At 40.2% G+C, this 69,138-nt stretch overlaps 5 protein-coding genes across 5 annotated transcripts in view; 3 read left to right on the forward strand and 2 right to left on the reverse strand.

Annotated features, from left to right (window-relative positions):
- LOC137268658 (protein mono-ADP-ribosyltransferase PARP12-like) overlaps positions 1 to 1,944 on the reverse strand; it is a 10,603-nt gene extending 8,659 nt beyond the window's left edge. Inside the window, exons 1-2 of the mRNA XM_067803233.1 lie at positions 1,805 to 1,944; positions 1 to 495 (exon numbers count right to left, since the gene is read on the reverse strand). The exon at positions 1 to 495 is cut by the window's left edge and continues 601 nt beyond it. Of these exons, the coding sequence (XP_067659334.1) occupies positions 1 to 460 (460 nt within the window). The 5' untranslated portion in view covers positions 461 to 495; positions 1,805 to 1,944. The remainder of the gene's footprint in view (positions 496 to 1,804) is intronic.
- A 7,895-nt stretch (positions 1,945 to 9,839) lies between these two features.
- On the reverse strand, positions 9,840 to 21,561 carry LOC137267748 (protein mono-ADP-ribosyltransferase PARP12-like). The gene is made up of 7 exons (XM_067802197.1): positions 21,388 to 21,561; positions 16,293 to 18,045; positions 15,780 to 15,972; positions 14,395 to 14,603; positions 12,842 to 12,944; positions 10,932 to 11,053; positions 9,840 to 10,352 (listed from the first exon to the last, which is right to left on the reverse strand). Exons 2-7 carry the CDS (start codon positions 17,477 to 17,479, stop codon positions 9,941 to 9,943), a joined length of 2,226 nt encoding a protein of 741 aa, XP_067658298.1. The 5' UTR covers positions 17,480 to 18,045; positions 21,388 to 21,561; the 3' UTR covers positions 9,840 to 9,940.
- Positions 21,562 to 25,766: 4,205 nt separating this feature from the next.
- Positions 25,767 to 40,226, forward strand: LOC137267980 (enolase-phosphatase E1-like). The gene is made up of 10 exons (XM_067802441.1): positions 25,767 to 25,862; positions 26,462 to 26,518; positions 27,440 to 27,583; positions 28,140 to 28,238; positions 28,955 to 29,071; positions 31,461 to 31,577; positions 36,125 to 36,274; positions 37,065 to 37,853; positions 38,719 to 38,756; positions 40,166 to 40,226. Exons 1-9 carry the CDS (start codon positions 25,787 to 25,789, stop codon positions 38,721 to 38,723), a joined length of 1,554 nt encoding a protein of 517 aa, XP_067658542.1. The 5' UTR covers positions 25,767 to 25,786; the 3' UTR covers positions 38,724 to 38,756; positions 40,166 to 40,226.
- A 7,362-nt stretch (positions 40,227 to 47,588) lies between these two features.
- LOC137268444 (uncharacterized) lies at positions 47,589 to 55,112 on the forward strand. The gene is made up of 3 exons (XM_067803011.1): positions 47,589 to 47,893; positions 52,182 to 52,554; positions 53,596 to 55,112. Exons 1-3 carry the CDS (start codon positions 47,735 to 47,737, stop codon positions 54,039 to 54,041), a joined length of 978 nt encoding a protein of 325 aa, XP_067659112.1. The 5' UTR covers positions 47,589 to 47,734; the 3' UTR covers positions 54,042 to 55,112.
- Positions 55,113 to 57,207: 2,095 nt separating this feature from the next.
- Positions 57,208 to 60,669, forward strand: LOC137268065 (sigma non-opioid intracellular receptor 1-like). The gene is made up of 4 exons (XM_067802566.1): positions 57,208 to 57,368; positions 58,696 to 58,896; positions 59,604 to 59,696; positions 60,360 to 60,669. Exons 1-4 carry the CDS (start codon positions 57,233 to 57,235, stop codon positions 60,602 to 60,604), a joined length of 675 nt encoding a protein of 224 aa, XP_067658667.1. The 5' UTR covers positions 57,208 to 57,232; the 3' UTR covers positions 60,605 to 60,669.
- The last annotated feature ends 8,469 nt before the right edge of the window (positions 60,670 to 69,138 follow it).

Genomic DNA, 69,138 nt, shown 5'->3' on the forward strand with positions numbered 1-69,138 from the left:
AAATGCGTGGTGTAGTTTGATAAGTTCGGTTCCGAATACACCTGAAGATATTTCGTACATCCTCGACAGGAAGTTGATCCATCCAAAACTGACTAAGCACCTTTCGGTTGTGAGGAGTATCCAAACTATGACCATACTCACACACCTTTCTTCTACAGGAATTAGAGAGCAAAAAATATTTGCAAATATGAAGATATCCACATGTAGACTTTGAGCATTGCGTCTTTACAGGACATAATTCAACTTTAACTTCAATTCGTACATACGGTATTTCGTGAGATCCCTCTGATATTGAAAAGGTACTTTGTAAATTTTGAAGTCGTTGCCTGAGATCAGATGTGTTTAATTGTCCCAGTGTCCCACGGGTCAGGAGCTCAGAACGCACAGTACTGAGAGCACTTTCACAGTTTGTTTTTTTCGATATTAGTTCAAGAAGAGTTATCGCCAATTTGTCATTCATAATTTTTTCTTATAAATGAAAACCTTGCTTAATATCTGAAAAGAAATTAATATCATGTTATAAAACATTTATTTGTAAAATGGGTGTACTTATAAATACATTTTTGGGTGTTCATGTCTGGATCAATTTTTCACATGATGTGACTCCAATGCATTGTTCATAATCAATTTCGTTTTAACAGCGGAAACCCAGTTAGTGAATATAACACTACTAAAGATAATGTGAGAAGTTTCTGGGGGGTTGGTTTGGGGTTTTTTTTATTTTATGGTTATTTGGGTGTTTTGTTGGTTAGTTTTTGTGTTTTGTTCGTTTGTTTTTTGTTTGTTTGTTTTCGTTCTTGGGGTTTTCTTTTGTGGGATAACAATGCAGAAAAATCTATTGATTATCTTGATTTTCTTGGCACATATAATTTGTACAAATCCATGAATACTCATATTTTTCGCATCATGCTGTCACAGCAAGAATCACCATGAAAAGGTTATCCTACGAATACTTTTCAACAATATTCATGACTATGATACATATGAATGAAAATGTCTGTATACGAAAACAAACACAAATACACTGCTCAATACAGTGAATTTGACACATTTTGTTACCAACCTGAATATATAAAAATACACAGTGTGATCACTATGCGTGGGTGGCGGAGTGAGTGGGTGGGTAGGTGAGTTAGTGAGTGAGTTTTGGGTGAGTGTTTCGGTGGGTGGATGGGTGGGTGGTTGAATGAGTGAGTGAGTGAGTGTTTTAGTTTATAAGGATGTGACGACCCCTCTGCGATACTGACAATATACATGTAGCTTCTTAGCATTAAGCATAAAATTTGATCTAAATACTGAAGATAATAAAACAACGAGGACAGTTTTAAGAAGGAAATTAAGTAAGTATATATATCTTGTCTGCTGCCAAAAACTGGGGAGAACATGGTGGAACATGTGCAAAAACAAAAAAGGGCAAAACGAGAAATCTGGAAGTAATGCAACCTGATAAATATGACAAATACATGTCTGACTTCTTGTCTGAGGAGGAAGGTTCGTTCCAATTTGAGGAATCGAACCCGCGTCGATTTTCGCAGCAGTTGGTTTTCCCCTCACTCAGATTTATTACATAAGTCACGCTGCCATTTTGTCGATAACAAATCATTCACAAATTAAAATTAACAAATAAAGTCTCACCAAAAAGAAATATGGCTGTCGGATTTCAGGTGTCTCGCTCGCGGGTTTTCAGCATAAACAGGAAATCAAGATGGCGACTTCAGTGAATACAACGGAGAGGTGACATTATATGAATATATCCTTGCAAGGTACATGGATTGAGATTTAGCACAAAGTAAACTAAACTCACCTGTTATTTGTCACGGGTAATAAGCAGAGCTAACTATAAAATTAAACCTCTGAAATGAAAATAACATTTCGACTTCTGCCAACATTAACGCTTAATGCCATCTGTAGACCCGTCAGGATATCAAATTCAGGTACAAGTGTAACGAAAGCTAGGGCGTGGTGACCTAGTTATTCGGGAGCATTCACTGCACAGGGGTTGTCTAAAGCTGATTTGAGAACATTCACAATTAAACTAGCATTTCATAGAAGTAAACATTTCCTTTAAATTGAAAATAAGCCCCAGTGAGAAGGGAGATTCAAAACCTATGGTAATCTAGACTTGTCTCATTTAGGCAGAAGGGAAATAATTCCCCTCGGAGACTATTTGGCCTGTGACATGGAAGCTAAGCAGAATATATATAGCCGATGACTGCAAGTTTTATTACACAACAATCAGGAGCTGTAACTTCTTCTCAGCATGAGAAAAAAGTATAGCACCAGTGCCATTTTTTCTTTGATGCAGAACTACTGTAATCCTATAGCGCACCCTTGGTGTGGTAGATGCAGTGTCTGTCTGGAGAAGGGAAGGTCAACATGTCAATTCTCGGCCCCGTCAAGCCAAAGGAAAAGCTTGATGTCTCCCGGACAGACATTCGTGTCCTCTCTCCTGATACACCATTATGACCCCTCTCTCTGTCACGCTTACACTACAATACCGAATATGTAAAGAAGCTGAAAGAAACCCTTTGTCAAAGCATGTCACATGACTCTTCACGCTTCATAAATATCCTCTGCAACATACCTATCTCTACTGGGCCACAAAGAGTCGACGATAGACTTATGTAATTAATACCACAAACCCGTTTAACGTGGCTGTGTTCCCTTTCGACTTTCATCATGTTTTGTGTCATTTAGGTACAAACTGTACAAATTGGGAATGAGATAATATTTACCTCTAATGCAACACATTTAGAACTGTACACAATACCTGTCTCCTATCGTGTTGTGTAGATGCCCTCTCGTTGACTCAATGTTCAAATAGGAGTGGACTGTCTTGTGCCACTTAGGATCAGATTCAGTTTAGTCGTACGGAATCCGTGAGAATAACTGTGTAACTCACTCACTCACTCACACCCTCACCTATTACCTCAGACACTCACTGACCACCCCACCTACCTAGACACTAACCCATCCACTCACTCACTCACTCACTCACTCACTCGGCCTCAGTATCTCCCCTCTTACCAAATTCCTATCGTTTAGGTGTACTAAACCAGCCAGGATCGAATGTCTCCAGGAACACAAATTGGTCTCTTCTCTTTTGCTCCATATCAAATAGTATCCAGGGTCCCATATTACATAAAAAGCCGCAAAATTTACAAAGAAAACGAAGCGAAAAACTGTTAATAACCTTTATTCGGTATTTATCAGAGTATAGTCGGTAACACGTTTCCTTTTCAAATCATCCGGCTAGGCAATTTCAGATATTGAGAAAACTTTTAACTCGTTGCATACTGAAGATTATTCAAAACAAATATGAAAATATATCTAAATCAAAAGACTCAAGGATGATCGGACTAATTTTCCTGTTATCAATCTGTCAATGACCATTAAGGCCCACGTTAATCGGTTACAACAGATTAACAATTAGCAGTGTATGAAATAAGGCCCGTCCAACCGTCCGAGACAGGCAAGCTTTCTGACCGACGGCCTAAATTTACAGCTAATGACCCCGATGGTCTGGTACAAATTTTAGACGTTCCATATATGAGAGTAAATATCTTTGTGTTTGGCCTGGTTAAATCCTTTTTAGCCTGGTAACATTTTGTTCCTTGCTTATTTCATACACTGCAGTTAGCAATATCAAACAATCGAGTGGTCCCACAGTACTTTTGAGCAGTCTATTTCGACTGTAGGTACGACCACAGCAATGACGATGTAAAGAGAAGCTACCAAGCGATACGGGATTGGAGAATATACAATGATGTCGTGTCGAGCGTAACGTAAAGGACAGAGTTCATTCTACATGGTGGAAATCAGGGTGTACTTTACAACCAAATGCACAACAGTTTAATATAACGCCAGGTTAGGATTTCTCCGAAGTAGACTATGTTTAAGGAGGGCCATCCTCATGGGGAAAGTTGTATGCACACACACCTGCAAAGTGTGTCTCATATGAAGGCAGGGGGATACATTGTGCATGTACTCCTGTGTCTTATATGGAGTGAGAGGGGCACGTATAATGCATATACACCCGCAAGGTGTGTGTAATATAGGGGGATGGAGATAAGTATAATACATATACACCCGCAAGGTGTGTCTCATATTGAGGAATGGAGGTACGTATAATACATATACACCTGCAAGGTGTGTCTCATATTGAGGGATGGAGATATCTATAATACATATACACCCCAAGGTGTGTCTCATATTGAGGGATGGAGATATGTTTAATACATATACACCCGCAAGGTGTGTCTCATATTGAGACATTTCGACCTCTGCCAACACTAACGCTTAATGCCATCTGTAGACCCGTCAGGATATCAAATTCAGGTACAAGTGTAACGAAAGCTAGGGCGTGGTGACCTAGTTATTCGGGAGCATTCACTGCACAGGGGTTATCTAAAGCTGATTTGAGAACATTCACAATTAAACTAGCATTTCATTGAAGTAAACATTTCCTTTAAATTGAAAATGAGCCCCAGTGAGAAGGGAGATTCAAAACCTATGGAAATCTAGACTTGTCTCATTTAGGCAGAAGGGAAATTATCCCCCTCGGAGACTATTTGGCCTGTGACATGGATGCTAAGCAGAATATATATAGCCGATGACTGCAAGTTTTATTACACAACAATCAGGAGCTGTAACTTCTTCTCAGCATGAAGAACAAAAGTGGTCTCTTCTCTTTTGCTCCATATCAAATAGTATCCAGGGTCCCATATTACAGAAAAAGCCGCAAAATTTTACAAAGAAAACGAAACGAAAAGCTGTTAATAACCTTTATTCCGTATTTATCAGACTATAGTCGGTAACACGTTTCCTTTTCAAATCATCCGGCTCGGCAATTTCAGATATTGAGAAAACTTTTAACTCGTTGCATACTAAAGATTATTCAAAACAAATATGAAAATATATCTAAATCAAAAGACTCAAGGATGATCGGACTAATTTTCCTGTTATCAATCTGTCAATGACCATTAAGGTCCACGTTAATCGGTTACAACAGATTAACAATTAGCAGTGTATGAAATAAGGCCCGTCCAACCGTCCGAGACGGGCAAGCTTTCTGACCGACGGCCTAAATTTACAGCTAATGAGCCCGATGGTCTGGTACAAATTTTAGATTCATATATCAGAGTAAATATCTTTGTGTTTGGCCTGGTTAAATCCTTTTTAGACTGGTAACATTTTGTTCCTTGCTGATTTCATACACTGCAGTTAGCAATATCAAACAATCGAGTGGTCCCACAGTATTTTTGAGCAGTCTATTTCGACTGTAGGTACGACCACAGCAATGACGATGTAAAGAGAAGCTAAAAAGCGATACGGGATCGGAGAATATACAATGATGTCGTGTCAAGCGTAACTTAAAGGACAGAGTTCATTCTACATGGTGGAAATCAGGGTGTACTTTACAACCAAATGCAAAACAGTTTAACATAACGCCAGGTTAGGATTTCTCCGGAGTAGACTATGTTTATATACTCCTGTGTCTTATATTGAGTGAGAGGGGCACGTATAATGCATATACACCCGCAAGGTGTTTCTCATATTGAGGGATGGAGACACATATAATACATATACACCTGCAAGGTGTGTCTCATATTGAGGGATGGAGATATACACCTGCTAGGTGTGTTTCATATTGAGGGATAATACATTACATATAATACATATACACCTGCAAGGTGTGTGTAATATTGGGGGATGGAGATAAGTATAATACATATACACCTGCAAGGTGTGTCTCATATTGAGGGATGGAGATATACACCTGCTAGGTGTGTTTCATATTGAGGGATAATACATTACATATAATACATATACACCTGCAAGGTGTGTGTAATATTGGGGGATGGAGATAAGTATAATACATATACACCTGCAAGGTGTGTCTCATATTGAGGGATGGAGATATACACCTGTTAGGTGTGTTTCATATTGAGGGATAATACATTACATATAATACATATACACCTGCAAGGTGTGTGTAATATTGGGGGATGGAGATAAGTATAATACATATACACCCGCAAAGTGTGTCTCATATTGAGGGATGGAGATATGTATAATACATATACACCTGCAAGGTGTGTCTCATGTTGAGGGATGGAGATACGTATAATACATATACACCTACTAGGTGTGTCTCATATTAAGGGATGGAGACACATATAATACATAATACACCAGCAAGGTGTGTCTCATATGAAGGGAGAGGGATATACTACGCATATACTCATGTGTCTTATATGGAGGGAGAGAGACACGTACAATGCATATACACCTGAATTCAGGCAAGTAGGAATTATGCATATACAACTGCAAGCTGTGTCTCATATTGAGGGATTGAGATATGTATAATACATATACACCCGCAAGGTGTGTCTCATATTGAGGGATGGAGACATGCATAATACATATACACCCATAAGGTGTGTCTCATATTAAGGGATCGAGATACGTATAAAACATATACACCCGGAAGGTGTGTCTCATATTGAGGGATGGAGATAGCTATAATACATATACACCCGCAAGGTGTGTCTCATATTGAGGGATGGAGATACGTACACTACATATACACCCCAAAGTGTGTCTCATATTGAGGGATGGAGATATGTATAATACATATACACTCGCAAGGTGTGTCTCATATTGAGGGATGGAGATACGTATAATACATAATACACCAGCAAGGTGTGTCTCATATGAAGGCAGAGGGATATGTTATGCATATAGTCCTGTGTCTTATATGGAGGGAGAGAGACACGTACAATGCATATACACCTGAATTCAGACAAATAGGAATTATGCATATTCACCCTCAAGGTGTGTCTCATATGAAGGGAAACAGATGCAGTTTTATGCATATATACCTGCAAGGTGTATTTCATGTGAAGGGAGGGGGATACAAATATAAGCATTTTCACCTGTTCACCTGCACGGTGTGTCTCATGTCAAGGCAGAGTTATACGAATAAGTTATATACACCTGCCAAGGGTGTCTCATATAAAGGGGGAGGGATACAACTTTATGCAGATACACCTGCAAGGTGTGTCTCATATGAAGGGAGACAGATGCAGTTTTATGCATCTGCAAGATGTATTTCCTGTGAAGGGAGGCGGAAACAAATATATTTAGCATTTTCACCTGCAAGGTGTGTCTCATATAAAGGCAGACGGATACGAATAATGCATATACACCTGCCAGGGGTGTCTCATATAAAGGCAGAGGGATACGATTTTATGCATATACACCTGCAAGGTGTGTCTGCTATGAAGGGAGAGGGATGCATGTTGTACCTATACACCTGCAAGGTGTGTTTCATATTAAGACAGAGAAATACGTATTATGCAGATACACCTACAAAATGTGTTTCATGTGAGGGGAGACGGATAAACATATAAGCATTTTCACCTGCAAGGTGGGACTCATATGCAAAGAGAGGGATACGTACTGTGGAAATACACCGATGTGTCCGATGTGAAGGTAGCAGGATACGCATACACACCTGCAAGGTGCGTCTCATATGATGTGAACAGGACACGTATTATGCATATATACTTGAGAAGTTTGTCTCACGTTGTTGCTGCGAACACGCATTTTCAGTAAAGTAGAGATTCTTGTTTTTTTGGCGGGTTGAGTCCTACCCAGACCTCGAAACCATACTCGAGGTGAGACATCTAGTCCCCAGCACACAACGTGAGTGATCTAACGCACTCACGGCTTCCACGAAATGACAACTGGCAGTCTAGATGACGTACTTTGATATGCACCTGGAAGGTATCTGTAATTTGTAGGGGATGGCATAAAAATCCTGCTAAATTCAACTGCATGGTGTGTCTAATATGCATGAGTATGAGAACGAAAACTTGAATTTATAAAGTGTACCAAACAGAACATACACTCTCCAAAAAAAGAAACGCGTTATTTTCTGCTATACTCTGCTAGTATATTCTGCTAACTTTAAAGTGAGATAAAACATGTAATTTTCGATCAGTTGCAGCCAAAGTTTCGGAATATGAAAGATTGCATGTCTTTTTAATATGTATATCTTATAAAATTCCGATGCCATTTGAGTTTTTCTTCAATTGCTATTGTGGTACATGCGTTTTTATTTTGGGAGAGTATATAAGAAAAACAGGAAGTGTCAGTTACCACATTGAACAGATACGGAAGAATATTTACGTATGAACACATACATATCGGAAAGTAGTCAAGTATAGAACTACACATAAGAAGGAAAGCAAGAGACTAACTAGAACGCCTTACACATGCGTATACATTTAAATACAGATTAGACACTGAGTATAAATAAGTCTGCGTAGGTAAATACATACATCTGTAGCGAGAAAAGCACAAGAAAGAGTATGGGATAAAATGTAATTTTCAGTAAGCACAGGCACGATTTGTCTTCCATAAAAGATATGCGATAAGTATTCGGCATTATAAACCTGCAAAGTGTGTCTCACGTGCAAATTATGGGGTAGGAATTCTAAGCTACAGCAAGGAGTAACTCATATATAAGGGCTTGTGCAATTATTTCGCAGCAGACACATGGTGCGTCTCGTTTGCAAAGAGTGCCAAGGACTTACAAACATGACGACCACGCACTCAGATGGGTAAATAAGGGCTTGGGTAAATATTTTGCATTCTACACTTGCAAAGTGTGTTTCTTATACAAGCTTTTGGGTAAGTATTTTTCCATATACACTTCAAAGTGTGTCTCATACAAGATTTGGGGTGAGGATTTTGCCTTATACACTTGCAAAGTGTGTCTCCTATATATGCGTTTGGGTAAGTATTTTGCCTTATACACTTGCAAGATATGTCTCGAAAGCAAATTATCGCATTTGCAAAGTACGGAGCAGATATTCTCCATCATACACTTGCAAAGTACATCTCATGTCTAAGGCCTTGGTGAGTATTCCACATTATATACTTACAAGGCACATCTCAAGTGTAAGGGTTTGGCAAGAACTGTACAGTGTATACTAGCAACGTATGCATCATGTACAAGGCCTCGGTAAGTATTCTCCACCATTAACCTGCTGTTGTGCTCCAATACAAGGACTTACGTATTCTACAGTTGACATCCGCAATCCTGTCTTACGTGTAGGTTATGGGACACGCATTTGCTTTAATGAGGGGTGCACAATACAAGAAGTAAGAAAGTATATACATGCATGCATATGTCGGAACACAAAAACATATAGAATCTAGGTAAGTGTAAGAAACCAACCACAAAATTGCATATACAAAAGAGGTTATAACATGACATATGTAAAGATATATAAAAAATATACACGTTTTTCGCGTGCCCCTGTGCGTAGAGCTCAGGTCACAATCGGGTGAAATTAAGCAACGATGGGCGCGCACAGTGCTCGGAATAGTGATCGGCAGCTTAACTCCTGAGAGTTTCTAGGACTTCAGTCCTGCCCCATAACAAAGCACATGACGCATGTCGTCTCACTTTGTGAGTTTGTTCAAAATTGCCTCTGTTCACCCAGCAGAAAATGGGTACCCGGTGGAATAAGTCATGTGACTATAACGTTCTAGCGCCTAACAGGCAGCTTGTGTTATCAGGGGTAGTAACATGCCTGCTTTGACTGTTAGCGCTTTGGGGATTCACCTCGTGAGTCGAGTTTGGCGCACAATAAATGCACATATTATTATTAATACTCTTAAAATAAGTACAAGAGAATATCAAACTAAGTACAAGAGAATATAAAAATGAATACAATAGAATGAGTTTAGTTTAAAGCTGTTTTCAGCAATATTCCAGCAATATTCCAGCGAACGCTTTAACCATTAGGCTAACCCACCGCCAATAGTACAATAGAGTATATATAGATAAGTACAAAAGAATATAAATATAGACATAGGAAGTGAGTAAGTTCGGGGTGAGGAACACCAGAAATGGCCTTCACAATCAGTTATATGTGATTATATACTGTGGGTAGACCTGGTCTAATGTGAAGATGACGAATATTTTGGGATCATTCACATCATCAACGCAGGAGTCGAACAGCTCATGGGGATTATCAGCGCTCTTGGGAGGCGGTCGCCGGAAATTTCGGTCCCCCTTTGTAAACTCACCCACGAGTACTCTGGCCACGAACATTCTCTTCACCCCAGCAGATGGCTCCGCATAGCAGTCGGAATACCGTGCCTCCTTTGCGAAGTAGCTGCCTGCGCCGTGTATAGCACCTACCCTGGTGGCGCTAAAACGAAAATCAAATCCTTCCTTTGATATGGCTTCTACCGTTTCCTCGGTTGTTCCATGGAACAGCTGTCGCTCTGCTGCAGGCTTTCCAGTTCGCATCTCCATCTTCTCTCTCTGCCTGTAGAGACAAATACAGTAAAGGCACATTTCGAACCCAGGTTATAACACGGCATGCCATATTTAGAGGAAAGAGTAGAGGTCAACGCCAGTGTTAGAGAATAACCCGGGTCCAGCTTCAGAACACATTCCAAAGAGTGAGTGAGTAAGTTTAGTTTTAGGCCACACACACAATACTCAAACTTTATGGTGGCGGTCTGTAAATAATGAAGTATGGACCAGGCAATCCAGTGATCAAAAGCATGAGCATCGACCCGCGCAACTGGGAGCCGATACCGTGTCAACCAAGTCAGAGAGTCTGACTACCCGATCCCGTTAGTCACCGCCTACGACAAACATGGCTCACTGAAGGCCAATATTCTAACCTCGACCTTCACGAGTCCACAAGATAGTGAAACATAACGTGTGTCCTTTAGTTACAAGAACAATTTGCCTTACTGGGACGTTAGAATAAGATTTACATATTCCTAAAGTTCCTTCGGCATTCAAAATGAAGACACCATTTGCTCGAAATGAATATTGCTAGGTGAGACCAAGACACATATAAGCCATTTTTTCTTTCGCATACAAGTAAACTTACCCGTCAAAGTCCATCCAAAGTTCTCCATTCTCTATGCGTTCCAGTGAGACTATGTTGTTGTTTGGCAATGTTTGATGGAATAGGTTCACTATCTTCTGAAACTCATCAGTATTCTTGTTGACCTGAGAAGAAAAGGGCGAGCAAGGGTGTATGTTTGCTAACATTCAACAGTACCTTGGTTCCGAGTGAGCTAAATTTTACGTCGCTTTCAGCAATATTTCTGTTACATGGCGGCGGTCTGTAATTAATCGAAAGTCCAGGCAGTCTAGTGATTAACGTCACGGACATCAATCTACGCAATTGCGATACGATGACATGTCAAGTCAGAGAGTGACCACCCAATCCCGCTTACAACAAGCATGTATTACTGAGGGTCAGTTCTAACCCGGATCTTCACAAGATGGTTACAAGTGGGTGAATGAGTTGGGTTTTACCCACGTTCAGGAGTATTTCAGCAATATCATTGTGGGGGACACCGGAACTGAGCTCCACACATTGTACTCATCCTTAAATGCGAAAACAGGCATATTGTAGAACGACTCCAAGAAACGTCTTTGAGAGCCATACAGAAGTTGAAGATGAATGGCTGAGTAAGGATAACATATGCGGACAACAACTTCTGTTAAACTCATTGCAAATAAAGAAGTTATTCATCCATGTGTCTCATCCTTGCTGATAATTAACGAACCCACATGCTAGTAGACTAGTATCAGGGTATATTTGTCAAAGGACACATTTATGTATATTTTCATTCTCTGCCCTCATTTTGCCTACATCCCATTTCGCCTACATCCCATTTCGCCTACACTCATATCGCCTACAATAAAATAAATGGTTAATTTCATCATCCCAATTATATGAATGGGCATTGTCCATCTCAGGCTATTAACTAAGTTCTAATCTGATCCAAACGGCACGGAAGCTCAAAGCTTGTGCCTGCAAATGTAACTTATCTTATGTCTTGTAAATGGTAAAATGTATCCTGTTGTTTTTCCTTTGTGTTCTAATAAGACCAAGCAGACGTGTGAATAATTACGTCGCTGAAGGACACAGTAAGAATAAGAACTGGTGCAGAGGTGTTTCAGACTGATCACGAGTCAGCAGTCTCCAGATATGTTTGTTTCCCCTGGTAGTTCTGAGAGGGGTTGCCTGTTTCATTATTCGGAAGCTTTGTGGCGTCAGGTGGCGCATTGTGGCGCCAGGTGGTGAGACGGGATTACAGGTACAATTCAGCAGTTGATTCTCATGTTCGACATGCTACAGCCGTGTCACGTATTTACTCCGACCTGGTACAGGATGTATGGGTTGAGGTGATGGAGCAGGGACCTGATGGTCAACAGATTGGTGATGTCAACGACTATATGAACAGTACATGGCGAGATGAGGACGACGATAAGGTGAGTAGGTGGGTGGTCAGGCTCGCTGACCTGGTTGACCACCGTTACTCTCTCACACACACACACACATACACACACACATACACACACACACACTTACACACACACACATACACACACACATACACACACACATACACACACACACATACACACACACACACACACACACACTGCATTCTCATTATGCTAATTGACATTCTATGAGTGAGTTGCGTTTTGCTCCGTCTATTGCAATTCAATTCTCATTATTATCAGGATGGAAATATCAATCCTGGGTTCCCAGGAACTCGGACCTCCGTCTTGAAGAAAAATGAGTGGGTGAGTTTTACGACGCTTTCACCAATTTTCCAGCAATATCATGGCGGGGACAACAAAAACGGACCTCATACAATGTATGCGTGAAGGGAATAGAACCCGGGTCTTCGGCGTGACGAACCAACGCTTTAAACATTAGGCTACCGTACTGTCCCTGTGAAGATAAATACTTATGTCAGAGACACCAGTTTTTACCATCATTCTGGCGTAATGCTTGAACAACTTCTCCGCGTTTGTTTGACCAATGCTCCAACCCTTAGGACATAACTGCTTCTTCCGACGTGGATCAAAGTTTGGCCTGAAACGAAAATAGACGTGGTGAGACACCGAGGATGTGTGGATATTTAGCCCATATTTTTCTCACGAAACAGCTCATCTACGGATCGCATGACAGTGGGGACTAAACTTTCATTCTAAACAAGTTTCTTTTCGATTGAACCACGAGCAGTGAGTTTTAACCAGGAAAGTAGTCCGTCTTAACCTAACCCCTGGTCATCACCATGGAGTAGCAAATCACGAGATTAGAAATCGATCTCACACATGTTTGATACAAGTTTTCTCACATAGGTGTATAAGAGAAAAAAGAACTCACTAACTTCAACTGAGGCTCTTACCAATTCAGTGAACAGATTTCCAATGTATCAATTTCTTTGTCCAAAATAATTAAGAGACCCACGATGTCATGGAGAGGGGCGGTGAGCTAGCTTAGTGGTTAAGTCGTTCGGTTTTCACGCCGAAAACCCGGAGTTCGAGTCCCAACATGGGTACGATGTGTAAAGCCCAAATGTGGTGCCCCCGCCGTGATACTGCTGGAATATTTCTGTAAGCGAAGTACAACCGTACTAACTTACTCGCTCTCATCTGGAGGAACCAAGCTTGTTTAGAATGTTTTATCGACTTAGGTTCGGTGGGGCTCACCTAGTGGTTAAAACGTTCGCTCAACACACCGAAGACCCGGGTTTGATTCTGTACATCGGTGCAGTGTGTGACGCCCATAGTTTCTTTTAGGATACCATTAGTCTTACGACAATCGCTTTCTGAAACGAGTTCCAGACTCACATGCTTTCTATTAGCCTGTCACCTCTTAGTCTGTAGCACTGTTTTTCAGGGTGATCTTATTTAGAATTTCTTCAAAAGTCCAAAGTAAAATAAGGTTGTATCCATCTACAGTAATCTACACCACTGTGTATTAAAGAAGTTTGTGCGCACACCGTGTGCAACGGGATGTGACAGTAGTTACGCGTATTTATATTTTTTCGGTAAACCTGACCAAGAGTTATCTCCCCTTATCACATTTAATTTTATGTTCATATAATTTGATTTTACTACATAACGAATTCATTTAACAAAAAAGTCTTGTCATTTATATAAACCTACATGCATTGATGATTTTTTTAAAATTCACGGTTTTTTTCATAATGTGTTCAATGTGTCAAATCCTACATACAGCCTTGAAAATTTATTTTTCTGCTTTATTTCACATCAGTGTTTTTTATAATAAAAGTAAACAATTTACGTATAAGAGAACTTTTACTGACGTATTGCTTTTTGACAGACGGTGCCACAGGGGGCGCAACTTCTTAAACAAATGCCCTGGTGACTTGCTATTTTATTACATAATTAGACTGGGGATTATACCAAATTTAGCAATTTCTTGACATTTTGATATTTTCTATGCAACCTCCTTCACGATATATACCGTGGATTAACTATATATTTAAATGGAAACGTATGAAACAATACTATACCTCTTCCCAAGCTCTTCTTTGGTGACGAACTGAGGCCGTCTTCTGAGGCGGCGCCCTTTAGAAGTGGATAGATTTGTCTGCATCATTTTATCAAACATCAGCGTATAGTTGAACCCAGCCATTCTGTAGTCGAGGGTTCCACGTGTGTCTTTTTGATATGCACTCTCTATACTGTCACTGTTGATTTCTGTGGTATATCCGCCTGTGCCCTTCAAAGTAATAAAAAATTCTTACATGTCGGAGCGGTGGGGTAGCCCAGTGACTAAAGCGTTCGCTCGTCGTGCCGAAGTCACGGGTTCGATTCCCTTCACGGGTACAACGTGTGAGGCTCATTTCATGTGTGCCCCGGTATGATGCTACTGAAATATTGCTAAACAACGGCGAAAAACTAAACTCAGTCACTCAGTACATGCGATATGATGGCATGTGTAAATCAAGTCATACATTAACCGACTTTTACGACAATCATCGGTTGCTGAAGGCCCTTTCTGACCCGGATCTTCCCGGGTCATTATGGGTAATCTTAATGATGGACGATCCGTCCCAGTTTAGCCGTCAGATAGTGCACAGTCGGAGGAATCGTGTGCAACAGCCAGTACCATTGCGCAGCACCCAAGGCCTGGGCACCGCACCATCATGACACACACATCTGTTTACGTGATCACCACATCAGGGTGAGTGAGTTTAGTTTTACGCCGCGTTTAGCAATATTTCAACACTATCACTGAGGGGGACACCAGATATGGACTTAACACATTGTACCCATGTGGGGAATCGAACCTGGGTCTTCGGTGTGACGAACAAACGCATTAACCACTAGGCTGCCCGCACCGCCTTACATGACTGCAACGTTTAATTGCAGACCACTATTTGTTGTTCAGAGGTCATGTGTAAGCACAGACCATCATGAAACGACTGTGCACCACACGTATCCAAGCTGGACGACATATCTTCACGATCATGGCCCATGATTGACAATCCAGTAGGATAAACCCCGTACTTTTGTCTTTGTAAGAGCAAGGGGTTCAAAATACTTTGGCCCTTTGCCTGAAATTTCCCCAGGGATCTCTGTCCTACGGAGCATGTGTCAAATGAAATGGAGCTGAGTACCTGTGTTCTAACAGCTCACAGTGGACATACCCGTTATTTTATTTGTGACATTATTGCTTGACCAGCGTCCTGACTCGTAACGTCAATGCTATGGGCATTATATCGCTTGTAGTGCCGACTTTTCATAGTCCCAATACGCATCAATGAAATTTTGTATGGACACTTTGTATTTTCAGTACTCTCATATTTTACAGTGCAGTTTCCTTTGTGTCTATATGATACTCTCGGAACCGTACACTATTAACAATTGTTTAACAAAGGATGCGTGGAGTTACCATTTTGCCATATTCCACCCAAGTTCCAGAATCGTCTTCCCAGTACCACCGCCATTGAGTTGCCCACTTAAACAATGTGGGTTGCATACTGGGAGAATTGGATGACGGAGTGGACAGTCGCCGCACAGAGATCTTAGTCTGCCTGCTCAAGCCTGTCATATCCTCAAAACTGATACGGACAAGATTTCCTTTCCTGAAAAAAAACCCTCACGAATGACCTCGGTTTGTTTGATTGTAGTTTAACGTCGCACTCCACTATATCCCAGCTATACAGTGGCGGTGATGCTGACTTGGTTGATACATGTCATCATATCCCAACTGCGTAGATCGATGCTCATGATGTTGACCACCAGATTACCTGTCCTGACTCAATTATTTCAAGGCCGCCGCCATGTAGCTCGAATATTGCTGAGTGCGGCACACTACAAACAAATCAACCAATGATGTCAGCGACAAAGCAAGAATAGAATCCAAAGCATTAATCACTCAGGTATAAAACTAGTAACATCTCACCTGAAGGCAACAGGACAGGATTCTTCTCCCGGGTCAGCGTACGTTTTCTCAAGTTCAGTGTCGGTGTCTTTATCGAAGTCTTTCCATGTCTGCTGTCCTTGTGAACCGATCTCTGCATGCTGCCACTGGTAGATCATTGGTCGATGGTGCTTTGGGCATTTGTCAAACCGTTGGCACTTTCGAAATTTATACATACAAATTTCATCAGTGTTTTTTTCAACTGTTCCTTTCTGGTCTTGTTTTGTCTGTTTTTTGGGCTTAGGTTCCTCCCTACCAAGTTGCTGTTGGTATTGAGATTCCTGATCCTGTTGGTAAGAGGGACCTGTCCGTGTTTGAGGCAAATATCGCTCTCTACCAAGTTGCTGTGGGTATTGAGATTCCTGATCCTGTTGGTAAGAGGGACCTGTCCCTGTTTGAGGCAAATATCGCTCTCTACCAAGTTGCTGTGGGTATTGAGACTCGTGAAACTGTTGGTAGGAGGGGCCTGGCTGCTGACTGGTCCATTGTCGAGGTGGTTGATGATACGGAGCTCCGAGTCCATGGTTAACAGGAAAAGGAGGTTGATAATTTTGTGGCTGCTGGTAGTATGGTGCAGCTGCTTGTGAATGAGCCTGTTGGTTCCATGACTGTTGATATGGCCCTGCTGGTGGTCGGGGAAAGGAGGCCTGTCCTATCATTGGTCCCTGGGTGTTGTAACTGTTTACATCTGAATATGAGTTTGAGTGAGGCAATGGGGGACGGACAGCGAGGTCGATCAGTGGTTGGGGTCGGTTTTGAAACTGTGAAGGCTCCTCTCTGTTGTCTCCTCTTCCTCTAAAGCCTCCCCTTCCACCCCTACCACCCCTTACACCCCTTACACCCCTTACACCCCTTACACCTCTTCCTCCTCCACCTCTCTGTTTCCCTTGTCCATTGTCTCTTTGGATTCCACTTTTGAAGTCGCCTCTGTTACTTCTACCTCCTCTCCTTACGGGTGAAGCAATGTGACTTTCTGATATGCTTCTAGAAAGCGGTAAAGGAGACAAATCAAGTTCTCGTAAATCGCTAAGAAGTTCTTTTTCAGATTGCTGGGTATCAAAGCCATATTTTTCGAGTATTTCAGTGGTACTCTTCTCTAAGACATTGTGCCCTTCACAATTTGCACCACGACTGCAAGATCCAGAAATGTAATCAGGACACAAATGCATACGGAAACACTTCGTTGATGAGGCCTTGCAGGTTTTTTTGTTGAAACTTGTGACAAAGTTCTGGCGTTGTAACTGCACACCTGTTCCAAGGACATCTAAAGATATTCCTTACGTTTTCTAGACTCAGCTTGTCCAGTCCATAAGACTGAAGAATCTGCTGGTTGTGGGGAGTATTCAGATTGTGGTCAAATATACAGCCGTTCCTTCTGCAGAAGTCAGAGATCAGAAAATGCTTGCAAATGTGTAAATCTGTACAGTTTTCACCACTGGCGCACGTCCCTCTGTTCATAGCATATTCCTTGCAGACTGCAATGCTAATTTCAATTCTAGCAGAAGTGGACAAGAGGCTCTCGCCCTCTGATGTTACCACTACACTTGGAATTCTCTCCAGCTTCATTTTTAACTGAGTAGCATCATCCAAACTTCTGCACTTCATCTTCTTCAGGGACTGAAAGAGTGTCAGCAAAGATAATCCGCATCGTCTTTGGGCAGATAAACTCTTCAACACATATATTTCCAAGTCGTCTTCAGTGTCCATCTTGAAAGAGCGTTGTTTTGTTGTTATGCTGAAAAGAATTCAGCTAATAGAAAAGCTACGCAACTATCGATGCATGTGATCCATGCTGCATAATGAACTTCTTGAGAGGCATTCAAGTAAACGCTAAATATTATGGATGACAACTTGTTTATTATATATCACAACATGTCTGGGCTATTCCTCGCCCCTTCGTCAGGCGAAATGTACCTTTCTTGTTACAATTCACTTGACGAGGGGGCAAAGACTAGCTCAGAAATGCTGTGACATGCAATAAAGAAGAAGTTGTCATCCAGGATGTTTGTCTGTTACCGCATAATGAACGTACATTTGTGAAACGCGTTGATGTCATACTTCATCATTCATTTATCTCCTCATTCAAATTCAAGGCAGCATTTAACTTGAAGGTCACATGCAAGGTAAAACGCAACCTTACAGATTGTGATACCTTTTGGTTTGCACATACCGAAACAAATCAACTTTTAAAGTTGAAAAAACTACGCTATGAAAAAAGGCCAGCGAAACCGTTCAAAAGAGTCACTAATGCAGCGCAGGTGGAAAATTGCTTGTTAATTTGTTAAATTGTTAACGCATGCGTAGTGAATAGGTTCGCGAAGCTTGAAACCGTATGCCTGCCCGGAGTATGAGGTTGTGAGCTGTAGTCTGATCCTGGTTGTGTACATAAACACGATAATAATCTACTCGTTACATAAAAACGTGTCGATTGTGATAAACAAACTCTGTCACAGAGAAAACTGTATGTGTGGTTTATTGACATCTATATGTCTGCCTGCCTGTCTGCTAATGACAATATGCAAGCACAACGTCAGTTAATGACCGTTTGCAATTTGAAATTAACACCTATCGGGCTTATAAGCCATAAGCTTAGTCTGCAATAATCGCCATAAGCTTATAAGACCAGCTGAACAAGATGACAGCAAGACGTACAGATGTGGCAACATGATGCTCTTTGACATTTATACGGTATTATATGGTATATTTTGGTTTTGGTGGTGGTTGTTGTTGTTGTTGTTGTTGTTAATCATTAATTGTCATTAAAACTACTACCATTTTGTCCACAATTCCCTTCCGCTAACGCAATTTCACCCAATCAGAGGGGTAATCTGAGACATGTCTATGTCGGGCGCTGTCGAATTGCTGTACATTTCCGGAGGTAAATTATCTTGTTAACAGGTTTGTCTAAACCTGAAATCGTGACAATTGTCGTGAAAATTGAAAGCTTTATGTTTTCACAATCTGCAGGCATTTAATCTTGGCACCCTCTTTGCGTAAATTAACAGTAATCACGTCAGTGTGATTAATAATTTAATATTGCAATATAACTGTTTTCACTTTATTTGAGGTGGAAATACTGACAAAATACACACAGAGAAAATGTACTGTACTCATAAAGATGGGGGAATTAAAATACCGCATATCCTTAAAACAATTCAGTCCCAAAATATTTCTTGGATAAAAAGAATCTTGTTAAAAGACTCAAATCTACTCAATCTTTTTTTTCATATATCTCTGTCCATTACCATTAAGTTTCTTTGAAATCGGCCCAAGCCAAGTAAGAGAATACCCAGATAACATGAATGATCCTTTTTGGAGTAATGTACTTACGGCTTGGGCAGAGTACACTGAAACCTTATTGGAACAATCACCATCTGTTGAGGAATTTCTGACATTTCCTTTGTGGTTGTAATGATTGGTAATGAAACACCTTTTCACTCAGGCTCATACAAGAAAGGAGTAAGGTCAGTCAAAGATCTACTGGATAATGATGGAAAATATTCAGATTTTAATGCATTTGTAACTAAATTTCATTGCAATGCAATTTCTTGTCTTTTCAAAGTATGATCAGTTGTGTGAAACACCAACCTAAATAGTATAATCTTGCTACCCTTAACTCAGGCCACTTATCATTAGTACTGTCTATAGCACTTTACTGCATTCATAAACCGTTGCATTCTGATAATGGTAGCAAGCTGTTCTACGTCACAGCACAGACAACACTCTCACTAGTATACAGTCGAACCCCGTTTACTCGGACGTTTTGGTTTCACTCGAAAATCGTCCGGATAGCGAGGCGTCCGGTTAACTGGATCAAACATCCAAAACGTGAAAATTGAGTGAAAGCAAAAAGTATTCACGTAACAACTTATCAATAAATCAACAGTCGGTAGTAATAACAGTGAATCATCATAACATATAAGTGTACCGATAATACATGGAAGGCGGAACGTAGGTTACCATTTGTCAAGTTGTCTCGGACGTAATCGTGTAGCGCGTGGAGCTTCAGATGGTAAGTTAGATGAAAAACAAAAATCGATGACAAAAAGTTTCTATTATGCCAATTGCATATTCTTTTGTTAATTTTAAATGCCCTAAAATCATACGATATCATGTCGAACAACCGGACGGGATCACATGACTTGATCACGTGGCAGGCTATTTTTAACTTGCATCGCGACAGACAGCAGGGGTCGATTTATAAGTTTTATATACAGTACAATTACAGTGTAGTTTCCCTTAATCCTACTTAACATGTGTTTTCGTTGCTGATGAGATGTTCTCACACGCGCCAAATCCTAATGAACAAGCCGAGTGACACGCGTCACTAGTGTTTTGGTGACTAATTAATCAATTCACATTCTTGTGATAGATTAAGAATAGATTACAGATTGTATCTATACTAACACTTAGTCACTTAAGTACATACACACACATTAATATATTTACAGTACAAACATACCAACTGAATTAAAAATTAGTCCCAGTGATTCGGGAGATTCGAGTGCAGTTTCCGAACCACGTTATTTTCACTTTTGCCTAGCTGCTGTGCTAAAGACTACATGAAACACGTCTAGATTTCCCGGGGTTATGAAGCTCCCACGTCCCTTGTTTTTCCTTTTCAGTTTAAATGGCTTTACGTGTTCCTATGAAAATTACATATATCCTGAGAACAAACGTAGGTCTACACTCTCAGCTACTTCAAGATATATTGAGAGTGCGAGACTCTCATATATTGATCAATTGATCAATTCGCCTGTCGAAGGGGTAAGGAACAGCCGTTGTGACACACAATAAACACGAACTTGTCATCCATATTATTTGTCTTTTACGTCAATACCAAGTTATAAATGCCTCTCAAGAACCTATTCTCGTATACCTGTTCAAATACATGCTGTCGCTGTTTGTTAATAGATGACTGTTGAAATGTACAACCACAAACACGTTACGACAGGCACAGACACCAGAGACCAATCGACCTGTCATTCTGTCGTCTGTAATACTGTGTCTTAACAGTGTACTGCAACACACAAACAAATAGTGCATGTGAAATAAGCCACAAACAGAATTATGTTACCTGCGTTATACTTGAAGTTACAGCTGTTGTGTGATTGCTTTCCTCCTCTGGTAGCTCGTACTCCTCATTCCTAGAACTATCACTTCTTACTTCCGGTTTTCAAGAAGACATTTTCCATGAAATGTACGCTCAGGTATAAGATCGATCGATTTGGGAATAGCGATAGAGCCGCCGCGTTACAGTCGAGTTGTTAAGTCACCCGCTCAGATTACGAAGCACTTTGTGTCGCGTTTCGGAGAAGAGAGACATTTCCCAGGAATTGCATAGGTTATGGAAGACGTGAAGTGAAAATAGCAACTGTGCAGATCAAGTTACTTCAACCACTACCCTACCCAACTGGCTCTACAATAGAATAATTAGCAACACACCACGGCAGCGGAATCTGTCAATTACGGACCTGCCTTATTTATACTCATTATTCGGGTTATGAAGCAGCCCGGATTAGCCAACCTTTGTCCGATAACACAGACACCGCCACAATGAGTTCACTGATATCGGAAGGGTTTGCACGGAAGTGGAATTTGTCGAAATTACGGACCTGACTTGAACCAACTCATTTATGCGGATTAAGAAGCAGTCCGGATTAGTTAACTTTTATCCGATACCACAAACACTGCCATAATGCGTGGCACTGACTGACATCGGAAGTGTTTGCAGAGATGAACACTTCCTTTAGAATTTGACGAAAGAACAATGAAACATCTAACCATTAGACCAATAGATCTATAACAAAAAATAACGTACCTTAGACTATGGGGACCTCTCTTTCCTTCATCATAATCCAGCATGATGTATACTGGACAAAACTAGTCAGGGATATATGTAATTTTTGAAATTCTGAATAATGATCTATTTGTTCATTGACACACTAATATAATATCAATCCTACAGATACCAATATCCCTGACTTATTTTGTCCAGTATAATCTTACTCTTAGTTACTGGAAATTGTCTCAAGTGTATCTATTAACATGGTGGAAATGCACAATATTTTATAAAGATTCTATGACAGAATATTTTATTGAAATATTGAAATGCTACTCGTTCCACATCTTCAGTCTGCCAAGGGTCACACTGATAACGAAGGTCCAAGACCAGTATCTTGTAAGTGTCAACAGATAGAGATAGGCTAATCCAATTTATCGTGTACTTCACTCGTGGTCACACTGATATCGAATGTCCAAGACCAATATCTTGTATGTGTCATCAGATGCATCATGTCTTTCGCTTGTCAACGCCGTTGTGGTCAAATACGTTATGAAAATTTTTGTGTAATTCTGACAGATAGAGTAACTTAACTTCGCAGTAGGTACGTTATCGGTACTCGAATTAGGCAATAGGATTTAGATACAACAACTTATCAGCAATATTATCAGTAAACCCGATTAGCTATGACAACTGGAAAAGGGTATAAAACAGGGACGACCACAGTCACAAATCATCCTGTGACTGTGGCGTAATAAACTCCTTGTTTATTCGCTCAGGTAAGACCCCTTACTTTCTTCTACCTTGGCAAATCGTTACCATTACTGTTCAATGTTTTCTGTAAAACATATTTGCTATCGTGACCACATGTTAAGATCCTTGGCAAGGTCGTTATGTTTATGTGGAACGTAGTCGTTAATATATTTTAGACTGTATTACTCTCTATTGTTCTGTTCAGGAGCGGCTAGGTACCCTAGTGGTTAAAGCGTTTGTTCGTCAAGCTGAAAGCCCAGGTTCGATTCCCCACGTGGGCACAATGTGTTAAGCCCATTTCTGGTGTCCTAAGCTATTGCTGAAATATTGTTAAAAGCGCTGTAAAACCCAAATCGCTCCCTGTATTGCTGTTCATGTTTTCTCTGTTTGATAATAGTGGTTTCGTGGCTGTCGTAGAGCGTGTCGTGTATTGTCTAAATTATTGTATTTTGAGTAAATACTTTCCCGTGTTGAATGATCCTGGTATAATGTATAGAGTGTGTTCGACACTGTGTATTTCATTATGTACTGCGTAATGTTGTTTTGGATATGCTAGTATTATAAGATGTATGAACGAAAATGTGTTGATGTTATGTGTTAGAAATGTATCTTGATTTATGTAGTATGTGTCGTGTACATCGACGTATGATGATTATGTACTTTGTATATCGGCCTATAATGATAATGTATTTTGACACCTGATTACCGTTTCAATATGATCCAATAATTATTTGTACCTAATCATGTAAAAATCATCCTGTGACTGTGGCGTAATAAACTCCTTGTTTATTCACTCAGGTTCTCGTGTTGTGTGTGGGTTGGTATAGTTACACCTCCTAGCTGCCAAGCGAGCTGATTCCCCAAACTCGCGAGTTAACATATCCATAGATTAAATGGAAATTCTGCAGTTAAAATACATGTATTTGTATCCGTTAGCCCCTCGACATCTGGTGCTGGTTCCTTTCAAATGAGTTGTTAATGAGAAGCGACGAAACCTGATGTTGCTAGCTGAAGACCCGGTTTCGAATCCCGAGATGGGTACAGAGTGTGAAACCCATTTCTGGCGTCCCCCGTCATGACGTTCCTAGGATATTGACAAAAGCTGAATACTATAATTCGGTATATTAACAGTTCAGCTTATATCAGTCACAATATAAATATTTTGCCAACGTGACTTGAACGCTTTACTCGCTCACTCAATATCTTCCTGTGTATATACGTCACATGCTACCGACACATTCCTTCCCATGTCAAAGCTTTTCTACTATCGTGATAACAAATATTTTGCGGTCCGTAATACATACACAGGATTTGTTTTGTTCTTTCAAAGGTCGAACTGGTGTTGCTGAAATATAATGCCTTGTTCTCTCACTTTGTGAAGCTGTAAGCTTGGCGTTAGAAGTTACAGTTGGGGGTTTCATGTAGTCGGGTCAGAATTTCTTTTCAGGATTTGGACAAGACGTTTGACACAGGCATGTGATTTATGAATCAAGTTGGAAAAAAGGAGACATTTCCATATTACTATCTGTTCATAACACACTGGAGTGGCCATACACTTGTACAAGGGTGACTTTTCCATTAGTCCAGATGTCCTTAATGCTGAGCAGTCACACACACACACACACACACACACACACACACACACACACACACACACACACACACACACACACTCACACTCACACTCACACTCACACTCACACTCACACTCACACTCACACACGCGCGCATTACAAGTGATCCTATTTTCCATGCTTGTTTATACTGTGGGTGAAATTCTATCTGAATAAACATAAAGGAACACTTGTATTTTCATTCATATTTGTATTGCATTCCTTTATTGTATTCCGTGAGTATACAAGTACTTCCATGCAGGGCGGTGGAGTACCCTAGTGGTTACAGCGTTCGTTCGTCACGCTGAAGACCTGGTTTCGATTCCCCACATAAGTACAGTGTGTGAAGCCTTTACCTACACCGCAAGACCATTCAACATTACTCCAACCTCTCCGTTACTTGAGATTATATTCATCACCACTTTCTTCTTTCGGTGATCCGTGGAGATCCGAGATAGAATTGATCTTCAGAAAAAAAATGCTTGTCGTAAGAGGCGATTATCGGGATCGGGTGGTCAAGCTCCCTGACGTGGTTGACATATGTCGTCATATCCCACTTGCGTAGATCGATGCGTATGTTGTTGATCACAGGATTGTCTGGTCCTGACTCGATTATATACAGACCGCAGCCATTTAGCTGGAATATTGCTGAGTGCGACATAAAACTGAATTTACTCACACACCCTCCTTTCGATTGCTTGCAAAACTCCATTCGTCACCAGTCGCGCAGATCAGTAACCTGCACAGACATTCCATATCTGGAAACAGTTGTGCGCGTGTGCCGTCGCGTTCTTGTTTTCATGCTACAAAAAACGCATATACGCAAAGTTTGCTTTTTCTGTCATGGCCAAATCCGGTGTCCCGTGCCAAAATATTGCTGTAATATTGCTATAAATGTGAAACCATAATCACTCACTCACTTACATCCCATGCCTAAGCTCACATAATGAATGCTGATTTCTAATCGTGCCTAAACTAATAATCCCTTGACGCATACAAATGTTTTGTTTTGGGTTTTGGGGTTTTTTTTCGTTTTGTTTTACGAAGGTCCTTCGTTTTATTCAGATATTTAATAAAGTCCTTAGAAATGGGCGTTGGAACACGTAGGCTTTCACACAACGGTTCTTTCGTGACTCATGGCCACGTTTTCTGTGCACCTTTTATATATGAGTCCGCCTTAAATAAAAACACATTCACACATCTTTATTCCTGTATGCGTGAGTCACGCACACGAAAAGGGCGATGCAGAAACAAATAGCTGAGAGAAAAGGTATATATTGACTGGGATTCTGTTGAGTGGTCATACGACACCAGTTTTATTCAGAAGAATGAAGACAGTCGTATTGTGGGTTTCCTTGCTGCTGGCGGTTGTCGTCGCCCAAGATGAGAAGCCGGGTGGCCAAGGTAAGTGAACCGACGAACCATCCAACCTTCTAAGCCGAACTGATATTTTTTAGGTATAAAATACAAGAGTGACTCAACAAAATCACGATTTTGATAATTTTAAACTCCCATCTCTGTAAAAAATATATGTAGTGTCATGGCAAAATGTGTACAATGGTTTTGACTTGCAACTCATAATTCACACAATTTTCAAAACAATCCCTAACATCAGTTGTGTACTTTCTTTAGTACATGAGTCTAGTGATGCAAAAACCGATTTCCAGTCAATATATTAAATGACCGACATTGTTGTAAAATGTAAAGAAAATATATATGTTTTGATAATCTACACTAAATTCAAGAAAAATCAAAGTATAATATTTCAATGTGCAGTATTAGACTCCGGAGTAAGTTTCATACAAAGTCGGCCTTGGCATCGCTCCAATCTCTATCTCAGCAAAGAATGGTCCATGGGGAAAATTTTTTGACGGCCTTTTTTAAGATCGCGTTAAAGCGAATCTACGGTAGAGAATAAATCCCGAGTTATTTCTCATATAGACAAAACATAGTATCTTTAATTAATGAATATGTTATCATCTATTCAATATCACCTGTTTCAGACGTGGATCTTGACACCCTCGACTTGTCAAAACGACTTTCGGATTTGGAGAAGAGCAGTAAGTTGATGATGGTCCAGTTATCATTCGTCACTAATCGCCCTTTTCCGTAACCCGCAAGACCATTTCTCATCAACCGCCCCTTTCCGTAACCCGCAAGACCATTCAACATCACTCGCCCCTTTCAGTAACCCGCAAGGCCATTTCAGCATGACTCGAACCTCTCCGTAACCTGCAACACTCAATTCGACATGACCCCTCCCACTCCGTAACCAGTAAGATCATACAACCTCTTTGAGAGGCATTTTAGAAGTTGTAAAGATGAAACACATCCACGTTCTATGGCTAGTCAACTTGCTTGATAACGGTGTTAATACCTACGCCGAAACGTCGTGCTCATTGCAATGAAGAAGTTGGCTATCCATTGTCCTTCAACATCGTACATCACTCGACTGTTTTCTTAATTTGCAAGGTTATATTCATCTCCACTCGCTCGTAACCTGCACAAAAATTCCATATCAGGAAACAGATGGGTGCTGATGGCGTGGACTACTTGCTTTGGCATTAATGAGACATTTAAAAATGCTGTTTTTGTAAAACGAATGCCATACAAAAAAATCAAACCCATTTAGATACCGAAATGTTGCGATTGTATGGTCTTCTTGGCTAAACTCAGTACTTTGTCACGAGCTTGTGGTCTTATGGCCATTTTAATATGGACTTGTGACCCTAGATGATCGGGTTAGAATTGGCCTTCTGCAGCACGTGCTTGTCGTGAGAGGCGACTAACGGGATCGGGAGGTCAGGCTTGCTGTATCCGAGCTGAGTAAATGCATGATGTCAATCACTGGGTTGTCTGATACTTGCTTGATTATTTAGACCTCCGCCACATTGCTGGAATATTGTGGAGAGCGACGTTAAACGTCAAACAAACAAACAAACAAACAAACAAACAGAAATTATTATGCTTGTTATGGTCAGACGCAAGGAACAAACGTCTCCAGGAAGGGATTCCGGAACTGAGGCACAAGTTGAATGAGACGAAGAAGTGGTTGGACAAGACGAACAAGAACATCCATAAACTCTGCGCATACACCACGTCTGTGCATCAGGAAGCGAAAAAGGGTGAGCTGATACACTTAGTCGATAAAACGGTGATATCAAGTTGGTGAGTCTGTACACTTAGTCGATAAAACTTATATATGAAGTTGGTGAGTCAGTAAAACACTGATATTAAGTTAGTGAGTCAGAACACTGGTCGATAAAACAGGGATATCAGATCGGTAAGTCAATAAAACAGGTATATTAAGTTAGTGAGTCAGAACACTGGTCGATAAATGCGGCTTAATACGTTGGTGAGTCTGTACACCTAGTCGATAAAACGGGGATATCAAGTTGGTGAGTCAATACACTTTGTCCATAAATGGTGAATATAGAAAGATGAGGCGATACACCGAGTCGGCAAAGCTTAACAAGAAGACGGAGTGTATTAAAATTCAAAGATTGAAACTAATAGTTTCAACTCAATTTTTCAACAGATTTTATTGGGCGGTGAAAATTGCGTAAATGGGTGACTCCATGTCTTCGGTGAATGGATGATGTAAAACAGATACCTTCCATCGTAGATTTGGCTCTCCACGGTCTATCTATTCATAAAATATGAGTTTATCATATTTTCCAGCTGGGCGTCACATCTCATGGGATATTAAGGCACAACTGTTTTCTCTCCGCCGGATGTCCAAGAGTCTGAAGAAACTGAAGAGGAAGCTCAAGGAAAAGGGTAAGTGTTGCTAAGTTGTAATGTCAAACTGCAATCACCCAGTGTATCGGTGTCTTGTTAATGATCGAATTTTGCTCAAACTTTGGGAGCGAGGTAGCTTAGGGACTGAACGTTCGCTCGACTCGCCGAAACCCGTGGTTCGATTCCCAACATGGTAAAATGTGTGAAATCACAATTGTGTCCACCACCGTGATGATGCTGTGATATTGCTAAAGGCGGCATAACATTAAGTTCACACACGTTTATAAAGTCATTCTAACGCTCCTCGCTACTCTGTTAACCTGAGGCAGCTAAATTTTACCGAGGGGAAAGTATAGGCCCGGTGATTGAATATTTTAGAGCTAGTATGCTGAACCAGCTCTCAGTTTGTTACAAATTGGATCCAAATAAACTGAACAGAACATTTGAACACAACAAACACTGCAGTCTCGTTCAAAACTAATACACATTCTTGAGGCCAGTGGAGCGTTTGGATAATCAGCCTAATGGCTGAAGCGTCACGTCAAAGGCCCGGGTTCGATTTTCCTCATTAACGCTAAGACCGTTTCTGGCCTCTACCATTGGGATATCCCTGGAATAGGTAATAGGTGGCGTAAACCAAACTCACTCACTCACTCACTCACTCACTCACTCACTCACTCACTCACTCACTCACTCACTCACTCACTCACTCACTCACTCACTCACTCACTCACTCACTCACTCACTCACTTCAGAGGACAAGTATTCGGAAGATCAGATCAAGGCGTACATGGCCAAACAGTGGACCAAGTTCCAAGAGGAGGCTGCAAACAACATCAATCATGGCGAGGAACCACAAGAAAAGACAACACGTAAATATATACAGAACCAATATTTCTTTTGAGTTTTCTTTCGGCGTTCTTTAGGTATTTGCGAGTATTTCATGGCGTTTTTACATTAAATCTGCAAACAATCATATACCAAATGCGTTGATCAATGTCTTGGATATTAAACATAAAATGGCCAAAGAACATAATGAATCATGCTGGAATATCAGCCTTAGAGTGACGAGAGTACGGCTAAATTACGAAAGTACTGTCTGAATACTGCCGAATTATTAAACTTGCAATGACCAAAGTAGTGCTTGATATTACACTTAAAATGAAAATACTGTTGCAATACTGCGTCCATATTAGTCTTAACATAATAAGTGTAATGCTGGAGTAATGACCAGAGTATAGTAGACTCAAAATTACCATGGTACTGCTTGAATTCTGCTAGAATATTAGACTTATAATGACAAGAGTATTCCGTCAATACTACTGGAATATTAGAGTTAAAGTGGCCAAGGTACTGCTGCACTACTGCTGGAATATTAGACCTATAATGACAAGAGTACTGCAGGAATACTATTGGAATATTGGTCTTCAAATCACCGACTCTTTCCAAAAAATATATGCATAAATACCTGGATTAATCACTTTGAAAGTATGTTTCTGGAAAGCTAAGGCCTTGTAACCTTTCTTTAATTGTATAAATTTGTCAGCGTTTTAGAATGGTGGTGTTAAATTAAAGGTGTTTAGAATTATTAGAAATATTCACCAAAAAGTCCAATCATGCATATCTCTATTTGGTGGTTACTCTAGCTTTTTCCAGTGTGTTACGGGAGTAAGACAGGGCTATCAGATGTCCCCGATACTGTTTTCTCTTTTCATCAATGATCTTGTTGAGCATGTCTTGTGAGGGTCAACCTGGGATAACTTTGGCCTTCTTAGAAATCTTAATTCTTCTGTATGCTGGCGACATTGCAGTTGTGGATAAACGTGTTGTTGGTTTGCAGAAAGGTTAAGGTTTTTATCAGAAAATTGTGATAAATGGAAATTAAGAAGAAATATAGCTAAAGTAACGTTGTGGTCTTCCGTAACGGTGGTACATAACGCTCACGTGAAAGTTTTTGGCTGAATAGCCCCCAGATGGAAGTGGCTGGTATGTTATGAATACTTGGGTGTCCAGTTCTAGTTGTCATCGCCAGGGTCCTGATTTTTAACCCAGAAAGCTTCATCCTAACAGACTTGGAAGCTATTGCAGCTGTTAATTCTGTCTCTCCATGACGTTGCCTGGCAAATAATATTCTAAATTTCTTCCTATTCTTACTAACGGCTCCGAAGTTTGGGGATTTCACACATTGTCTCATACTGAAGGAATTCTTGATATATTTTGTGAATTAATATTATCGTTAAAAGAGGTACTCCAATATTCTAAGTAGACCTAATATGATAGGTTTTACTATGTCAAAATAATCAAGTTTGGTCCAGGTTACAGTCGTATGCCGACAATGTGATTTTGAAGCACTCCTACAATCTTCAAAATCGAAAAGCTGAAATTGGCAAGTCGTTCTTTTAACGTTAAAACATTACTATTCAGGTATGGCATTAGTGAAATAGCTTTATTCATGACTCAGTTTCAGGAAAAGTCATTGATATCAATTAGCAATGCTGGAGTGCAGATTTAGAGGTCTTTGTAAAGATGGATTTCTACAGATGTCTTAATTATCAAATATTAGTTATCTAAATCTAAATCTTAGTTATTCAAATATACTCGACACAGTAACAGTTAAAATTTATTTTACTAATTTCACCCGATTTTGTTTCTTCAAACCATGTGTTTGTATCAAGGGAATTGAATCGGGCAGGAGGTGGAATATTCCTGGATCAGAAAGATTATGTCCAACACGGTATGCGAGTACCATTTTTGTGTTTAACGTGCCCATTTCATCATAACTTAAGATGTACGTCTTCCAAAGTATTACTGAGAATATCTAACTTCAGACAGAAAATTCCTCAGATGCGAGCATTATGTCTCTCGAACGGTGTATTCTTAAGAAACCTGTGTAAATTTCTTTTTTCGGGAAAAGACAAAATGTCCTTTAAAGATACCCCCCTCAGATAAACTTTTCTAAAACATTTACTTTGTTATTCTTGTATAAATACATTTATTGAAAATATGATTGTTAGCCATCATTACAAGCTGTCAACACAACAAATATCAGGACGGTAGATAGTCTGATGGATAAATAAGTACTGCTAACTTAGAATTAGATAGTACGATGGATAAACAGGTCGGTTGAAGTGTTTAAATTGTTTGGTAAGCAGGCAGACATCCCACTCACTCACCCTACACCTCACCCACTAACAATGCAATAAATCCACTAGCCCTCTCCTACCTCACTCACTCACTCACTCGCTCACTCACTCACTCCAGAGGACACGATCTCGGACGAAGAGATCGAGAAGTTCATGGCAGGACAGTGGAACAAGTTCAAAGAAGAGGTAGCGGACAACATCAAACATGGAGAGAAACCACAAGAAAAGACAACACGTAAATATATACAAAACAATTATTTGATTGTGTTTGATTTGTGTTTTGACCATTAGTTCTGCAACATAGCATGCAAATTGTAAATTCTTCCTGCTAACTACTATCAGTTATTGTCATTTGTATATTATATACCTCTGTTATGTTCTGTTACTCATTGCATGGATCATTCCCTATTTCATTAAGAGGTAACAAGCAGATAGTTTGTTCTTTTAACCTGTCTGACTATTGGGATGTCTGACAAATGGGAGGATACCAAGGCAGCCTATTATTCAGATCGTGTGATGTTAACAATTACTGTATAAACAACGCGTGACGTCATATCCCCTTCTTGTATGTAATCGAAGTCTAAATTTCACGAGCTTCAAATTTGTTTGGTGGTATTGACGACAACAGTTAGCATGTTTACTGCTGTGATGTAATACCAATTACTTGAACCTTACGCTTAACGCGTTAACTTTGTATCAAGTGCAAGGTATTTGTGGTCAATATGTAAAGTGTTTCACAGTGGGTATTATTAGACACTTGAAAACTAAATCCAACGTGTTTAACCGTTGTCAAGTGTAATTGAGTGAGTGACTTTAGCTTTACGCCGCGCTCAGCAATATTCCAGCTATATGGCGGCTGTCTGTAAATAATCGAGTCTGGACCAGACAGTCCAGTGATCAACAACATGAACATCGATCTGCGCAATTGGGAACCGATGACATGTGTCAACCAAGTCAGCGAGCTTGACCACCCGATCCCGTTAGTCACCTCTTACGACAAGCATAGTTGCCTTTTATGGCAAGCATGGGTTGCTGAAGGCCTATTCTTCTCCGGGACCTTCACGGGTCTCAAGTGTAATTAAATATTGGAGACTTAACGTTTCTTAGTGCTCTCAAATAAAATTAGGTGTTTGAATCTTATACCTTACGCATAGCAGTACTATTGGCAAGCACAAGGTATGTGAGGCCCGTATGAAACGTGTTTCACAATTGTCAAGTGTTATGAGATGCTGAAGACTGCAGAACCTCATACTTAACGTTTTACATTTTTTGTCAAGTACTAGGTATTCGAGGTCCATATGTAGGGTGTTTCACAATTGTCAAGTTTCACAATTGTCGAATGTTACTTTTTGTAGCCCATATGTAGATTGTTTCACAGCTGTCGAGTGATACTAGGTATTTGGGACCCATATGTAGATTGTTTCACAATTGTCGAGTGTTACTGGGTGTTTCTGGTTCATATGTAGATTGTTTCACAATTGTCAGATTTCACAATTGTCGAGTGTTACTGGGTATGTGGGGCCCATATGTAGATTGTTTCACAACTGTCGAATGTTACTGGGTATGTGGGACCCATATGCAGATTGTTTCACACCTGTCGAACGTTACTGGGTATTTGGGACCCACATGTAGATTGTTTCACAATTCTCCAATGTTGCTAGGTATTTGGGACCCATATGTTTCACAATTGCCAGGTTTCACAATTGTCGAGTGTTACTGGGTATGTGGGGCCCATATGTAGATTGTTTCACAACTGTCGAATGTTACTGGGTATTTGGGACCCATATGCAGATTGTTTCACAACTGTCGAACGTTACTGGGTATTTGGGACCCACATGTAGATTGTTTCACAATTCTCCAGTGTTGCTAGGTATTTGGGACCCATATGTTTCACAATTGCCAGGTTTCACAATTGTCGAGTGTTACTGGGTATGTGGGGCCCATATGTAGATTGTTTCACAACTGTCGAATGTTACTGGGTATTTGGGACCTATATGTAGATTGTTTCACAATTGTCGAGTGTTACTAGGTATTTGGGATCCATATGCAGATTGTTTCACAATTGTCGAGTGTTACTGGGTATGTGGGGCCCATATGTAGATTGTTTCACAACTGTCGAATGTTACTGGGTATTTGGGACCTATATGCAGATTGTTTCACAACTGTCGAACGTTACTGGGTATTTGGGACCCACATGTAGATTGTTTCACAATTCTCCAGTGTTGCTAGGTATTTGGGACCCATATGTTTCACAATTGCCAGGTTTCACAATTGTCGAGTGTTACTGGGTATGTGGGGCCCATATGTAGATTGTTTCACAACTGTCGAATGTTACTGGGTATTTGGGACCTATATGCAGATTGTTTCACAACTGTCGAACGTTACTGGGTATTTGGGACCCACATGTAGATTGTTTCACAATTCTCCAGTGTTGCTAGGTATTTGGGACCCATATGTTTCACAATTGCCAGGTTTCACAATTGTCGAGTGTTACTGGGTATGTGGGGCCCATATGTAGATTGTTTCACAACTGTCGAATGTTACTGGGTATTTGGGACCTATATGTAGATTGTTTCACAATTGTCGAGTGTTACTAGGTATTTGGGATCCATATGTTTCACAATTGCCAGGTTTCACAATTGTTGAGTGTTACTGGATCTTTGGGGACCCATATGTAGATTATTTCACAACTGTCGAATGTTACTGGGTATTTGGGACCTATATGCAGATTGTTTCACAATTGTCGAGTGTTACTAGGTATTTGGGATCCATATGCAGATTGTTTCACAACTGTCGAACGTTACTGGGTATTTGGGACCCACATGTAGATTGTTTCACAATTCTCCAATGTTGCTAGGTATTTGGGACCCATATGTTTCACAATTGCCAGGTTTCACAATTGTCGAGTGTTACTGGGTATGTGGGGCCCATATGTAGATTGTTTCACAACTGTCGAATGTTACTGGGTATTTGGGACCTATATGCAGATTGTTTCACAATTGTCGAGTGTTACTAGGTATTTGGGATCCATATGCAGATTGTTTCACAATTGTCGAGTGTTACTGGATATGTGGGGCCCATATGTAGATTGTTTCACAACTGTCGAATGTTACTGGGTATTTGGGACCCACATGTAGATTGTTTCACAATTCTCCAGTGTTACTAGGTATTTGGGACCCATATGTTTCACAATTGCCAGGTTTCACAATTGTTGAGTGTTACTGGATATTTGGGGACCCATATGTAGATTATTTCACAACTGTCGAATGTTACTGGGTATTTGGGACCTATATGTAGATTGTTTCACAATTGTCGAGTGTTACTAGGTATTTGGGATCCATATGCAGATTGTTTCACAACTGTCGAACGTTACTGGGTATTTGGGACCCACATGTAGATTGTTTCACAATTCTCCAGTGTTGCTAGGTATTTGGGACCCATATGTTTCACAATTGCCAGGTTTCACAATTGTCGAGTGTTACTGGGTATGTGGGGCCCATATGTAGATTGTTTCACAACTGTCGAATGTTACTGGGTATTTGGGACCTATATGCAGATTGTTTCACAACTGTCGAACGTTACTGGGTATTTGGGACCCACATGTAGATTGTTTCACAATTCTCCAGTGTTGCTAGGTATTTGGGACCCATATGTTTCACAATTGCCAGGTTTCACAATTGTCGAGTGTTACTGGGTATGTGGGGCCCATATGTAGATTGTTTCACAACTGTCGAATGTTACTGGGTATTTGGGACCTATATGCAGATTGTTTCACAACTGTCGAACGTTACTGGGTATTTGGGACCCACATGTAGATTGTTTCACAATTCTCCAGTGTTGCTAGGTATTTGGGACCCATATGTTTCACAATTGCCAGGTTTCACAATTGTCGAGTGTTACTGGGTATGTGGGGCCCATATGTAGATTGTTTCACAACTGTCGAATGTTACTGGGTATTTGGGACCTATATGTAGATTGTTTCACAATTGTCGAGTGTTACTAGGTATTTGGGATCCATATGTTTCACAATTGCCAGGTTTCACAATTGTTGAGTGTTACTGGATCTTTGGGGACCCATATGTAGATTATTTCACAACTGTCGAATGTTACTGGGTATTTGGGACCTATATGCAGATTGTTTCACAATTGTCGAGTGTTACTAGGTATTTGGGATCCATATGCAGATTGTTTCACAACTGTCGAACGTTACTGGGTATTTGGGACCCACATGTAGATTGTTTCACAATTCTCCAATGTTGCTAGGTATTTGGGACCCATATGTTTCACAATTGCCAGGTTTCACAATTGTCGAGTGTTACTGGGTATGTGGGGCCCATATGTAGATTGTTTCACAACTGTCGAATGTTACTGGGTATTTGGGACCTATATGCAGATTGTTTCACAATTGTCGAGTGTTACTAGGTATTTGGGATCCATATGCAGATTGTTTCACAATTGTCGAGTGTTACTGGATATGTGGGGCCCATATGTAGATTGTTTCACAACTGTCGAATGTTACTGGGTATTTGGGACCCACATGTAGATTGTTTCACAATTCTCCAGTGTTACTAGGTATTTGGGACCCATATGTTTCACAATTGCCAGGTTTCACAATTGTTGAGTGTTACTGGATATTTGGGGACCCATATGTAGATTATTTCACAACTGTCAAGTGATACGCTCCCAAGGTGCTAACATGGTGCATGTGTGAAACCCATTTCTAGTGTTTCAGTTGCCGAGTGATTGCTGAAACCGGTCTTTTCGTTGTTTTTAATCGCTTAGAACGTCCACATGAAGCTGCAAAGGGTGGAGAGGAGACGAAGACATTCGGGAGTAGAGTCGGTAGCTGGTTTTCCTCCAAAAGGAAGGCTGCTTCAAGGTGGGTGTCGAATAAATTCGGTGCCATGAAGAATTGGTGGAAAAACAAACTACGTAAGCATAACTCACATCATAACTCACATCCTCCTCTCTCTCTCTCTCTCTCTCTCTCTCTCTCTCTCTCTCTCTCTCTCTCTCTCTCTCTCTCTCTCTCTCTCTCTCTCTCTCTCTCTCTCTCTCTCTCTCTCTCTCTCTCTCTCTCTCTCTCTCTCTCTCTCTCTCTCTCTCTCTCTCTATTTAGCGCACCCCAAAGCGTATATACTGCAAGTCAAATAACTGTGTTATTTGCGGATTTTTGTTTGTGGAGAGATCTGTGTCAGTGACCTGGATATTTTGTAAGTCCCTCCGATCCCTCAGTAGTAGCCGTTGTCTGATTGGTTAAATCTGTTTAAACATCTCGCTATTGATTGGACGGTCAAAGGTTACCTGACGCGACCTTCCTCTAGGGTTCGTTAGACTCAGTGGTGGAGTGTAACGAATAACACTGAAACTAAGTTTATTAGACTGGTGCAAACACCTAGTTGCAGGTACAGCGACGTGCAGTAAACTTAAACAAATGTACTGTGAGTATGTGTCCCAGTCCACCCAGCATTGAATGGGTACCTCGATAGGTGAGCCTGGAGGCAGCAAGAGTTCTATATTGCCCAGGGAGTTGAGACTAATAATACGACGGGCCGATATACTGACATCCAAAGATCGAGGGAAATATATGTCAGCGCCTTGAGCAAGCACTAGTTGCCTAGATACATGCGCAATATAATTACCCTTTAACATCATAACATCTCTCTCGCTCGCCCTCTCCCTCTCTCATATACACTCACTGACCCTCCATTGTGTATATCAGATGGGCCACAGCATAACACCGACAAGACAACTAAGGCAGTTGAACATGATTTAGCTAGGGAGACTTCGCATCCTGAATCTGAAAAAGATGACATGACTGTAGATCATGCTCCTAAATCGGAAAACAGACACAGGACTTCGGATCCTGCTCAGAAAGTGGAAACAAGAGAAATGACTGAGGATGTTGTATCTAAAACCGAACTAACTCCGAATCCTGCTTCTAAATCGGAAACATCTGACATGACTGCGGATCCTGATCAGAAAGCGGAAACAACAGACGTGGCTGCGGATCTTCCATCTAAAACCGAAACCGAACTAACTCCGAATCCTGCTTCTAAATCGGAAACAGGTGATATGACTTTCTATCCTACTCCTAAAGAGGAAACATCTGACAAAGCTGCAGATAGTGCCCAGAAAGCGGAAACATCTGACATGACTGCGGATCCTGCTCAGAGAGCGGAAACATCCGACATGACTGCGGATCCTGCACCTAAAACCAAAACAAAAGAACTAACCCCGAATCCTGCGCCTAAACCGCCTACAGCTGATCAAAATAACGAACCTGACCAGGAGTCGGAGACGCCTGCACAAGAAGAAGCAGCGGCAACACCCGATCAAGTCAAGCTTTTTGTCAGCCATGAACTGAAGTCCGGTCGGCCAGACCTAGTTATCGAGAAGACTGACAAACCGACCGACGGTTCAACTCCTGAGGAACTGCACTCCATCGCCCAAGATCCGAACAAGATGAATAACGAGGCGTCAGCTGAAGACCAAAACAAATCTTTAGAAGGTAAGTATACTATTCTACGCCAAGCTTGAAGGAACTCGTATGTATGTATGTATGTATGTATGTGCGTGCGTGCGTGCGTGCGTGCGTGCGTGCGTGCGTGCGTGCGTGCGTGTATGTATGTATGTATGTACCTGCTTGCGTGAACGTGGGTGGGGGGCCGATTTCCATATTCAGAACGCATAGACATGTTTCCAGTATCATTGTCCTTAAGGCCCGATTTTTCAGGACAGTATTTCTTGGTTCTTCAGCGCAAGGTTCTTCTCTTCAGTTGTCTTAAGCGGTTACTGTCTGAATCCCGTCTGTTTGTCTGTTTTCCCCCCACATCACAAAGGGGCGGGATGTATCTCAGATAATGCTGACGGTGACTCAAACCAATCACGTAAGATACTCTTGAAAATAGTGAAATTAGATACAGGAAGAACTGTGACAGGAGACAGACAGAAAAACGAGCATCAGTATACTGTTCAGATATCAGTTAGTTTAGTTTAGTTAGTTTAGATTTTATCTTCAGTAGCCCATGCTTGTCGTGAAAGGCGACTAGCGGGATCGGGTTATCAGGATCACTGACTTCGTGATCACATGTCATCGTATCCCAATTGTGTAGATCGATGCTCATGCTGTTGATCACTAGATTGTCTGGTCTAAATTCTATTATTTACAGACTGTCACCATATTGCTGACATATTGATGAGTGCGCGCAGTGTGGCGTTATACTACCAACCAATCATCTCTAGTCAGTTTTCAGTGCAGTGATGAGACACCCTGAACCTGAGCACATTTCTATGACTCCATAACACCGGGAACTATTTAGATTCTTCATTCAACGACCTGTGCGATATGAGAAATTTTAATGTTTTCCTTTCAGATTAAGTGACAGTCCAGGACCAATAATGTTATGAGGCGGTGAGTGTTTTCTTGAAATCCGGACACCTGTCCACAAAGCGATCCCAGCAATAGAGCGTCGTAATGACGTAAAGACGTACGTCCACTGGTAGCATAGATTAAATCAACCACGTAGAGATTCCTTCTGCACAAACGTGTGCTTGTTATTCATTACTTCAGGCATCGTGGGGCGTTACTCAGAACATCAATCACTGGTTCGTCTGGTCGGGGTTTGCATCACATTCGTAATTACTCGTGTCGTATCCTCCTCACAGCCATGTATACGACTGGGCCTTGTCTAAACGCAAACGAGCACAAAGATGAATATAGTCTAGTACTATTTCCAAGGAAGGATAACTTTGAATTTCCAAACATGACAACTCCTATTAGAATATCCCATATCACGTAGGCAAAACAGCAATACAATCATACCCGTCGCAAACATGTTTCTGTGTTGATCCTTCAGCTAAAAGTTTATGTTAAATTTGTGGTTTGCATAGTCAAGCTAAGTTTTTAAATAAAATTTCGACGGTACCGAGATTATCATATATTGATATGCGTTTTACTGCGCGCGATTGAGTGGTCTGCCACGATTCATGGCAATAATAGCGTACTGTAGGTACGAGGCTTCTTGTAGGTCACGGAAAGAGGCGAGCGGTTACGAATTATATCATTCATGACCCTCTCGTGTTAATCCGGGACAAGCCGATGCAGAAAGGGGCGAGCGGTGACGAATGGAATTGTATTCATCACAGCGCCGTGACGACGCAAGCACAAGGATGGTTGCGGCGTAAAACAACAAACAAAGGGGTGTTGAGCGACGAGGATTTTACTGCTGTATCTGCCATGTTGTGACCTAAAGTCAGGCAGTGCTGGGATCACTATGTGATACGGGAATAGTCACGTTCTGAGGTTATCGCGCGTGTCTTTCTTGGGATGGTACATATCTTATGTCAGTGATAAATTTGTATTTTTTTTAATTTGTTATAACCAGAAATGTACAACAACATCCGAATGATTCAAACATTCTTGTCAAAAAGAAATATCTCCCCACCCGATTTCATGAGAAGTTTGTGATGCACGTGTTAACTTGTCCTGGGACACCTGCCGATTGTTTGTATAATCCAGTCAAGATGATTCATCCAATTTAGTAGCAGGGGAGAGGTCAAATAAAACTTCACAAAAAGATAGATGCGGGGGTTTTATATCATACAAACTCGGGGCGGTGGTAGGATGGTATCGTGGTTACAGCGTTTGCTCGCCGACGTGATTCGAATCTCTACAATGGAGCAATGTGTGAAGCCCATCTGAGGTGTCCCCCGCCGTGATATTGCTGGAATATTGCTAAAAGCGGTGTAAAACCTACCTCATTAACTATAAACACTCGAGTAAGTTTTATCGTTTACTGATTACGTTTACTTCTTTTTCAGTCCTTGCCAACACGACACGTGAAATAATCTCTTCTAATTGCAATAAAGTCACAATGTCAAATGTCGGTTTTATTGTCATAGAAGTGATATATCTGGAAACATCAGACTCGGTGATTTGGTGGACGTATCTGTATATCCCTGTTCATAATATCAGTCACTGAATGTAATTGACTGTTCGAGATTCGATGTATTACAACACACACGCGCGCGCGCACGCACGCACACACACACACACACACACACACACACACACTCACATCACGAATAAGACACATATGGAGAACTAGTATCTTTTATGCATCATTTGAGATGCGGGCTTAAGCCATACTCTGCCTTTAAATCCAAAGGAAGAGAGATGAATGGATTCATTCTTAATAGGAGAGACAGTCACTGGGTACGGGAATGTATTCTCCATTTGAATCTAAACGGAGAGACGATCACTGGTTATTGGAACATATTCTCCATTTGAATCTAAACAGAGAGACAATCACCGGAGGATCAGAGACCTATTCTTACATTGTACCTACAAGGAGACAAACATGAGATATTAGGGGCATAATTTTATTGATTAACGGAAATTTCTCACGGGCCAAATATAGGAGATATCGCCTACATTAGACGGAACGTCCCACAAAATGGGACTGAAACAATGATAAAAATTATGTAGAAACCTTCACTCACTCGCTGATTGGTTTTTCCGCCTTCGGAATCCAGTGGACAGAGCATGTAGTTCCATCCCCAAAGAAAAATAAGCTAAAATATGCTACTTGTTGTTACCCTGCCTGACGTTCGTCATAACGGGGATAAAACAAGTAAAAGTCGTCTCAGAGTTGTAACAATTATAGAGGAAACAGTGATAAATGGAATATTGTATCTCAGTGGACTAGTTCTATGAAAAACTGTCTACCCGTGTTCCCGGGGCGTACCTACGTTTCCATGTTTGTTATGGAACGGTGTGGGTGGCAAGGTGGTTATAGTCTGTCTGCAGTGAAAATGTATCGATGAATTTCACTTTAAAATCAAAGGTAAATCGAATAAGGTGATATGAAAATTGCGAAACCTCATAATTTTACCTTGCCAATTGAACATTTATTCAGACATACACTGTATTCAGTAATGGGGCCCTGGCCCAAAATACATTCATACATATACACATATTGTATGAAGTTACATGTCTGTTACAGTCAAAAATATAATATTTTTCCCCAAACATTACATATAAATAAGCATATTTTTATAACGTTTAAGTTTGTTGAAGACATTACGTCGACAAAACTGTATTGTGATAGAGTTGTTTTTTTAATATTTATCCAGAAATGTGTTCCTTATATCCAGGTAGACTTTACAATAAAGTAAAACATGTTCAAAACATGACCAAACTTGACTCATAGGGGACAATGTTATATCTACCGGTCTCAGAACTTAGTTTAAAAATATCACATGTAAATCTTGACACACCATTTCTTAAATGTGGAGCAATATCTAAACTACAGATACGTTTCAACAATAAAGGGGTGACTTGAAAAGTATATATTCATAACACAAGGCAAGGTTGTATTACGTTGGGATGGGTGTCAATCTTGTGAAAGATTATCAATCTCTGCTTAAAAACAGATATGAAACCATCAATGTCTCCAAAATCCTGCGAAATCCAAACAAAGCCAAACCCAAATCTAAATAAAATATGTTTGATATGATATGACCAGTCATCCAAAGACTTTAATATTAAATACATCTGATGAGGTAATCTACAACTTGGAAAACTTCAAAGTCTACACCAATATTTAACTGCCGTTGACATAATATTATAAGTATGTTTAAGAGGGAATCTGCCACACTCACCAATATCTATATTGTTACAAGTGTTTTTGACAGCTTTTAAGAAATATTTACACGTTTTTTAATCAGGAATTGTTCAATGATTTTACGATGCGTGACATCTCAAGTATATGAACCGTAACAAAGAATAGTTTTAACCATAGCATCAAATATTTTGAAAAGATCTGCACATGACAAATAACCTACTCTTTCTAGGGTATCTATAGACAGCCATAAGGGTTTTAATGGCTTGAGAGGCAGGAGTAGTCAGTGTTTTAGTCCATTCTAGCCATGGCGTGAACACAATGCTCAAATACTAGTGCCTATAGTATGAAACTTCCAGCCTTTGACCATAATGAAACCACTTTTCATACTGTCTAAGGGGCCCACTATTCCTGAAAGCAATAGCTTTAGTTTTATCAATATTAACCTTTATATCAGTAAGTTGAAACAATTTTCAAGACCATGAATCATTTTCTTTAGCTGGAGAGTAGTATTTGAGACATCCGCGAACATTAGATCATACAGATAATTAGCATCAGGCCCCAATTCTCGAGACAAACTTAAGTCTGAGTTTTTACTTAAGTTCGAGTTTTTACTCAAATTTGAGAAAATACATTTTCCTGAATTTACTGAAATTGATACTAACCTCAAAATAGTAAACAGATTGATTTTTGTGAATATATTGTTTAAGGTGTTTTGGCGTTATGTATTTACAAATTTGCATATGAGTTACAAATAAAGCAGTTTCAAATTGTCAAACTCATTTTCAAATTTGAGTAAAAACTTCAGTTTGTTTCGAGAAATCGGGGCCAGGTGTAATAAATATACCACGACCACCACATTGCTCCATACTTTCCATGTTCTGATTAATAAAAATAATAAACAACTGAGGGCTGAGGATGAAACCCTGTCTCGTACCAATACTACGATCAAACTAGCGTAAGATGGTCTGACCCAATCCGATAACATACATGAATAATTATCAACAACATCAGCTTTTTTCAGACTTGACAGAAGATTTTGTATGATTAACAGTATCAAGGGCCTTTGAAAATTCTATAAACAGGCAATAGAACCGTCATTTCTTCGCATATGAGTATTTCTTTACTATAGCCTGAATTGAGACAAAAAAATATCAGTAGTAGAATAAATGGCCCTGAATCCTGCCTGAGCTTCACGAATAATATTCTTCTCTTCACACCAAAACTTTAACCTATTATTGAGAATGGAAGTGAATATTTTACACACAGAACTAAGAAGAGAGATGCATTTATTATTATTATTATTGGGGTTACTTTTTACACCAGATTTATTAAAGGGATAAATAGTGCTTATACTCCAAAACTCAGGAAAAATACATGTTCCATCTTGAAAATTCTTGATAATAAAAATCAAAACTGCTAAATAACTGCCGATAAGAGCTTTAGAAACTTTAATAAAGTCACTTGCGCAACGTTGTGTTTGCCTGTTTATCAATGTGAAGACTTAGGATAAAAGTTGTTTAACAAACGATATTAGTTTCAAATCGCTGTTATTGGTTTGCGTTACAAGGGGGTAAACACCAAGAACAAATAGGGTTATATTATAGAATGATAAAATAAAAGGGGGTTACGGGCGGAAATCTTTCCCCCGCTTGAAAAGTATCCAATTTATTAGGATTATTTCGAGGTTTTAGGGTCTTAGGATTAGAGTAAGAATGTGGTTTAGGGTTACAGTAATGATAAGTGTTAAGGATTTTTGCTAAAAAAAATTTGTTCTTTATTATAGAATGATAAAATAAAACGGGGGTTACGGGCGGAAATGTTTCCGGTCCAAGTTAACGCTGATCACATGGCGCTCGTCCATTTGTTTCACTGTTCCAACTACTGCGCTTACCCCTTGTAATACAACAATAGCGATATGAAACTGATTGTTTGTTAATTAACTTTTACCCTTAGTCGAATACAATCCTGATATTTAAATGTTCAGTTGGCAAGGTAAGACCACGAGCATTCGCAAAATCGTAATTTCAGTGTATTTGAATTACTTTCTTCTTTAAAGTGAAATTTATCTGTTCGTTTTCACTGCAACCAGACTATAAAGGTTTTCGCTCGGCAACCTGACGACCCCGGTTCAGTTACTCGCATTGGCACAATGTGTGAAGCCCCTTTCTGATGTTTAGGGGAGGAAAAAGGGGTGGTTGTTACTCCGCAGGTCCAATTCGCCATGGGGCAGTTGGATAGCCAAGTGGTTATGGTGTTTGCTTGTCACACCGAAGACCCGGGTTCAATTCCCCATTTCTAGTGTCCCCCGCCGTGATATAGCTGGAATATTGCTAAGGGCGGCGCCAAACCAAACTCTGTCACTCACTCCATGTTTGGACACGCACGCACCCAGACATACACATTCTACAATCCTGAAAGCTTTGTTTACCCAATTTCTCCACAACTCACCTTATCCTGTTGATGTTCTATGCAATAACTTCCTTAGAATTGATCCCCAATGCTTACACAGGTCGGGGAACGCGTTCTAGTGATCAGGTTCGGTGACTTGGTTGACGGGGCATCAGCGTGCGTCAACGGCGAGGATCGATGATATCAATCACTGGTTTGTTTGGTCCAGATTTAATTATCAACACGAGCCCCAATATGGGACCCCCAGTATAAACAGAAAGTGTGAGTTAGGCCTCAAACATCAAGCACACACCTCGTTACCACACCCACGCAGTAAGTGAAACATTATCCATGTTAAGTCCCTCACGGTCAGCAGTACCTGTGTGGCGCCACCTACCGTCTGATCGTGTTGCGTCAAAGGCTTCACCCTAACCAAGCCGGGAATGACAATCGATGTATCCATATCTACAGTCCACGCCTTTCCGGTAATTGATAAAGTTGTTACACGGAGATGACTAACCGTGCTTATGACGCGTTAGATAAGAATTAGAAGTGACTGAAATTAAAATTCTGCGGTTACAGGGTGCATTATAATCGAAACCAGGGAGCCATTGTTTTAATGTAGAGAATATCGTAAAAATATACAGGCCAATTTAAATAGGAATGCAACACACATAATCGAATGTTAATTTATTTATACAGTACCTGTTTTCATATTGCTTTATTTAGAAAGAAGTCGAAAGAATATAACACGGTATTTAGAAGGACTCAATCTAAGCCAACCAGATTCTATAACGTGGGATGGAAGAAGGGGGTGGTTGTCACTCCGCAGGTCCAGTTGGACAAGGGGCGGTGGGATAGCTTAGTGATTAAGGTGTTCACGCGTCAGGCGGAAGACTCTGGTTCGATTCCCCATTTGTCCCGTCCTGATTCTCTGGAATATTTCTAATAAGCGGCATGAAATTCACTCACTCACTCAGTTCGGCAATGATTATTGAAACGGGACAAAACTCATTATTCATAAAATTATTTTATCATTCATAATTTATGGCTGGTGGGGTGATGATGATTTTTATGGAGGAGCATGTACGATATGACTGACCACCTCCACTCCCCGACCCATTACTATTTAAGTACAAAGTAAGTGGTACCCCCACCCCCTTTGGATGTCATGTACAGTATCAATTACCGCATCACCTTTACCCCCTTTCTCATATTTCTCATGACCCCTACCTCCCCAGGACAAATATTGGTAACCAGACCGTCTCCGTGGTGTAGTGGTTAGAGCGTCGCGGGTTCGATCCCAAAAGAACTTGGTATTTGTTGGTCCTTGTCTGGCGCTCGCCATTACGAGGTACAAGAAGAGCTGGATGGCTCGGAGTCAGTGTAATGTGTGTGAGTGGAGTATTCATGCTTTACTGCAACATGGTATGTCAGTCAGCTAGCACTGTAAAACCAGCTTAAGTCTGGGCTAGTACAAGCACCCACATATACACACGCATGCATGTCGTCATGTGAGCGAAATAATCGTTAGACCCCATTTCACCTAAGCTCACCTTACCTCACCTTCTCTCACCTCATCTCATAGGAAAAGGTCAGTCAAAATATTTCTTTTCGGCATTTTCTGTATTTTTAAGCAACCCCAAAGTCTACAAATATCATTGTCAAAGAGACAATGAGCCGATAATTAAGTTTAAGTGAACGTCTCATACATTTAAGGCTTTGCCGATACCCTGACGTACGTACATGTTGACAAACCAAATGCTGTCACGGGATTCGAACCCAAAGCCACAGTGAGTGAGGAAGTGAGTGTGGTTTTACACCTCTCTTAGCAATATTCCAGGAATATCGCGACAGCGGACAGCAGAAAAGGGCTTCACACATTGTACCCGTGTGGGGCGTGACTAGCAAACGGTTTAACCACTATCCCAACTTCTTTTTTTCACCCCATCGGACCCCACCCCACCAGGGTCACAAGTCCTTGGCAAATGTAATTTGAAGATTCGCCCCACGATATGTCATATGTGTACATTGTCTTGAGCTCCATCTTGTACCGAGCTACGAAAGAGTAAACCTCACCTTAAACTCTCACTATAAAGGTTTAGTTTTTTAGACCATCATTCTTGGGCTTCTGTCACGAAGCAGCCTTTACTAAGGTAAACCTTAACTCTCTTTATTTAACACTACACTAAGGTTACCTTGATGACTTACGATCGCCTTAGTGCTTAGTGAAAGGAGGCACTGGCCTTTATTAATTTCTCCATTGGAAAGGTAACATGCATACAGTGCAGTTTTACACACAATTTAAGCAGTAGACACTTGAAAAAGTAAAAAGTATTTTCTGGCAAAAAAATATGATGGATGTGCAAACACAAACGTTCTAAGAGCGACCGGGTCGAATAGTTTAACACAGATAAATAGTTATTGAAGTTACGATGTACAAGATAATAGCTTTTTAAATGTGTGCGTCTCAAAGACTAGCAAAGTGCTCATACGCAGAGAAAATTATATTCGTCCAAGAGTTAATTGCACAGGTGACAGATCCTATTATCCTCTCTTGATGTCTACACACACACACACACACACACACACACACACACACACACACACACACACACACACACACACACACACACACACATATATATATATATATATATATATATATATATATATGTTTCTATTCATTTGAGCAGCAGGATTTCCCAAAGCACTAAAGGGCACTGTAAAAAATGCCTGTATTTAACATTCCCCTAAGACCAAAGAAGTGGATTTCTGGCGGTGTAATATAAACACATACTTCAAGCAGCTGTTTAGCTCCCTGTTCGGCATAAACAACACTCTTTTGTGTCTAAGCAGACTCTCCCATCTCAATAACTGGAATGCAAAATAAACGACAAAGTGTTCCGTCAGACTGATGAACTATGATCTGAATAGTTTCCTAGCTTACAACAACGTCACGCGTCGGTGTGACGTATTCAATGTTCCGTCCAACAACGTCGCTGGTATCGTGCGCCGTTGTCATCTGCATCCGGGTTCCTTAAGGTTAGCGAACACATAACCAGCGTACCTTGGTGTTCTGGTAGTGAAGCTGTTTGAAGATAACGCAGCCCCCACGTCTGAGACAGCATCGTGGGGAACGCACGTCGTCAACGACAACACAGAAACGTCAACTTATTAATTGACTAATGTGAACCCGGCGCCATATTTGCGTCTCATAGACAACGATTGTTACAATACAATACGGCATTCTGATAAGATAAGTTATAGCAGTGTCCTGTACACAAAGCCCTTAATCGTAAGTAGATAGTACCTTCCTATAAATACAGGACTCTCCAATGTTGAACGTCAGATCGTCAAGAACGTGGACTCGAAAATGACGTTACTGGTGCAGTTGATGTTGTTTGCGTTGTGTCCCCTCGTGACGGGCCATGGGTACCTGTTCGAGCCTCCCAGTAGGTCTAGTATGTGGAGAAAAGGATTCAACACTCCCATTAACTACAATGACAACCAGCTATTTTGTGGAGGAAACTATGTAAGTCGATATCAGTATCTACAGTCAGTGAGTGAGTGAGTGAGTGACGGGTTTAACGCTACTTTGAAATTACAACATTAAAGTATTGGTTTTCAGCAAGCAATGCTTGTCGTAAAAGGCGACTAATGGGTTAAGGTCAGGCTCGCCGACTGGTTGATACACGTCATCATGAAAAGGTCGGTGCTCATGCTGTTGATCACTGGGTTGCCCGGGCCAGTGTCGACTATTGGCAAACCACCGACAATAGCTAGAATACTGCAGATTGCCGCGTTAAAACATAAACAAACAAACATCAGGGAATTCAGCTTAATGGGAAACTTTACCACTATGGTGAAACACGAACATGATGAAGAGCAAGAATTACACCGGGGCGAACCAGGAGCCGTGATGTACGAACCTTTATTTTGAAATTCATTTGTGATTTACTAAACAGAGATCTTTAACGCAGTGCTATTCTTTTCACTCAGTTTGTTAACATAAAGCATGTATCCATCCTTACTTCTTTGATAGCTTTATTAATTGTTTCTTAGAGAGGCATTTAGAAGTCGGGGCGGTAAGTAAAGATAACAATATATGGATGATCAACTTCTTTATTGCTATGATCATTTGCTTGATAGCAGTGTTAGAACCACTGGCGTTCGAATCTCTGTTTGGATAATAATTTTCAAAAATCCATTTCTGCGCCGATTTTGTTCAAATTTGAAATATAAGTAAATTATAGCATCTAAAAACATTGTACAATTGCAAAAGTCTGGATGTTTATATTTTTAAATTATTGTCCAACCAGAGATGCGAACCTATGTGGTTAGAACCTACACCGAAACGCCGCTCTCAAAGCAACAAAGTTGTTATCCTACCTTTTTAAGGGTTTAGCAGGTTTATCGATATATGTGGCGCCTGTAAAACATCCGGATGGTGTGAACTGTCATAAGCTGCTGCTAATCAGACACTCGCAAACCACGGGAACAACTGATTAAAAGCTTGAATCAAATAGGTTCATTCATAACTACTCGTCTTCTTCCGGGACGAGCCGAATATTGCCGATTGCGTAAAGGCCTCGTGGTCACGATTGTAGTCACGATTTCACAGTGACTGAAACACTTTAATGAAAATTACTTACGCTGCACTGAAATAACGTGTAAGTCTATGGAAATTACGTCAAGTGTCCGAATAATTTTTGCACGGGTCTGTATATTCAGAGACGAAGAGTTAGTCACGAATGGTACGGGTTGAATTTCGCATAGTGGTAGTAAACCGAACAACTTTTATCATTATTAAGTTTGCCTATGACATTAAAGAGCAGAAAATGGTGAATTGGTAATATTTAACGTTGTCACGACTATATATTCGGTGAAATGGTGACGATAACAATACACAAATACACACACACAGATACAAAAGAGTGTTGTTTATGTGCCGAACAGGGAGCTAAACAGCTGCTTGAAGTATGTGTTTATATTACACCGCCAGAAATCCACTTCTTTGGTCTTGGGGGAATGTTAAATACAGGCATTTTTTACAGTGACCTTTGGTGTTTTAGGAAATCCTGCTGCTCAAATTAATAGAAACGGGTATATATATATATATATATATATTCGTCCAAGAGTTAATTGCACAGGTGACAGATCCTATTATCCTCTCTTGATGTATGTATGTATGTATGTATGTATGTATGTATGTATGTATGTATGTATGTATGTATGTATGTATGTATGTATGTATGTATGTATGTATGTATGTATGTATGTATGTATGTAGCAGGTCCGTGTGTGTGTGTGTGTGTGTGTGTGTGTGTGTGATACTCCATGCAGCTTTTCCTAATGTCTATGTCTATTTTACAAATTTTGAAGTATTTCTTTAAATAAACTTCAGTGAAAAGGCTGCCAAGCTGTACATTGTTAATAGCAAAATTTAATCATTTTTCAGTCGAAATCTCAGGGGTCGATATCTAGCTCTAAACTATTGTGTACTTTGGCATTGTACTGAGCAATATTACATGGCCTGTAAACTGTCCGTCATACGTGGAAAGGTTAATCCAATTGAAAATACAGATTCTGCTAAATTTTCTCAATCGTACACTGTTCTGAAATACTTTGTACGAATCATTCTGTCGAGTGACGATAGTGGCGAAATCCTTCCTCGCGTTTGGTTTCAATTGCCTTCTTTCAAAAACAATCTGAGACAGACATCTGAAGCACTCGAACATGTTAAACCATAAACTGGTCATCAGCAAGCCATGAGTGAGTAAGTGAGCTTAGTTTTACGCCGCTTTTAGCAATATTCCAGCAATATCACGTGGTGGTGGTGGGGGGGGGGTCGAACGCGGGTCTTCGGCGTGACGAGCGAATGCTTTAACCACTAGGCCACCCCACGACCCCTCACAGTAAGAAGCCACTAATGAGATTGAGTGGTCCGACTCGCTGACTTGGTTGACCACATGTCATCATATCCCAGTAGCGTAGATAGATGTTTACGTTACTGATCACTGGATCATAAAGCTGGAATGTTGATCAGTGCGGCGTTGAAGAACGGTAACACGGTGGCGGTCTGTAAATAATCGAGTCTGGACCAGACAATGCAGTGATCAACAGCATGAGTATCTATCTTCATAACTGGGATACGATGATATGTGTAAACCAAGTCAGTGAGCCTGACCACCCGATCCCATTAGTTGCATATGTATAAACCAAGTCAGTGAGTCTGACCACCCGATCCCGTTAGTTGCCTCTTACGATAAGAATGGGATGCAGATGACCAACTCTAACCCGGATACATAAAGTTTTGGAATGGTATGTGCTTGTGTGAGCATTGCAAAACATAGCTATGAACTTTCCCAATGTTTGGCCTCAGTGGGTGGTTTACCCACAAATTGTATTCATACCCGCTTCCTAGACGTACGCCTTAAAGTTCGATTTTTGGGTGATAACATTATAACAATTCCAACCCGAATCTTCACTTGTTACATAATGGATGCGTCGCTTATAGTAATAGGTGTACTGTCCTATTTAACAAAAGGTGTTTTGTTTAAGGCAACTGAATTTATGGTTATAAAATCAGCTGTAAGCAGACACGTGCCATTAACAACACGTGTTTCTGTGACACATATACCTGAAAATCTAATGCTTTTTCAGACACCTATTTATCTCAACATACCTGGACTGATCGTGACAAATCTCATCTTCAACAAAACAGTCTCCACGTTGCCGAGCACTGCTGGTATATTGTATAAACGCTTTGTAAGCGTCTGCGAAATAAACACCGAAATAACAAGTGCCCTCAGAAACGCGGGTATTTCAGCCAAAAGTTTTCACGAGTCAGTGTCGTTGTTGACAAAGCGCGCGCAACAAATCATCTGATTCTTTGCAAAGATCCCTGGATGCCAGAGTTTTGAGGTCATGGTGATGTAAGGTCATGTGAACACTGGATAAATCTCCAAGCTTATCTTGTGTACGCTAAAGTTATCAAAACGACAGCCTGCTAAGTACAAATAGTAATTAGCAATAACATGTCTGTTCGAGAGATTATACTACAGAATTCTTCTACGCCGGGTATCCTCCATCTGCTTTGGGTATGTTCTTAAAGGGGGTCGCCGCGACAAGAACACAAGTGGTCCTCGCTGACGCATTCTCGTCTGAGAGGCTTGATAAGTCCAAATAGCACTATTAATAAACATGCATATTAGAAAGCCAGTGCTACAAAATTCTACTGTGTTAAGTATCAACAGAAGGCAAAGGTATAGGTTCTTAAAGGGGGTTGCCGTGGCGGGGTTAGAAATGGTCTTAACAAACTTATGCTCGCTTAAGAGGCTTGTTTAGTATAAACAGCAATTATGAATAAACAAGTATGTTAGAGAGACGATACTACCAAATCATGTCGTGTATGAAGCCATTGGTAGGTTCTTAAAGGAGGTCGCCGTGCCATGATAGTGGGCAAGACATAGTCCTTACCGTGCTAATCTGTTACGTCGTTTTTATCAATATTCCACCAACATCATGGCGAGGACACCAGAAATGGGCTTCACCTGTTGTGTCCGTGTTTAGAATGGAACCCACGCCTTCGGCGTGACGAACGAACGCTTTAACCAACCAGGCTACCCCACCAGCCTTCCTCTGTTCTGAAAGGCGACTTAATAGATCTGGTCTCTGTGGCTTCATTGATGACGTATATTCGGACATCGGTCCCTACTTTCTACTATCAGTCACTGGTTTGTCTGGCCACTCTATTATTAATATATCCTGATTCAAACATGAATCGTCATCGTCGTCATTGTCATTATTACTGTTTTCAGAATGAAAACTTTGTCCACCATGGGAAATGCGGTATATGCGGCGACCCTTGGCAAGGACCCAGGGAAAACGAGGCTGGAGGGAAATACGCGACAGGCACCATCTCCAAAACCTACCGGTCAGGTGACAGAATCACAATCCAGGTCATCGTCACAGCCAATCACATGGGCTGGTTTGAATTCAAATTGTGCCCGAACAACAACCCCGACAAACCAGCTACCAAGGAGTGTCTGGACGCCCACGTGTTGCCCTTGACTGACAGGAACGGCACCAAATACTACATCACGAGCGACACCGGACCTTTCAACATAAACGTGCAACTTCCACCAGGTCTCACCTGCACTCAGTGTGTTCTTCAGTGGCGCTGGAAAACAGGTAAACTTCAGTGATTCATTTTTCTGATTGCGATAACAGGAATTTAATTTGACTTCGTAAATATGATGGGTAAGCAAAACATAACAAATCTGAAAAAAACCCTAACCTTTCACTTTATTCTTTTTTTATATAATTTTACAGTTCATTTTAAAATTGTCTTAATCTTACATTTGTTGAAAATAACGTCATTTGCTTTGCCAACGCTCAAAGAATATTCCTACGCTGCCTTAAACTTGCCCATGGAGACAATTAATAATTACAGGAAAGCTTAATACAGAACTGTTTACTGGGATTGTAAGACACCTTGACTTTGAAAATCGCCTTCCGAGAAATGTTCGTTTCATTTCATTTCATTTCAAACGCAGTTGGGTAAACCCTTCCAGTCTTCATACATTTGTACAGAGAATTCCATTGCTGCAGATTACTTTCTGTAAACATGTCTTACACACACACACACACACACACACGCACGCACGCACGCACGCACGCACACACACACGTACACACACGCACGCACACACAAGCACACACTCAAGCACACACACACACAAACACACTGACTTGGCATTGGCCTGATGAACTCGGCATTTGCCTGATAAGCTTTGAAACGTCGTATAAAAAATAAAAAGAAGTTGTTATCCATAAAAACAGGACATGTATCCATGTTCGTCCAATTTGTAAATGCCTAGAATAGCTAGAATTCCACTTCTAGCTTCAGCAGTCAGAGAAGGTAAAACAGACATAATTACATCTAGCAACATGTCCTTCAAGTTTATATAACCTAAAATCGATATACTTTCTTCACCCAAATAGTTTATATCACTCGAAAACAATTACCAAACAGAGTTGTTTGCTGAATATCTTAAAACGTTGTTTGACTCCTTCTTTCACAGAATGGGAAGTTATGTTTTGATGAAAAACGAAAACACTTTGTCCACCCCAGCCCCATAAAGCATTAGTCAGAAATATGTAATTTCCGGTGGTTATTGCTTTTGTTTCCACGCTGCGGTTCTGATACCACACACTGTGCTTTTACTTCAGGTAACAGTTACGGAGTTGACCCGGACGGTAGGGCGTGCGTTGGATGTGGTCTGCAGGAAGAATTCTACGGCTGCGCTGATGTAGCCATTACGGGCGATGGCAGCAATCCAATCACTGCAAAGCCTGGAACACAACGACCAGAGACAACACCGAAGCCATATCAGCCAATCCAAACACCAAAGCCATATCAGCCAATCGTAACAGCGCAACCATATCAGCCAATCGTAACAGCGCAGCCATATCAGCCAATCAAAACACAGAGGCCTTATCAACCAGTCGAAACACCCAAGCCGTACCAGCCAATACAAACACAAGCGCCAGCGACCAGCGGAGGTCAGAAATGCTTTGGGGTCAACAACTGGGCGGGTGTTCCGAGCCTTGACCGATGGTGTACACTCAGCTGCGCAGCCGGACACTGTCTTCCATTGTACTGCAAATGTGTTTAAGAGTCGATAGGATCTGCTACTCCGGACATACTGACTGCCGTGTTACCCTCCATATACTGCTAACACAGCATCGATAATCAGACAGCGTCATTAACGACCATATCTTAAATGTGATCTAAGTGTGACTGGTATCTACTGAAATCTATTATAACAAGTGTACGAAATGTCTGAATGGTGAATGTTTTTCGCAGATTTTATATAAAGAAACACCAGAAATGATCTTCACGTGTTGAACCCAACTAGAGAATCTGAACACGTCACTCAGATTTTCCTACACCCGCCTGCCGTGTTATGCCGGTAACACTCATCAAAGAGGCTAAAACTAGTGTTGCGTGTATACTTTGTTTCAGTATATACAATGTATAATATGTAACAGTTACCACAGTCGTGGCGTAATAATTGAAAAAATGAAAGATGTACATACATACTGTAACATACAACGCTTTAGTTCACTCCCTGGGTTATCATTAAACTGTAATTTTATTAAACTGACCCCTGTATTCAACGGTCTCCCAGTCTTGAATTGAAGAAACACTCAGCATATCCCCCAGTATTATATCTATGGCAAACTGGTGCTTAAAAACCAAACTCAAATTTACATGTTTCTAATAAATGAGAAATTGTACCTTTGTGTCTCTTTGGTATGTTGATCTTGTTTATTAACGCGAAACTATATTATATGGATAATATTTTCACAAAACAAAGGCCTGTCCGAAAGCTGTACATTTGATTTGTTCAACATGAACTGACGTGACGTAAAATAGACATATAAATTTCTCGAAAGTTGATAGGCTTCTTTTTAGGTAGAACTTGCATCCATGAGACTGCAGATATGCTGCCACGCGAAATATTCGACTCCTTCAGATACCAGATCTCGACACCTTCATATATGTGATCTTAATCCTATATTTGCACGTTTGAATAGCATAGCAAAAACTGAATAATTTGAATATCGCGGTGTTCGTAAGCAAAGTTGATTAGTATACTTTAGAATGAGAAACAATATATCCGAATATAAAAATCAGGAAGATTGACGAAATAAAGTTTGTATATAACCAAGAAAGCATTGCATAATCTGGTGTTGATGTTGTGATATGCACCATCTGATTAATCGAAGGCATGGCCACTCGACCCTTTCCGTAACCTGTCGTCAGTCTTCCGGGAACTCACGAAACCCGCTTGGGTGTATCCCGGTGGCTACAGCGTTCGCTAGCCATGCAACGGATTCGATTCTCTTCAGTGGTAATTTGTGACTATACCCATCCCCGGTTTCCCCAGTCATAGCACAGCACAGCACAGCACAGCACAGCACAGCACAGCACAGCACAGCACAGCACAGCACAGCACAGCACAGCACAGCACAGCACAGCACAGCATAGCATAGTGAGGGAGGCGGTCTGTAAATAATCGAGTCTGGACCAGACAATCCAGTGACCAACAACATGATCATCGATCTACGTAATTGGGAACCGATGACATATATCAACCAAGTCAGCGAGCCTGACCACCCGATCCTGTTAGTCGCGTCTTACGACAAGTATAGTGACCTTTTATAGCAAGCATGGGTTTGCTGAAGGCCTATTCTACCTCGGGACCTTCACGGGTCGAAGTGTCCACTTGGTGTCTGTAGAATAAGACGCCGGCAAAGACCATAAAATGAACTTAATCTTTATCAGTTTACAATACTTACATACTGTAACATTATCATGGACAATACCCAGACCTTCTCTGGCTAACTGAATATCGAGTAATTTACATCCTGATCTAAATATTGCAAACATTACATGAAACAGTACATAGTATAATTGACTTACCAAATGAGTACATAGTATGGGTCGAATAAATGATTTCAAATATTTCACAAAGTTTTCAATTATGTTAATATCTGAGGATGTACAGCGACTTTGAATGGAGATATAGTGCCCACTTGATGTCTTTAAAATAGGACGTGGTGGAGATTATCCTGAACCTTACAGTTGCATATATCATGAACTTCATCTTCAACAGCATTGCAGTGTTAACTTAATGCAGCATTACCAGTGCTAGTAGCCACGCCTTTCTGGGTTGAATTAATACCGAGCATATTACATCCCGATCTAAACATTGTAAAAGTACGCTTCTAATCGTTACTATATTAGACAGGAGATATTTTTCACAATTCAGCAAAGATTTATAAGAGTAATAGAAACACAGTAATTGCCGTCATGAAGAGATGAGGTCCAATCTTTGTGGAGACAAACATTAATTCCTTACAATTCCACACCCATGCCTAAACAATAAATGTTTACATTACTTACCCAAATTGGTCGTTTTTCATATTCTTATAAAATTTTTAGATATTTTTTATATTTTTAATCTTTCATTTCAAGTATTTGACAGAGGTAGTCGTCATAAGCAGCAGCAATCTGTAACCAATTTGTAACGTGAATCTACAAAACTTACTGTGCATCATTTCAATATTCTGTCTCTTTTGAAAACCCCAGATCTCAGGTGGATGTAAGGATTGGAACAATCTTCTTATCAAAAATTGTTTTGAAGAAAATAAACATCAGAGAAACACATATATTATCCCACATATAGGTTTTCGTGTTGTTTTCAGTTAAAAAGAAATGTGTACGTACTTCATTATAGTTTTGTAACCCAAGTCCATATACTTTTAAAATGTACATACACCTGCTGCACAGTACGAGAAACTTTAACTTCAAGTGTGTGAAAATGGGTCATTGTCGTGACGAGCGAACGTCCTAGAAAGTGAGAGTATGACCAAATCGCTACAGTTTTTCAATTACAAAGGTTCCTCGGGGTAATGCCAGACTCAGTTCCAAGAAGTTGTATATTTAACCAGTAACTTATCAGTTACAGCCGTCTTGCAATACAGATCAATATGAGTCCAGTATCTGCCACGTTTTGCCCCTTCTGTCTTTGAGAATGATATCATGAATTGTGTGTCCTGTCTGGATTTCAACAGAGTTAAAATACTCAAGGACCACAAAGACGCCGTCAATGACAATGCCAGTTTTTGCGTTACAAAGGTATAAAAATGGAACCCAAAAATGTAATAATAGCCAGTTAAAAGTTTTCCTGAGATCTGAACCGGTCCACATATCCACTTAAAACACATCTTTCTGTTTGTAGATAGACAACACTCAAATAGAGTGATCTCCCTTAGACGGCGATTCACCAGCGATGCCATGGCATTTTTTCGCGCGTGTGCTAAATGGACATTTATCATCATATTTATTGTATTCTCTATACAGTATTGGCTAGAACACAAATCGTATTTGTTTTCCGATGAAGTTGTTTCCAAGATAGCGAAGAAATACATAGGTAGGTTGCGTCTGACACAGGTGTCACAAGCTTGATGGTTCGGAAAGTGCAGGTGTACTATCGAACGACGACCCTATGACTGATCAGCCGAGGTCAACACTGTACAACATTGTAACAGCATTGTCTTGTCGCTAACCCATGCATGTGTGGAATAACTTATGTAGTGAATAAATTTATAAAATTATCGTTTAACATCAATATTTATTTCACATTTAACTAAATCTTAAAAGTTGTCCAAGTGTAATGAGAATTCGCAGACATCTATTTTCATGCACCTATCACTTCCGGATTTTACGTGTTCGCTACAGATAAAGTTGTGACGTGAGATTTCGTGTTTGTAAACAAGGTGTCGTCTTCGTTTTCCTGCTGTCACTATTTAGAAGTTACAAGCTTGAAAGTAGAATTTTTTTTATACAAAGCTTTCCAGCAAACGTATTTTTATGCTTCTGCTCTAATGCAAAAGCCTAAGGCCCAAAATGCACCCTAAAAACCAGTTTTCGTTCAATCCACGGCCGTCTGCATTGGTTAACGGTAATACTAAAAGGTCCTGACCTCAGAAGGTATAAAGCAGTTAATATGACCTTTTATGATCAAATCAAATGGTTCTAATCAATGAATTACGAACATATGCTTGTGTTTATTCAGGAAAAATCTCCAAATATTATTTCAATTTTAATCCAAGACTAATGGAAATGTCACATGTTTTAATGTATCTTTTTGATGAAAACAGACAAAAGTAGACAAATTTTGAACATTTCCTAACAAAAAGTTCATATTAGCATTGTGAGGCATGAACTTCAGTATTAATTATACTGGCGAAAACTATTCCCCATACTGTTTATCCAGATTTTAGCTATCGCGAATATTGATGTTGTTGCGCGCAGCTGACCTTGTTATTATCGTGTGGATGATCCACACTTTGTCCCACTACGATAGCGATGTGTCAAATGCTGCAACTTATGTTTTTGTATATTGATAAAGGTTTGTAAAATTCTTGATTTTCATGTGCTTTGTTAATTCTGCACACCATGCCAAAACGTGTGACATGCGCAAATATTGATTATGTGAGGTTAACATCGTAATAATCTTTGCATTAATATTACTGCCTTTCAGTTTAGGCCCCATGTTAATTTAATAGACTCACCCATTCACTCACTAATTCACCCACCCAACCAGCCACCCACTCTCCTTTCCACCCACCAACCCAACTCGCTCTGTCCCACACTCCACTCCACTCCACTCCACCCACCCACTCACTCACTCAGATATTTATCACTTCTGTTCCAAGTTGTGTTACATGGAACAAATTCTTTTCTACATGTTCCAGGGCAGGATCCCAAAACATCTTTTCCAAAGATAATCAAGGACTTCCAACGCCAGTATCCTGGACACATTCTGCCTGATGAAGACATGCAATGGATCTTCATGAATGCCGGAGGGTGGATGGGAGCCATGTGCATTTTGCATGCATCACTCACAGAATATGTGCTGTTGTTTGGCACAGCAGTTGACACTGTCGGCCACTCAGGTAATATGAGATGGTCCTACTGAGAATAGGCGCAATAAGATATGGGATAGAATAGGCCTTCGGCAACCCATGCTTGCCACAAAAGGTGACTCTGCCTGTCAGAAGAGGCGAATAACAGGATCGTGTGGTGAGACTCGTTGACATGGTTAAGACGTCAGTGGTTGCCAGTTTCGCAGATCAGTGCTCATGCTGTTGATCATTGGACTGTCTGGAATGTTGCTGAATGCAACATAGAACCAACTCACTCACCCCAAATGAAAATATTATAAGTTGGTATTCTCTCAGAACTTCTCTCAAGGTTACACCGATGTACACCAGGCAAGGGGTGACACTGTTACAAATAGGATTACATCAGGCTGTTGAAAATGGTTAATTATGTTACAGTAGAGAGTGCAAACAATGCTGTGCGTGAAACAGCTAGTGATCCAGTTTCTCCGTGGAGAGTTTGGTGATTACCATGGAAGTGGGTTATATATTTTCTCCGTCTCCGCAACACAAGCATGGGTTACTGAAAATACATTTTATCCTGTGTCTTCACAAATCAATTGGTAGTCTTCCACACAGTCGCTTCCCTTTCACCCAGCCCTCACTGAAATGCTACAGTCCAATGAGCAAATCTGCATTATCCACAGGTTCAGTGGTCCTTTATATGGCAATTGTTTCTTTAAGTATTGTTTTGTTTCTTTCAATGTTATGTTTTGTTGCAGGGCGATACTGGGCCAACATCTCAGACACAATATTAACTGGATCATTCCGACAGTGGCAAGAGGGCCAGCTCAAGAGTACAGTATTTGAACCAGGTAATGCAGAAAATAGATCTGACCCACATCTTGCCATCACACTTAAGAACATTTATCATTGTTCTAATGTCACAGGTTCATATCAAAATGTTTTGGTTTGTTACCACTATCCCTATTATGGTTTTTAAGTGTCCACATGCTTGAAGCTTGCATCACTTATGTTCCTACTATTTATTATTAATGTCTTACTATGCCGGTTGTCCCATGAAGATCTGGGTTAGAACTGGTCTTCAGTAACTCGTGCTTTTTGTAAAAGGTGGTTTACGGGATCGGGTGGTCAGTCCTGGTGTTTAACACAACTCACATGTCAGAATGTGTTTTTAGTCATTGGTTTTTAAAAACAACATTGTCGCAATGTTTTGATGGTTTTAGGAGTTTGTTTGTTTGCTTGTTTGTTTGGTCAGCAATAATCCAGCTATATGTCACCTGTCTGTAAATTATCAAGTCTGGACCATACAATCCAGTGATTTGTATCATGAACATTGATCCACACAGCTGGGATACCATGACATGCATCACGTTTGTCAGCAGGCCTAACCACCCGATCCAATTAGTCACCTCTCACAACAAACATGGACAACTTAGGACCAGTTCTGATCTTTACAGGTAAAACTTGATGTACACCAAAGCTGGGACATACTGACAATGCCAATTTGATTACAGGTGACATCGTGTACCATCCGATAGGGACGGCCGCGTCTGTCTCCTGGTCACATGGTACATGGATGGTGGAGTATGGCCGAGGGTTCATACCATCAACCTTGACATTCGCCTTAGCCGACACTTTCTTCAGCACAACAGACTTTGTTACACTGTTTTATATATTGAGGATTTATGCCAAAGCTATGGCTTTAGAAGCTGGGTCTTATTTCACAGAAATACGTCAACAGATCAAGGATGCACTGTAATAAAAGCTCTTCCAGCCTTATATTTTTTACTGTATACTGACAAAAGAATAAATATTTTTGTAAAATTTTCTGAATTTGTGATTTTGAGCCAGTCTTACACTCTTGTCTGAGTTTTAGTCATCACACTTGGAGATATTCCATCCATATGGCATACACCTGTAGATAATGCAGCTCCCTGCACAGCAAACTGCCACATGTGATGAGGACAACCTGTGGTTTTGACTAACGAACCAGCAGTGACTGAATATGGTTTTGCGCCACTTTTAGCAAAGTTCCAGCAATATCACGACAATACACCAGAAATGGTCTTCACACGTTGTTCCCATATGGGGAATCAAGCCCAGGTCTTCGGAGTCATGAGCAAATTCTTTAACCACTAGGCTACCTGATCAGCCTGAAAAGTAAAGGGTTCATAGAAAACAGGATTGTCTAACCAGTGCCTAGATTTTCGAAGCTGTCATAGCGCTAATATACTCGTATGTTAATGTATGGCACTTACAACTATCTTAGTACAACAAGCGCTTCGAAAATCTAGGCCGTGGGGCTGAACTACTGTTTAAGAAAAATGTCTGGAGTACACGATTGTTGCTACAAACTTGGGACAAGCCCTCGATACTATCAAAGCAAAGATGTACGGCTTACATGGAAAAACTGGCTTTCTACATGCCTGCAAACAGGAAAATAAAACACTGGCAGTCTGTTTTATGTTAAATTTGTTTATTGTCTGGCCAGCCTTTTGTTATTTACAATACAGCTATGTACACACTATACACCAGGTACATCTAGGTGACCATTATCACTCAATATCATTGTCAACACAGCTCTTTCAACATGGTTGGTATCATTGTACAACATAGTTAGGGACTAAAAAATAAATACACAGTTGCCCAATTTCTGTACAGCAAAGTGTGAACTGATCAATGCTCACAGCACTAGGTACACAATTACGATGACGGATCTTCAGAATGAATATTTCTGGAGAATATAAGAACTGCTGATTGTACTCAGCATAGACATGAGACAATAATTATCTCATTGACCACATATAAATTGTCTTATTTTCAGTCACAATTTAATTGCCACATAAACCCAATTTTCTAGCTGAAATATACTGAACAGCAAAAGAAACGCAACTCTGGCTTTTTGTCAAATTCTTAAATAGAAGACATAAACATGAACTCTTTTATGAGATGTCAATTTATCCACCGTGTGTTTTGTTTGCTGTTTGGTATATGAAATAAAACGTGAAAAATAGCAAAATGTTACAAAAAAATAAGATAGAACTACGTTGAGGAAACAGTTTACACATTACACCAATTCTTCGTATAATCTAGCTAATGGATATAAACTAAATACATTATTGCAGAGCCCTATTTTACTAAGGTCCTATAAGAACAGATCTACTTTATCTTCAGGTGTATTAATGGAGATACATCCTCCATATCTCCAGGTGAGATAATCCAGGTGTGTCATTTGCAACTACATGAACCCTTGGAACAGAACCTAAGGGTTTGTGGGTTTAAAGAAATGGCCCTGAAGAAACTGAGTGAGTAGGACTTCAGCTATATTCCAGCAATGTCATGGTTGTGGAGACCAGAAATGGGCTTTGAAGTAAGGAAATGAACCCATGATAGGCAAACACCCTATCCACAAGGCTATCCCAGCACCCCTGGAGATACAGAGTGAGTGAGTTTAGTTTTACGCCGCACTCAGCAACATTCCAGCTATATGGTGGCGGTCTGTAAATAATCGAGTCTGGACCAGACAATCCAGTGATCAACAACATGAGCATCGATCTGCACAATTGGGAACCAATGACATGTGTCAACCAAGGCAGTGACCCTCACCACCCGATCCCATTATTTGCCTCTTGCGACAAGCATAGTCGCCTTTTATGGCAAGCATGGGTTGCTGAAGGCCTATTCTACCCCGAGACCTTCAGGGGTTTGGAGATAAAGAGGATACCATGTCCTCCCTGATTATCTCCCTTTACTCTTACATCCAGGCCTATCTACACACCTTCAAGCACTGTATATCTAACCAGTGAACATCCAGGTTACAATCTATCTTCAGTAACCCATGCTTGTCGTAAGAGGCTACTAACAGGATTGAGTGGTCAGACTCGCTGATTTAGTTGACACATCATCAGTTACCAACTGCGCAGATGGATGCTCATGCTATCTGCGATGCTTATGATAATTCTAGGAGAGATGGCTCAACTTCAACACAAGTTGCTAAAGATAACTTCTAATCAGTATCTTCATGGTCCAATCTCTGGATAGCACTCTTGTTCCTTCGATCAGGACAGTAGTTTGATTGGACAGTTATCAGCATGCAAGTCAGGCAAAGCTCTAATGATGAATCACAAAACCTCAAACCCATAAGCATACTGTTGAAAAACTTGTGATCAAGAATATTTGGGGATATTTGTTGAAAATTGTAGGTTTAGTTTGTGAAAAGACATATGCCCAAGATATTCATGACCTTTTCATGTTAACCTTTTTTGTTTAGGTTAACAGTAGGTTAACTTTGCTGAAAATAGATTTAAATGATCAAATGTCCATTATTAACTTGTTTTGTTGTGAGAAGAAATGGTTTTTTGTGTATCGCTGGTTGCAAAGTTGTGGAAAAACATTTAATTAATAAACATAATTAATCATGGTTTTGTATACCGGACCTTCTTGGGATGGTACATAGCCTAAGAAAACAGAAGTATTCATAATGAAGCAATTATCTTGTTCTATTTGTACAGGGTGCAACATTTACCTACCCAAGGTAAGCAACTTTAATGATTAACCCTTTGACTGTTAACCTTCTAGCACCATAGCAACTTGGGATGTATACTTCTCCAGGAGCTGAGAATGCAAGTGGTGTACACTGATCCACTGAAGCTTGTAACTCTAAGCGGACCCAGATGGAGAGTGCAGGAGTGCACTCCAATATCTCCATTTTGTCCATTGAAACTCGAGTCAAAATGAAGTGTGTACCCCACCTTTAAAAAAAACACAGTATCTGTCCCAGGTGCCATCAGTAATTTAGCCCAGCTTGATTTTTCATACTGTTGGGAATCAAACCATGTTGGGAATCAAACCCAGGCGAGCAGTGACCTAGGCAACAGCATGAGCCCCTATTTACCCAACACAAGATTTCTTCAAGGTAAGACTGCTAACACTACATTTAAAGATTTTTTTCATTTTCTAGAAAAATAGTTCTGAAATATTCTCATATAATTCGTCACGAATCAGTCTAAGCCTGATGAACTGCTGTGACCTGTTCAACATAAATGCAAAACCAATTAAATGCAATAATTGTCTCTTAGATGGTAAAAATAATTCATGTGTGTTGAAAAATCTCTTTCAGAACGCCAACAATAAATAACTTATGTTCCAGGTGGGGTGAGTTATGTTTCCAAACTGAAAGCATAAACTTTCAAACTGAAAGCATAACCTTTCAAACCAAAAGCATACACTTTCAGTTCTTGATCAACAGCATGAGCATCCAGTATGGCGCTCAGCTATTTGAAACAAACTTGTGTATCACTCAGATTAAGGGTCAAGGAAGGAGAGACACAAGACTCTGATTGTCAAACTGCCTACCTGTCTCTGATCCCTTGTAGCAACAGTTAAAGATTCTGGGGACTACAACTAGGACAGCTTTCTGACACAACGCCTATACACGGTATCCTCACTGACATTAGGGCTGCAATGATTTACCTACACCTTGATTCGATTTGATTTTCAATATTAGATCCTCAATTTGATTCATCATGTCAGTATTAGCATCCCAGTTCGAGTGAGTCAGCTTTTTAGCATGTACATAATCCATCGTCAATTTAGCAATGTCTACCAAACAACAATTCTCACTGGCTAATTAGCCCAGCATCAACCTATCATGTTTCGTTCATTTCAGCATTCGTAACAATTTGAGTTGGGAGTCAAAATTATTATCTCTCTGTGTGGAAATATTTTAAATAGATATTCAAATACTGAATTGTAATAGTGATAATGGTTGTTAAAACATCAGAACTAGGGTGTTGGATTCAATTTTCAATTAATCGAACCAAATCATTCCAGTCCAAACTGAGATAGGAAATGTCTGACAGAATTACCTCCCTTGAATGTGTCACAATATGTGGTTTGAGCTGTAAGTATTTCATTTTCACAAAACACTGTAAAGGAAAGTATGACAAGATGTACGATTTAAGAATCACACAGTTTTGCCAGAAAAGAACATCTTACCCTCATGAGGTAACCTTTCACCCCTCTAGATTTAGAAGTTGGATATAGGTCAATGAAAGATGTCGATGAAAGATGACAATATATTTAAAAGTTGACAAGCAAAACCACCTGTTTTGAATAAATAAGTAATAAATTCATGGGTTACAAGATGATGAACTGTACAAAAACATTATCTACATGTAGTTGATTAAACATAATGACACATGCATAGGATTAAACAAGAAAACACATATCAATATACAAGTTACACAAAAACACAAGCAGAGACTGAAACAGTACTTGAACAGAAACACATTTTTTTCCAATGGCCAGTCACAGGTGTCATGTCAGTCTCCATGGTAACAACATGAACACCAACTGACCAATGTCAACTTTTGTAATAAACACCAGCCTTGTTTATCCTTTTATGAGTAAGAAAGTGTCTTTACTAAATGTCACATCAGCTATCTGCAAGTCTTTGAATGTCATTTAGAAGTGTAAATACATAAGAATGAAGATTTTCACCTGATGAAGGAGTAAGCATTAACTCCGAAACGTTGTGTTCTCTCATAAAGAAGTTGATATCCATAAAATCTTCATTCTTAGCTATCTGCAAGTTAAACAGGAAGCCGAATATCAGAATTTTGTGATCATATGTATATTTCTACCTTCTTGTTAGACAATTAACTCTGTAAAATGTGTTAAAATTCTTCCTTATTTAGCCCCAAGGGCCCTTATTTTTTAAATGTCCATAGCACTAAGAATTCTGAATTTTGATCATAGTGTTAAGAATGAGCTTCAGAAGGTTTTAGGGTTTCCAACATTTTGAGGATAACCAGCCTGTGTACTGTGTAAGATCGAGACAATATGTCTAATGGTGCATTCAGCACATTTCCAGACATATGACTACAGAACACATAAATAATGACCTTCTTCAGATACATCTCCAGAAAAGACATGAATGGAAGAAAAATGAAGGTGTTATATATTTCTTTCAAGCTGGCACACAATGACCAATGCATACGTATGTCCAGCTCATTCAAATCTATGATGCCTAATTTCTAATAGGAAATTCTAGCAGACTGATTTTGACTAACAAATTGGGTTTAAGTTAAATAAACATTTAAATTGGTGAAATATATATATATAAAGCATCCATTCCTTTTGTACAGCTGAAGAACTGAACGTTTTACGCTTTGCTCATACTGACACAGCAAGTATAGGACTATTGGAGGACTTTCCTAATGGTGTCAGTATCAAATTGACACTTTTCATTACAAACAAAATCATGCAACTTCACGTATCAATAATATTATGTCAGCAAAAAGCGTGTATAACCTCTTTGAGAGGCATTTTAGAAGTTGCAAGGAAAATCAAGTTCTATGGATAGTGAACTTCTTTATTGTAATGAGTGTGACTTTTCTTTGTTGGCATAAACATTGTTATCACGGAAGTGCTTGCACTGTAATGGCAAACTCATTGCAGTATAGAGGTTGACTATCAACATAGTCCATGTAAACTTATCCTCAGTACTTTTACACTCCGCTACTGAGTCTAACAAAACCTTATGGGAGGTCATGTCAGGTAACATTTGAGACTGACCAATGAGAACACAGCTTAACAAATCACGTAAGTGCACTTTTGCACATACCTTTTGAACTTTTTATCTTGAAAAGGTTTGTACCCGAACTATTCCAAATGCTATTTAGCGTATACTCGCTTCCGGGTGATGCACACGGCGTACGTACAACCATAACAATGGTTAGTCAACAGTCGCTGAAAATAGTGTTTGGGGCAATATTCAAGGATGTTATCTTGCGGAAATATTAGCCAATGGTAACCATGTCAACAGAAACCCCCAAAGCATATATACTGCAGGTCAAATAACTGTGTTATATGCGAATTTTTGTTTGTGGAGAGATCTGTCAGTGACATGGACATTTTGAAAGTCCCTCCAAACCGTATATAGTAGCCGTTGTCTGACTGGTTAAATCTATTTAACCGTTTCGCGTTTGATTGGACGGTCATTGGTCGCTCAAAGGTTACCTGACGCGACCTACTAGGTTTTGTTAGACTCAGTGGTGGAATGTAACGAATAACACCGAGACAAAGTTTACTTTGACTGGTGTTTAAGTTACAATAATACCAATGTGTCTTTTCATTTACTTAGATTGACTATCAACAGAACCTGCCTTTCATTCATGTTGTTTTCATTCTGCATGTTTTGAATTTAACACTTAGCGTTCAAACTCTGCCATACTGAATGGTGAACACTGACGACAGGAAGTCATTGGTTATGGAAAAAGGTCAACAGAGGTAGAGGAAATATGGAAATAAATACACCTGAGAGATTAGAATCACCACATGCATCCTCTATTATCCAGGGTTCAACATCTAGATTGTGTTTCCTTAATACCCAGGTTGGTGGGGTAGCCTAGTTACATAAGCCTTCGCTTTTCATGCCAAACACCTGGGTTCAGTCTCTTATCGCAAATTTGGTAACATGGTGTTGCACATGGGGTTCAGAATCACCAATCAGTTCACATCTGTCTAATTCCCACAAAACTGGTTGTTTCTCTCAGTGACACGTCACCTACGACAGAATTCGACTAAACAATCTGATTTGTACGATGAGAGTTACGCATATAACTACATTCAAAAGAAGTCAGCCTTCAATTTATACAACTTCATCAAGTGACTATAACTACTGAACTGTCATTGTAAAAATAATGTTTTTTCCAGGTACAGTGCATTCTGTCCAACTCAGACTGTCTTTCTTGGATTGCTGTATAAACCAGACTGAACTGAAAGTCCTGACATAATCCTTCTGTGTTGTCATAATGAAAACGTTCTGTACCTCGGACTCTCATTATTTTCAGATTTCCTACCAAAGTGTTGTGTATTTTGTCCAGCGGTAAATGCTTATACACCTTTGATGCAATGAACAATTTGTAAACAATAACTGAGATGATCATGTAAACTTGTGTGCATATTGTTAAACAGTAAAAATAGTGATCTAAATTCAAAATTGAATTCATCAGCAATGTTACAGTAAAATATCTTCAGTCCAACACAACATCAAATCTCTTGACCAGGGAATAATTAGAGCCTTCAGACACTGACATAGGAAATTTCTGTGTAACTCGGACTACTGTCTCATTCAGTCTATTTAGTAGGTCCCAAGCCAGTCCGAATTTGACAGATAGCACTGTATATAACCAAACCAGGATCAGCAAGTCTGACCACCAATTCAGGCATATCAGGTATAATTTGACTAGAGGGCAATTCTTAGTACAATGTCAGTCAAACGAATGAGTGTAATTTTATACTGCACTTAGCAAACTTCCAGCAGCAGTCTGTAAATATTCGAGTATGGAAAAGACAATCCAATTATCAACGGTATGAGCCTGATCTATACAACTGAGATATGATGACCTGTGTCTAACAAGTCAGTGAGCCAGATCACCTCATCTTGTTCGTTGCCTCCTATGACAAGCATATGTTGATGAAAACCAATTCTAATCCGGATTCTCATCGGTCTTTAGGTATTTAGGGGATGTAGGCTTTCAAGACAGTGGGGTCTGTTTCCTCTCTTCCTTCATCACAGACCCGTGCAGGTTCCAGGGTAGAATAGGCTTTCAGCAACCCATTCTTGCCATAAAAGGTGACTATGCTTGTCATAAGAGGCAACTAACAGGATTGGGTGGTCAGGCTCGATGACTTAGTTGACACATATCATCAATTCCCAATTGCGCTGATCGATGCTCATGTTGTTGATCAATGGATTGTCTGGTCCAGACTTGTTCTTTTACAGACCGCCACCATATAGCTGGAATATTGCTGAGTGCGGCATAAAACTAAACTCACTCACTCACACTTCTTCATCACACATCTTCATGTGGGACAAGCATGGGCAGCTGTAGATAAATTCTGACCTGGATCTTCTGGATACACTGGATAATTGAGGATTCACAAGGATTGAGACAAACCAACCAAATGAAAACAAAAAATAGTGGAAAAGACCAACAGTGGGGAGTCATTGACATCCCTATTTACATGTGGCAGAGTATCATCAGTGTCTGTTATTGCAGAGTAGTTTAAACAGCCATAACTGCAAACAACCTACACCACTTCATGTAGCATTGTCCAAGGTGAGAAGAACTCTTATACAGTATGTTAGAGTACAGTCATAAAATCATGAGCATAAACAGTAGAGGACATAATGTGTACGTGAAACCGGTTACGCATATAAATGACTAACTAAGAGGGGGTCACTCATTTGCATTTACTTTCTTGGAAACTGTGCGAACCGTCTCG

This window comes from Haliotis asinina, chromosome 16 (genome assembly GCF_037392515.1).
Source record: "Haliotis asinina isolate JCU_RB_2024 chromosome 16, JCU_Hal_asi_v2, whole genome shotgun sequence".
NCBI lineage: Eukaryota > Metazoa > Mollusca > Gastropoda > Lepetellida > Haliotidae > Haliotis > Haliotis asinina.

What these genes read in the sequence shown, in the direction of transcription:
- LOC137268444 (XM_067803011.1), top strand. Translation starts at nt 47,735, where the DNA reads ATGACGTTACTGGTGCAGTTGATGTTGTTTGCGTTGTGTCCCCTCGTG. An exon ending in TATTTTGTGGAGGAAACTAT is followed by an intron (nt 47,894 to 52,181) that starts GTAAGTCGATAT and finishes TACTGTTTTCAG; the next exon opens with AATGAAAACTTTGTCCACCA. An exon ending in TCAGTGGCGCTGGAAAACAG is followed by an intron (nt 52,555 to 53,595) that starts GTAAACTTCAGT and finishes CTTTTACTTCAG; the next exon opens with GTAACAGTTACGGAGTTGAC.
- LOC137267748 (XM_067802197.1), bottom strand. Translation starts at nt 17,479, where the DNA reads ATGCATTTGTGTCCTGATTACATTTCTGGATCTTGCAGTCGTGGTGCA. An exon ending in GGGTGGAATATGGCAAAATG is followed by an intron (nt 14,604 to 15,779) that starts GTAACTCCACGC and finishes ATTACTTTGAAG; the next exon opens with GGCACAGGCGGATATACCAC. An exon ending in CTTTGGATGGACTTTGACGG is followed by an intron (nt 10,353 to 10,931) that starts GTAAGTTTACTT and finishes TTGTCTCTACAG; the next exon opens with GCAGAGAGAGAAGATGGAGA.
- LOC137268065 (XM_067802566.1), top strand. Translation starts at nt 57,233, where the DNA reads ATGGCATTTTTTCGCGCGTGTGCTAAATGGACATTTATCATCATATTT. An exon ending in GATAGCGAAGAAATACATAG is followed by an intron (nt 57,369 to 58,695) that starts GTAGGTTGCGTC and finishes TACATGTTCCAG; the next exon opens with GGCAGGATCCCAAAACATCT. An exon ending in TGACACTGTCGGCCACTCAG is followed by an intron (nt 58,897 to 59,603) that starts GTAATATGAGAT and finishes GTTTTGTTGCAG; the next exon opens with GGCGATACTGGGCCAACATC.
- LOC137267980 (XM_067802441.1), top strand. Translation starts at nt 25,787, where the DNA reads ATGAAGACAGTCGTATTGTGGGTTTCCTTGCTGCTGGCGGTTGTCGTC. An exon ending in GCATCAGGAAGCGAAAAAGG is followed by an intron (nt 27,584 to 28,139) that starts GTGAGCTGATAC and finishes CATATTTTCCAG; the next exon opens with CTGGGCGTCACATCTCATGG. An exon ending in TTGGTGGAAAAACAAACTAC is followed by an intron (nt 36,275 to 37,064) that starts GTAAGCATAACT and finishes TGTGTATATCAG; the next exon opens with ATGGGCCACAGCATAACACC.